The sequence below is a fragment of the Spermophilus citellus genome (genome assembly GCF_964194105.1).
Source record: "Spermophilus citellus genome assembly, chromosome: 4".
Classification (NCBI taxonomy): domain Eukaryota; kingdom Metazoa; phylum Chordata; class Mammalia; order Rodentia; family Sciuridae; genus Spermophilus; species Spermophilus citellus.
In genome coordinates this window covers 9,187,962-9,260,050 of record NC_138185.1, presented here as the reverse complement: position 1 = coordinate 9,260,050, position 72,089 = coordinate 9,187,962, and positions in this window count along the sequence as shown.

Here is a 72,089-nt window from a genome sequence, read left to right as displayed (position 1 = left end):
CAAGTTGAGCTTAGAGTTGAGCTTCTAGATAGTTGCAGAGCAGAAAGGAAAATCCATGTGTCTTGCCACCAAAGCTCCTCTGCCAGAGAGCAATGTGGCCTCCCCTGAAGCCAGCCAGGGCCCCTGGCCAAGGGGTGAGGTCCTGGAAGTAGACTAAGGATCATGGAAAACAATGTGTTTTAATTCCTTTATCAACAAATCGTTGCAAACTGCCATTATTGACAAGAAACTCGATCACTTAAGTAAATTGGATGTACTTAGAGGAACTCGAAAGTGTGCTTTTTTCACCTGATCTGAAAATCAATGTTTTAAAATAATCAACGGCAAAGATTTCTTCACAGAACATCACAATTCACAACAGAATAAAAAGATGAAATAGACTTGGTCAAAATTCAAAAAGAATGTTAAGATAATGAGGACAAAGCTTTGATAAGGAAAATACTGGCAAATCATATATGTGATAAGAGACTTGTATCTAGATTATATAAAGAACACTCAAAACCCGGCAATAAGAAAACAGATGAATGCAAAAAATAGGCCAAAGACTTGAACAGACATTTCATCAAAGAAGACGTGTGTGTGGCGATAGGCACATGAAAACCTGTCACATTGCTAGTCATTAGGGAAATAAAGCCATGGCGACATACTACCATGCAACCTTTAAATATCTGGGATTCTAAGGCTAGCCGTCCCAACCCTTGATAAGGTTTTAGAGCAGCTAGAACTCTCATACACGTCACAGGGGGATGTAAAATGATGCAAGTATTTTGGAAAACAATCCATCAGTTTACTAAAATGTTAAACACACACCTGCCACGTGACCCAACCACTCCATCCCAGGTAATGACCCAGGAAAAATGAGAGCTCACATCCAAACAAAGCTTTGCTAGGATTCCAGATATTTAGAGGTTGTATGGTAACCGTGGCTTTATTTCCCTAATGACTAGCAGTGTGACAGGTTTTCATGTGCCTATCCCACACACACGTCTTCTTTGATGAAATGTCTGTTCAAGTCTTTGGCCCATGTTTTGCATTCATCTGTTTTCTTACTGCTGGGTTTTGAGTGCTCTTTATATAATCTAGGTTCAAGTCTTTTATCACATATATGATTTCCAAATATTTTTCCTTGTCTTCGTTCTCTCAACATTCTTTTTTAAATTCTGACATATTCAGTGTTTTAGTCGGCTTTTACTTTGCTGTGACCAAGAACAACTTGGGGAAGGAAGAGTTTATTTTGGCTCCTGGCTTCAGAGTTTCAGTCTGTGGCCAGCTGACTGCAGGGCTCTGAGCCTCAGGGGAGGCAGAACATCATGGCGGGTGGATGTGGCGGAGTGAAGCAGCTCAGGACATGGCGGTAAAGAAGCACAGAGAGCTCCGCTCACCTGAGACAAAGTATGGATTTTAAAGTCTGCCTGCGGTGACCTCCTTTCTCCAGCTACACCCTAAGTGCCTACAGTTACCACCCAGCTGATCCACATCAGTGGATTAATCCACTGATCAGGTTAAAGTTCTCATGATTTAATCATCTTCACCTATGAACCTTCTTGCTTTGTCTCACACACAAGCTTTTGGGGGCCACCTCATATCTAAACCATAACATTCAGGAATCTTTATAGGCTTGTTTGGAACTCCCAACCACAAAATGGCCCAAATGTCCATCAACAGACAAACAAACCAATGAATTGAGGAGTGTCCGTGCAATCCAGGGAAACTGGGAGAGAAAAGAAATGAAGTACTGATGCATACGACATGGAAGAATCCAGAAACCATTATGTCGACTGAGAGGAGAGACACTACATGCATGTGGCTAGGTAAAACTCTGTAAAAGGTGAATGGAGCTGTAGTGAGGAACAGATGCGTGGGTTGCCTGGGGTGGGGAGAGGGTGGGAAGAAGGGGAGAGAGTGGTCACAAAGACACTTCCAAGAGCATCAGAGATGTCCATTATCCTGATTGCGGAGGTGGTTTCATGAGTGTGTACATGGATCAAAAACGTATCTGATTGTGACTTCAGAATATACGAGTTGAATATCAACTGTGCCTTGATTTTTTGGAAACTAGTCTAAGAACATTAACACCAGCAGAGTCCAACTTCTCGTCCAATGGCCTCCTCACTGACTGTCCCTTAGATACAACACGCAGGTCCTTGCTGTTCCAAAGTCTTAGCACTCGCTGTTCCCTCCCGCTAGACACTCTTCCCCATGTACTCAGGAAGCTTGATCTTAAATCTTTGTTCAAACATTGTGTGCTCCATTTATAAGCTTAATCCCTTTTCCCTGCACTCTCTTTTCCCTCTCCCAGCTTTATTTTACTTGGTCCCACTTTCTACCTGATGAACTCTATATTTTGCTTATTTATCTAGTCCATCATCAGCTTCTGCCTGCTAGAATGTAAGCTGTATGTCCTGCCCCTGGAATAAGCCCTGGCCCAGAGGAGGAGCTTAATAGTATCTGCTGAATGATGGAACCACTTAAGTCCCTGCCGTCCCTGTGTTCACAGCACCTCGTGGTGACATTTGTGTGGCCACACTGCAGATACGTATCGTCAGACTCGATTGTGCGCAAAAAAAACCTTAAGATTCTCTCCTTTTTATCAGTTCACACAGTGGAATTGTTTGAAGACCAAAATTAAACATGAGATAATGGATGTTAAACACTTTATAAGCTGTACGGTTAGTTATTCATTATCAGACTTGTGAATAACCACCAGCTAACTTTCTGAGTCTGGGATAACTTAACTGTGAGCCAGTCATTTTAAAATGTCTGGACCTCAATTTCCTGGGAAATAAAAGCAGTTTAAACCCAGTGACTTGAATCACTTAGTGAAGTGATTAAAAATACAGGCTGCTATCACAGAGACCTGGGCTCACATCTTGGCTCCCCACATATACCTCCAGATCTTGGGAAGTTCCTTAAACTCTTTAAGACCCAGTTTCCAGATCTGTAAAATGTGGACGAAATGTCTGTAAAATGCCTCAGCCTTTTTGGAATGCTTAAAGAGCAAAGTGAGATTCTTGAAAACTCTGAAGCATTTAGCAAGTACTCATAAAAATGTTATGGACTGTATCTTTGTTTGCTTTCTAAACTTTTCCATGCATTTTCCACTCAATATCAGTTTCATCTGTTATTCTAGAGAGATTTGGTTTTAGTTTGGATTCTAATATTTATAATATTTATAAATCTGAAAAGTGCATGGATTAAAGCTGCCAGCCAGTAAAAATTAATTAATAAGCATTCCCAGGTACAAAGTTTCCAAAGAAAGAAAATTGAGTTCCACCCACCCATCTGGGCCCGGAGAGTCAGGAAGTTTAACCACATTACACACGGCTCTGTTTTAAATGCCACAATGAACAGCCCAGGCATAACTGCAATTAAACAGTCCCTGCTGACCACTGAATGTACAGTACATCATGTCAAGAGAGGCAAAGCTGTCAGATTAGTGGAAATTCATTTTGGGATTGCTGGGTAATTTCAAGAGCTGACAGCCAAAGAAAAATCTGCCATCCCCTGTGTGTGCCAGCATCTCACTCCTTCCCAGCGGTTGTTTGGGAACACACAATGCCGCAGCACTCCAGACTCGAAAGTTCACTTCTAGAGCGAAGTTGGAAAAGAAAATGCAAGTGATGAGATCATTGTTTTAAATATATATATATATATATATATATATATATATATATATATATATATATATAAAGTGGAAAGAGGCCCTGCTGGTGCCATCTTAGCTAACAAAGAAGAGATGGCACGGGCTGGAGCATGTTTTCAAGGCCAGTCACTTACAAGCTAAGGATGGTGGTTATCAGCTGGATAAGGGCTAGAGGGGACTTTGTGGTTATAGAGTCCTTTGCCTGGAGGGGGAATTTTTTTTTACCATCTTCTGGAAGTTTCTCAGACCTAGCTGACTGAGGTCTTCATATCCTCCACTGCTGATGCTTTCTATGCACAAACATTTTAATGGGAAAGCCCATCTCACTAAGCAGATCAGACATGGAGGGTGTAAGATCTAGAGGTTTTTAAAAAATTCTGTGCAAAGGATCTACCTGAATTACCTGGCAATCCCTACTTGGACCTTCTGAGATGGGCATGATGTGGTTGAAGAAGCCTGGAGAAGTACAGCAATATAGCCTGGTCATACCACACCTACAAAGAGGGACTTTGCCCGTATTCTGCACCATCTCGCTGCAGAGCAGAGGTTCCCAACCAGGGGTCATTTCACCTTGCAGTGTCTGGAGACACAATTATTACTACAATTGTTCCTGGCATCTAATGAGCAGAGGCCAGAGCTGCTAGACATACTGCACTTCCCTCCATAGTGGGGACTGCCCTGTCCCAATACCAATAGTGCTATCATTGAGAGACGCTGCTCCAGGGCAGTGCTTCCAAAGGGTGATGCCAGGGATCTTGTTAGAAATGCAGAATCCGGGGATCCAACAAGATCCACCGAGGGACAGGCCAGCAATGTGTGTTCTCACAGGTGATCCCGGTGCAAGCCAAGGTTTCAGAGCTGCTGGTCTAGAGCCACCCGAGTATATGGGCTGAGTTCCATCACCTGCTCCAAATAGCTCCCAGATCCACAAATCCCACAACAAAATTAGCACCTGGGCATTTTGCTGGGAGAATTCTACCCTTCTGCATCAGAATTCCGGATCACCTCGCAGCCTTCTTTGTCAAGATCACATCTAAGAACCAGAAAGTGTCTGACAAATTCTTTACGAGGACTCAGAGTCCCCGCCAGTGCTTCCCAGGACACACCAGTGCTGTTACTAGCAGCATGTAAGTGAACGTATGTGCACCATCATTCATTTCAGATTCTGGGAAGAAACTTGTGTATACATTAACTCCATTATTGTCACTGATCAGGTTAATGATAATTGCTGGTTCTAAAGGGCATTTCACGTGCCAAACATGCCTGCCTCACGTTTTACCTGACTGGTCCCACTCTTCAGCACTGCCCTGGGAGTGAGGTTTTGTTTCCAAATCCATTTTAGAGATGAAGAAACTGAGACTCGTGACGGTATGTCAGGATGGTCTGTCTGATGCGGACAACTCAAACCAGGTCGCTGAACTCCAGCAAGCCAACTTCTTAGTGAGTGCAAAGAGTGATGGGGCTGGGGTTTCTGGTGTTGCCACTAAAACCAGTCCCCCCCACACACACACACACACATTTTTGTAAAATGAAAGGCTGGAACTGAAGCAGCCCTCACTTGCTCCCCCATCTAACCAGCCATAATTACAATGTGACATATTTTCTAAGGATCAGCATGACAAGTGCTGTAACTCCTTATACTGATGTTTATGTTGCTTTCATTATATTAGATTGATACAGCATTTAAAAACGTCCAAGTGTTTCTCTGTCCAGGGTCTCATTTCAATTCACGCTTGTTCTGAGGAACAAAGGGAAGCTACGTTGACTCCCTTTGATCTTTGGATACCAGAAGGAAGCGGTGGTAACAGATGCGTCCTGGGCCCTTGCTAGGAGCCGGGCGAGTGATGTGTGCTTTGCAATCCTTGCCTCTATTACCCTGACAGTGACACTAAGAGACAAGTATCACTGTCCTCACTGTTTAGGTGAGCAGATCCAGGTCCAGAGAGGCATGGGGGCCACTACACGGCATTCCCAAACCTTAACAGCCCTGCTACGCAGCAATCTTCAGAGACACTGAGGCACAGGAAGAGCCAGGACTCCCCTAATGACATTGAGTTGGAGCCTCCAATAGCATCCAGACACCTTCCTCCTGTCCCACAGTCCTGTCACCAGAACACAATTAGACTTGCCCCTTCTTGCTGGGGTTGGGCGGGGCCCTAGGATCAGTGCCTGGCCTCTCCAGAGGGGGAACTGGAGAGCTGCTCACCTTCAGCCTGAGCTTGACATGGGGGTGGGTGGGGGAGGATCGCAGGCGCCTGCTCCCTTTAAACAGATGCACCGGCCTCTGGGGAGACGAAGCTCGTTGGTTCTGTCACTTGTGAGTAATGCACCATAGCTCCCTGGTGGGGAAAATGCCAGATTATACAATAGCATGCTTTGGTGTGCAACTGTCTTTAGAATAACAAATCTCCTCTTGTGCTTGGGAGCATTAGGCTTTCATAAAAACCAAAATAGTGGCCACAAATCCCAGCTCGAGCTAAAGGGCATGTGTTGTAAATTCATGTTTGGTATACCTCTCCACAGACCCTCCCCGGAGCACACCTTTCATAACTCACAGGGACCGGAGGGGGGCCCCTGGCTTTATTTATCTTTATCTTTTGTTGGGGCCAAGTCTGGCGAGCAGAGTCTCCCAGCCTGGACACCATTGACATTGACATTTTGGGTGGGGTAATTCTTTGGCGGGGTGCTGGGATGAGGAGGGTTCCATTCCAGCATTATGGGGTGATCTGCAGCATCTCTGACCTCTACCCAACACCCCCCACCCAATGACACGGTCTTCCTTCAATTCTCATTAGTGCCAGCCCAGTTGTGACCACACACACACACACATACACACACACACACACACACAGTCTCCAAATATTTTCAAATATCTCCTGAGGCGGGAGGCAAAATCACCCTTAGGTGACAACCACCGCATTAATAAGTAGCCAATCATTCCAGGGGTGGGTGTTGGTAGAAACAATGCCTTATGGTTCACACTTTTCCTAAAGAAAACACTCATCTTTTACTCGGAAAGCCTTCAGTCTCAACAGTGGGTATCCTAAACTAGACCTCAGCATCGGGCTTAGAGGCTGGAGTGGCCCCTTCCTCCCCTGAGGTCCTGTAAGAAGCTGCTGGTGGGAGGCGCAGGGCAGGCGCAGGCGCACTCGCGCTCACACCACCTTCACACTTTCCAAACTTAGAGGTGGGAACTCGCAGGTGAGAGGTGCGAAGCGGCGCAGAGCGACAGGTTGGAAATAGCCTGCGCAGGGGGTGCGGCGGCGGGAGGGGGGATCGGCTTCCTGCCTCCTGCCTTCAGAGCAGGGCAATATGGTAGGATTAAATTTAGGCATTTCTGTTGCCAGTGGGCACCGGATCAGCGTTTGCCTCCGACTACTTGTGTCTATTTCTGAGGCTCCGTGTCCCCTGAAAGGTATCGTTTGCCCCTGCTGAGTTTCTAGAACTTAAAGTCGTGGCCAGCCTTTGAACATTGGGATGGCGATCACGAAAACCTGCCAGCGACCCGGAGCTGGGACAGGTCCTCTGCCCCTGCCACGGTCTACATTGCCTGTCTGGTTTCCCCAGGTGCTTTGGGATCCTCTTCAGTGCTGTAGCAGGCAAAGCCAATTGAGCCAAAAATACAAATTAACACCTATGTAAGTTAGGAAGCATGATAACAAAACTAGCACCCACAAACCTACCAACTTTAAAACTAAAACTTTGTCTGGAAGATACTCTGGCTATTTTCTCTTTCCTTCTCCCCCTCAAATGTACATGATTCTAATCTGGGGCTTATGATTTCTCTACTTTTTTTGTATTTAGTTTTCTCTCAACATATGCATCTTGATATGGTCTGTTATTTACTTTCATTTGTGTAAAGATGACATCATAGATAGCTTTTTTTTAACCCAACTGTGTGTTCCTAAGTTTCATCCACACAGTTGCACATAGTAGTGGCTCCTTCATTTTTCAGTGCTATCTAATACTCCAGCCCCTCTGAGATCCATTGCCTCCCTCCCTCTCAGGGCTCAACTTATAAGGACACTGTCTCCAAGAGCCTTGACAGGCATCTTTCCAAAGAAGGTGCTTTCTAGTTTTTGTCTTTAGAAGCCTTCATATTTTTTTTTCCAAAATCTCCCCACAATCTGCCATGGTGTTCTAAGTTCACTCACTTGCCCATTTCTAGATGGAAAGTTCCCTGTGGATAAGAACTGCCTGCTTCTCTGTCGGTCCACCTCAGCATTCAGCAGGGTGCTTTGCACATAACAATAACGACGTGAAACAATGAATGTGTTTTTCTCAAAGGCTGATAAGTATTCATAGGCAAGGAAATGAGAAAATGACCCCGGAACGCTGTAAGTAAGCGGGGTGCTCGGGGATGAGGCGCTTGGTAAATGCAGTCAGGACTGGAGGTTGATGCTGGGTGCGAACTCTGGGTCATGAAGGGTCAAAGCCATTGACTTCCTCCCCTGCTAAAATAGGAGCTGGGGGTGAACCTTCCTGGGAAGGAAGTCACTCAACAATGGAGGAGCAGCTAGAAAGACATATCTGTCGGACGGGCCTGTTCTAGCTAGCGAGCTTGCTCTCTATGCCACGTGATGCAACCACCACGTGGTGATGCACCAGGGAGGCCCTCATCAGAGGCCAAGCAGAAGCTGGTTCTCTGCCCCTGGACTTTCCAGCCTCCAGAACCATGAGTTAAGTCCACGTCTATTTTTTAAAAACTATTTGGCCTCAGGGATTTTGTCAGAGCAACAAAAAAACAAGAAACCCCAAAGGGGAGATGAGTCGCCCCCGGAGGCCCTTCCTCCCTTTTCTCCAAGTGTCTGCCCGTACTGATAGGGCTCCTCGGTGACAGAGAGCACTTTGAAATTCCACCATCACTGGCGGTTGAACTTTATTCTTAGAGGATTAGAGAAGCAGAGAGGAAGTCAGCAAGCAGAAGAGGCTGGGATGGAACTTGGAGGCCAACTCAGTTTGGAAGACAAAATCCCCAGATTTCACCCCACTTTGGGTTATGAATCCTCTCCAAGACACAGGACAGAGCTGAGGCTCCAAGGACCCTGCGTTTCCCTGAGAGTCTTTACTGCAGGAATGGCCAGGTGCCCCGCTGGACCAAAAGGAAATCTGAGTACTATGGCGCTGCCACTTCCCAGGGGACCTGCCAAAACAAACCACATGTGAAATGTGCACCAGGGACGCTACAGGAAGTGACATCTCATATGGGGTCATTATTTACATACCAGGAGGACATCTGCCCCAAACAAGGGTTTTAGAAGGTCGGTCGGCCTCGATCCACCTGACAATCAACCCGAGGGAGCCATATCGCCCCAGGCCACTGCAGGGGGGCTGTCACGAGGCCAGACCATGTGAGGATAAGAGAAGGCTCACTTTTCAGTGTGCGGGTGTCACCACCAGGCTTCCTACGGCTCTTCTGGTAATGGCACCAGCTCACGGGGCAACTGGATGTGTGAGTAACAGCAGTGGCAGCTGCTCTGAAGGCCACCTGCAGCCCAGGTAATGAGCAGCGCGGCACATGTGCCCCTTATGGAGACTCGATGACAGAACTGGCTGTCTGCGCTACCTCCCCACCCCCACCCACTCCCCCCCACCCCCACCCCCCCCACCCCCGCCGGGAGACGGAAGAAGGCTCGGGAGTGCTGAGCAGGTGCTGAAAGCCACCTCCCTAGCAAGACTCTAGAGATCCAGAACCCAAAACCGGTTCCATCCCCGCTCTTAGCAGTTACGACACTATTTCTCCAACTCTGTCCTTCGTGAAGCTCATGCCCTGTCTGTGGAACAACTGCTGACAAGATGTGGACCCTCCAATGAGGGTCCCTCTTCTTGTTTATCTGACTTTATTTAAATATGTGGAAACTCGAAAGGCAGAACACCAAGTACCTTAAATGGCCGGTCACCTTGCCTACACCACAATGTGAACGCTGCATGCTATTTTATTCTATTTAGCCTTGTCTGGTGAAGCCTCTAAGTCTGAAGTCTGCTCAGGGTTTGTAAAAATGGAGATTAACCCATGATAAAGTGACATTGATGTCTACACTGGGACTTTCCCCCAACCCAAACAGTGGAACCTAAACAGAATTCAAGAGAAAATCTTTCCAAAGAGAGAGCCAGTGATGCGTCAAGGGCCCCAAACCCTCCAGAGTCTCAACTTCTTTATGCTCTGGGAACACTCATGTACCCTCATGGGCATTTTTGAGATTCTACAGAAATAATCTAGACCCTATGTTAAGCTGGCTCATCTTGAAGCCCATCACTAATCTTGTGGATTAAAGACTGAGAAAAGCCCTGAAAGTCAAAATTTGATCTACTCTTTTTCAGGATGGATTTATCCATTAATTAATTGGTTCCTTCTTGCAATGAACAGTCCCTGAGAGTCCTAAAGCTGAGAATAAGTGGCAGCTGTCCCCAGAGCCCTGCCCTTACGTAGCTCATGAAACGAGACAATGGGCAGATTGTAGCTCAGCTGGGCAGCATCCCTCGGGACAATCCCCCTAAAGCCTCCCTGCCCTTGAGGAGAACAGGGCTGAGAAACTAGACGGACATGCAGAAGGAGGGATCAGTTTTCTGGGTGAGACAGCCATCAGGGTACCTGTCCTTGGTTTATTGGTGGACGGGATATTGGCTGGCTTTATTGTCCGGCTTCTGAGTTTCCACCATTTATTTCATGTTCAGAGTCACTGAAGCCTGTCTCATGTCCAGAGAAGCTGTGATGATCAACCAGTCACCGTCCGCATCAAAAAGACCTGCTTCAGGTCTCAGCCTCTCCCTCCTGTGGACAAGACCTGAGCTCTCCCAGCCAGAAAATGGGAAAGGCCTTCAGGAAAAGGAAAACCAGAACACAACAAAACAAAAACGCACTGGGATCTTTTCCTCGGGGACTCTGAACTGAAGAGAACCATAGTCGCCTTGATGGTACTCCCGGAGTCTTGGAGGGTAGCCATGGGCAGATGTGACCGTGCTACTGCCAAGACTAGTCTGCTATCCGCTCCACCAGGGGTTCTCTTTTGTCCTCGGAGGGCATTTGACACGATGTGCCAGAGTGCATGTGGTGGACAGAGATATTCAGCTCATGGCAGCCAGAGAGCAAAGAGAGAGAAAGAGGGCCTGAGGCCCCAGTCTAGCCTTCAGGGAAACACCCCTAGCGATAGAGTTTCCTTCCACTAGGCTCCACCTCCTGTAGATTCCAGCACCTCCAAATAGTGCCACAAACTGGTGATCAATCCCTTAACACATGGCCTTGGGGGATGCTTATCCAAACCACAGCAGTGTGATTCAGTGAATTCTCAAACTCTTTAAGGACCTTGAAGGGGAAGTAGTTTTAGGTCCAAAATATGGCTCATACCCAATTTCTTGATGTTTGAGTATGAGCCAGAACAACACAGCGAGGTAGGTTCAAAAGTAGAAGTGCATGCTGAGATGCAGGCAGCCCAGATGCTTGGAAAGAGCCTGGGAGGCAGCAAAGAACTTGGGCTGTGGGGGAAATACTGTCCCCACCACTCGGCTGGAGAAGTCTCCTCATCTTGCTAAGCCTCAGTTCCTCAAGTGTAAGACAGAGCTGGAAGAAGCATCCCTTGGGGTGCTGATAGGAGGACTGGGTAGGACATACAAGGTCCGTGGTAAGGACCCCGTGAATTGTAGCTAGGACGATGGCTCCAGTCTGCAATGTCTCAGTTCATTCTCCAAATAGGCACCACGCCCAGCAATGGGACCACAGTAAAACAGAGGTGGTCAGCTGACAGCTGGCCCAGTCCTGGTCCGTCCGAGAGGTGGGCTTCTGATGGGCTCACACTCCGCATTCAAGCGCTTACACTAGGAGAATGTGGCCCAATTCAGGATAAATCACACATATGCGAAATTTCTATTTTCTGTACAATTTAGGAGCCAGAATTTCCGGTGAAACTTTGGAGCTCTCTTGTCTCTCTTTAGGACAGAAATATTCTTGAAGCAGATGAAACTGTAGACAGCTCTCGTTGCCTTCTGGGTAATCATGTCTTTAAAGTAAACTCCTGAGGCTTATTATGAAACAAATTGCATTTTACCCGTGTCCTTGGAGAGAAGTTGGAGATGGATGGGTGTTGGAGTGAAAGCTTCCAGAAGCCGATCTCATTTCAAAGGAAAAGAATGTGCTTTCAATTTTTGATGGTGTTCAGTGGATTATTTTTATACCCATTCCTGAGTCTTTCATTGGAACACATAATGGCTATCTGCTGCCACAACAGCCAGGGAATTTTCCACTCTTCACTGTGATCCTGTCTCATCCTGACAGTGTGCAGAGGAAACGAGTGCTGGTCTGGAATTAGCGACCTTTGACCATTTTCTCTTAAGGGCTCAAGATTCATTCCATAATAGCGTTTAGCCAATGTCTGTTGGGGCCCCTTCTACGGGCTTGATGCGCTGTGTGCGAATCCAGTGGTTTGGAAGATGCAGTTGTCACTTCGAGACCTCTGGGGAAGGGGCAGGGACTAAGACGGAAGTCCTGGCCAGAATCAGTCAGGACCTCAGCAGGAGGGAGGTGCAGTGAGGTCTGAAGGCACCTCTCACACAGCCCGCGCTTGTTTTTAAGGAAAGGAGGGCACCGAGCTGTACACCTGGAACAGTAACCGTGGAAACCACTAATAACCCCCGTGCCCGAAACAAGAAGGACAAGTGTCACCAGAACCCAGACAGGTGACCGCAGGAAAAGCCGCACCCTAGAGCACCTGTGTTGCTGCTATACACACGCTAGTCCATGCTTGTGGCAGGGAGGGAGATGGGGCAATGAAAATCCCAAACTCATTCTCCACCACCTGCACCTTCTTAGGTGTTCCTGTGCCCAAGCCCCACAAGAAGCTGGACGCCAAACTGCCCCTGGATGCAGACCCCCGTCAGCCTGGCACTGACAGGAAAGGTCTGATGCAGGCTCCGTGAGGGTTGCACCCTTTATCCATAAGGTCTGGGTTTTGTGCAAGGAGAATGCTTTAAAATGAAGGAGGGGAAGGAAAAAGAGCTGGGGAGGGGATTTGGTAAACAGGTGATCCGACACAGGGGAATGCGTCCTGCAGCAAGCTCCAGTTGCCATGGAAACACCAAAGCCCTGTCCCTCCCTCAGCCTAGGAAAGTCAGGTAAGGCCACCGAGGAGAGAGGGAAACCTGAAAAGCTGGGGGGATCAGCCAGGTGAGAGGGCGGGTATGGCATTTACGAGGACCTCCCAGGCAACCAGGGCCAGGCTTGTTCTCAGAGGTCAGAGGTAGGTCTGGGTAAAGCAAATGAGACGGGTGAGAAAAACAGGAAGGAGACCAAAAAGAACCTATATGTGACAACAAAGAGCTCAGATTTCATCCCCTTGAAAATGAGGAGTCACAGCAGAGAGTGACAAGAATAAATTGGTACTTTCATGTTTTCCTCCAACTTCACTCCCAGGAAGTACATTTGATGCTGTCACCCTTCAGCAAACACATACCTGTTTGTCCCTGTACCTGACAACAAGAAAGTATGCAGGGAGGTGAGGGGGTTGGTTTGTCTTTTTAATCCATGGCAAAGATCCAAGGGGCCCCAAAGAAAGGCACCAGCTGGTTCCTTTTGGTTAGGCAAAAGTTTCCACTAGAAAGGAAGTCACTGCTCAAACCTCTGCGCTCACCCCTGAGCACCTGAATGGAGATACCAATATTTGGAAGGCAATCTGTCACCCCCGTGACATTTAAGAAATAGAAGTCTTAAGCTCAGCATCAGGAGCCAAGCCCAGATTAATGACCTTTCAGATTACAGGCTCATAGAGTTAGGAACAGGTCAGCCTTGCAAAGAATTCTAGGAAATCACCGAACCACTGCAAATCAGGCCACTGTTCCTGGGCTGCACCCTCCCGTAAGAAATCGACCCTCCCCTCTTCCCCGTGGCCTTTGATTCATCTGCTTTCTCCATTTCAGGTGTTCAGGAAGAACAAATACAGACTGTCTGCAGAGACACCACCTTTGGTGCCAAACAAAGGACACAGCAAAGAGAAGCCTGTTGCTTCCTCTTGGGGTTCAGTTTTGGTGTGTGAGCCACTGTTCAGGGGGGAGGGCTGATTTGCTTTCCTTTAGAAATGATTTGAGTTTATACAATAAATAAATCACACAGCACCGTGACGTGTCTGATAAAATTCCCAGGACAAGATTTGTTTTTATCTTTAATTTGATAAAAATTGTGTTCTGAAATGGAGAGTTGGGAAATAGAAACTGTCTTATCACACCCTGGCACCAATGACCACCAGGAGAACTTCCCAATTCCTAGAACACAAGCATGACCGTGGCATTGGACGACGTCACTCGGAAGGTAGCACAGTCTGTTCAGCCTATGTTGCCTTGTCTGAACTCCTAAATTTTGCTATTGAGATATAAATATCAGCACTTACCTGATGTCATTTCCCAAGAAGCAACAAATATTCTCACGTTGAGTTGCACTCCCTGACCCTGGTTAGGACAAGTGCTCAATGCTGCCAACATTCAGGTTTACACTTCTGCCAGGGGCTACTTTGGGGATCCATAGCTTTGGGGTCAAAATTCAAAACAGTTACCCCTTCCAGGGGCAAACAGCTCTTCCATTTTGTTCTGGTGACTGATGTCGGTCAGGACACTCCCTCCCCTTTCCTGACCTCAGGAGTGGACAGAGTCAGGGACAATGATTCCTCCATATCCCTTGGCCACAGGCGGGTCCAGGGATGACTCTGGGTGTAAAGCCAAGGCCAGTCAGAGAAACAAGCATAAGACTCTCAGGATGAGAGTCGAGACCTGTCCTGGCCTTCCCAGGGTTTGGTTAATTAGGAAAAGACTTTCCCTCTTTGTCCCAAGAGGACTTGATTTCTCTGTAACCTGCAGGAGTCCCCATGAGTCTCTCTTATAGACTCATATGTAAGCCTAGATCTATCTGCTCTTCCTGCTTTTGAGAAACTAAATTCTCGATGCTGTCTATCAAGTTCCTTTACCCCTAGAATGCCAACCAAATAGCATGGCCCCAGCACTGGACAGAGAAGAGCACCTAGAACCCCAGTCCCCTTCAGCTGTCACAACCACATTGTGCACAGGGAGGTGGACGTGCTCCTGGAGGAGAGGAAGGAGAGACAGTCAGAGCGCTGTCACTTCTGGGGGCTGGAATTGAAGGTCTCTGGCTAAAGGGATGGTGACCAGAGCAGCAGGACCCATTTCCAGGGGGAAGTGCGTGACCTCGTGGGCTCCTGGCCCCTGCCTTTGTGCCTGAGCGACATAACATGGGACAGATGGAGAAAGGTGGTGACGTTTCCCATCTCTGCGTAGGGAGAACCCCAAGCCTGCTCCTCAGGCCCATGACGGAATGAGCCCCTCACACACAGCCCCGGAATCCTCAGCGCTCAGTGGTCACCGTCCCGACATTTGAACAGTGTTTGAGGAAGAGGCACTGCTTTGTCATTTTTGCGAATTAGGGACAAGAACACGGGAGGATGGCTGGTGGTGGGACTGGGGGTGGCCCTGTAAGAGGTAGAGGTTTCTAGAAAGTACTGGGGAGACTTGCTTGGATTGAGTGCAGGGAGTGGACCATGATTCCCACCATCCAATAGTGGGGAGGAGGGACTCAGAGCTTTTAAATGAAAGAATAATATAAACACAACTCACATGCAGAGGGAAAGAAATCACTGGGGAATCTCTAAAATCAGACTACCTGGGATCTCGTAACTGCTACATCATGGCTGGGTGACCTTGATGAACTCACCTAACCTCTCTTTACCCCACTTCCTTTTTCTGTAAGATAAAGCTAACAATTGAACCTATCACAATGTTAAAATTATATGACATAATACATGCAAAACAAATAGTGGTGTCTGGTACACAGTGAATTTTAAACAAAAGTTAACTACCTAGTTTAATTAACTATTAATTTAGGAGCAAGTAGTTGTACATTTGTGAATAATTAGATAATGGAAGTATTGAGAACCATATACTTTTCCTGTGCTGCGTGCAAAGTAATCTTCTAAACATGCAATCCTTAAATATTTACCTCCCAGAATTCCTATACACCCATAAAAACTAACTAAAACTCTTATAAAGGGTTTTTATTTATGTTTCTTAGAGTGTTCAATATTTAGCTCATTAAAAATCAAAATTGGGAAAATTTTATAATAGGTATTTACAAGGTCATGTTTAAGTAATAATACATATAATAATAAATTATTATTATTTATTTCAAGTTAACATGAATAATATATGCTTACATGAATATAACTATTGTTTCAAAAATAGATTTGTGAGAAATACATTTTTTATGCCTGGTTGTAGCAAACAGTTGTAGAAAACAATCACATTTTCGTATCTTGTGTATTCAGTCAGCTGTGATCTGCTGTTCTAGTTGAAGTAAATTTAGAAGGAAAATCCAGTCTTGATCATATACGTAGTTGGAAAGGAGAAGAGAATTTTAAGAAGTTTTTTGGGTAAGTATGGATATATCTCTTTGATATTACACCAGAACTCGACATGTAGTCATTTTATAAAGATTGGTTACAATGTGGAATCTGAAATCAAATCACTGAAGTTTTTATATTCTGCTACATTAACATACAGAGCTTGGTTTATCATACTGACTTACCAAGTTTTGAAGCAGTGTTAATCAATTTTGCATTACTACAACAAAATACCTGAGGTGACTAACTTATAAAGAGAAAAGGTTTAAATATCTCAGTGTGGAGTTAATCCCAGATCAGGCAGCCTGTTGGTTTGGCTTCTGATGAAGGCATGGGTAACAACAGTGACAGTACATGTTGGAGCAAGTGGTCACATCACAAGTCAGGAAGCAAAGAGAGAGAGTCAGAGAGAGAGGGACCACAATCTCCTTTAAGGCTCCTCCCCAATGGCCTAAGGACAGCCTAATAAGCCCCACCTCTTTAAAGTCAACAGCACCTCCCAATACCATCACCCTAGGTCCTAGTCCTTATGCCTTTGCATAAGGACTCTGGGAGACACATTTCCAAGCCACCATAGAAGATACTCCAAATGTGGACATATTTCAGATGACCTCCATTCTTTGCAGAGATGTATTAAGTAGGAGGAATCTGACAAGCTTACAGTGGTGGATTCAAGTTTTCCAAAATTCTAACTTTTGCTTGAGAATAAAAATTTTTGTTATTGGCAATTATCGCATTAGTTGTATTCCTTGCAGTGATCACTCATTTTTGGAACTCTTGGAGGTCCTCAAGCCACACCTTCTTTGAAGATTGCTGTTCCAAACTGCCCTGCCCCCTAGTTAATCAGCACCATAACTACAGCAGGGGTGCTACTGTCATCCCCATTTTACAAATGAAAACAGGTAAAGAAACTCACTGGAGCTCCCAGCCACTGAGTGGAAGGGCCAGATTGGGCTGTAGTGAGGGCTCTTATTGGCTGTAATGAAATAAGGCGTGGCTTCTTGACACCTACTTCCCAGCTTCTATGGGATGCTATGGGGATGAGAAAAATAAAATAAAATAAATACTTAAAGGGAGACAGAGCAAGCAATAAGAAGAAAGATGAAAAGAGGAATTTATCTCTGATGGAAGATCACCGTTTATCCATGAGATTAAAATACTCCCTAGACGCAGCCAGAACTTGGCACACTTAAAACTGCATGGATGCAAAATACAATTTAGATTCTTTTAAAATCAGGTAATTTAATAATGATGAGCGTAAATTAAAAGACTTGAGTGATAAATTTGAGTCAGCACCGGAGTTCAAGGAAGGGGGAGCTCAGGACTGAGCCCGAGTCTCAACATACAGTACATTACTTTTTCTTTCAAGGCAATTTATCAGGACTTATCCAACCTATAAGAACAATCCCTTAAGACCTTCCAATTTCCTTTCTTTCTAATTCCATACTTAGCAGAGCAACCGTCTGATAATTAATTTGGCTTCTCAGGTAAGTCAATACCAGGAAAGAAACTGGCTGAATTATTTTGCCAGCTATATTGCCTGCTATAAATGAATAAATTGGTTTGTGGATTTATCAATCTACCTCCCAAGAGCTCAGTTGGCAAACACCACTTTTCCTGGGGGGCAGTGTCATCCGACTTGTGGCCAGAGGAACAGGGCTCTTGTAAGACTTCCCTTTCACAATGTGTACATGTATTGAAACATCACATCCTACCCCATAAATCTGTGTGACTTTTATGTCAGTCTTAAGAAAAAACTTGCTCACATGGTCACTCTTCTTATATGGAGTATGTTAAAATGTACACATTCCCCATCCACCATCGTTTCTCAAGACCCTGTGAATACAGCTGCTTGGGATTGGGCAAGACATGGTCTTGCTTCCACAACATAGTAAACAACTTTTATTTTGTTAAAAAACAGGTGGAAAGACTGTTTGTAAAGCTGTTTATTTTTCACTCATTTAATTGCTTTTAGTGAAAAGTTCCTGGTGATCATGTATAGCAGAGAAGTGGTAACTGGCCAGAATCCATCCTCCACTCCCAGGTTTGAGAGGGTACAAAGTCATCTACCTGGAGACTTCCCCCATATTTCTAAATGTGGTCATGTGGATTATTCAGGTTCCCCGGAAAAGCAGGACCAATAGGAAATAGGGACCGTTTGGGAGTGGGAGGTTGGTTCATGTGCTTATGAAGGCTGGGAGGTCCCCCCGGCTGCCACCTGTTATCTGGAGGCCCAGGAGGGCCCAGGTGTAGCTCCAGCCTAAGCCTGTAGGTCTCCGAACCAGAAGGGCCAGGTACAAGTCTTGGTCTAGGTCTAGGTCCACAGGCCTGAGAACTAGGAGCACAAACCCCAAGAGCAGGAGAAGACAGGTGTCCCAGCTCAAGAAGGCGCAGCGTGAATTCATCCTTTCTCCACCTTTTTGTGCCTTGTGGGCCCCTAGTGGGTTGGATGAGGCCCACCCACACTCGTAAGGGCAACCTCTTCCCTCAGTGGGCTGACACAATGCTCATCTCTTCTGGAAACGCTCTCCCAGACACATCCAGAAACAGGTTTTTACCAGCTAGCTGGACATGCCTTGGCCTGGTCCAGCTGATGCTGGAATTAACCCTCACACTGTTTGTGTCTGGCCATCTGGACATGAGCAGGCATGACACCAGTGACTTCTAGAATACATCACTTGATTTCTTTTACCTGTGGACCTGGTTCATCAAGATCTACCACTACCTCTCCCACCCTGCCTTGTTTTCTTTATGGGATGCAGGAACACAAGATGCCATCTACCTCATTAACTTGTTTATTGTTTTCTATTCTTAGCACAAGGGCAAGTGCTGGGAGGCCTGGCCACTGCAGCCACACTGGCTTCTAGACAGAGTGGAACTTAGCAGGTGTTTAGTAAATATCAGTTGATCCAACATAGTTGTGAATTTCAAGTTATTTTTTTGTTACATATTAAAATGATGATTAAAGAACGTATAGGCCTCGAACATATTAGAAGTTCCTACAGGCTGTATAAACTGCAGGCCCTCTGCACAGGGCGCCTACTGCATACCTGTGCAGCGAGAAGGGGGTCCGCCCCAGCTCAGACCCTGCATGTGCAGGGCACTTGATGCTCCCTACAGGAGCACGGTCTCTGCTCCCCTCACACCACCGTCAGTCCCTGTTACAGTCGCTCCTTGTGTTACCATGGGGTCATATTCCAAAGAATGCCACTGTAGGCTGGAAACGTTGCATGGTGGGGAATCCACCTCACTTTCCAAAGCTGGCTCAGCAACGGCACACTGTGGAGTGTCTGTGCTGCCCCATGACCCTGGGATGACTGGGAGCCAGCACCACCAGGGACAGCCCCATGCACACTGGAGCTCAGGAAAAGATGGCTCTTCACAGCCCAGGTGCAGCTTCCCCTGAACACACATCAATCACCCACGTCACTGGAAAACCATAGACTGAGCCATCGTCAGTTGGGACCATCTGTACTTGGGATTCTTTTTAATGAGCTGCCCCAGGTTAAGGGGACTCAGTGCCCTCAGAGAAGGAACCAGAAGTGCCCGGCGTCTGTGTTTCAGCCAGCTCCCTTCCAGGGGGAGTCTGAGGGCCCACTTGGCCACCAGTGGAGACAAAGCTCAGAGGAATGACAGCCACTCCAGAGCTCCCACGGGATCAGGTGGAGACGGGATTTGCCTGAGGACCCACCTCTGCCCCTCTTGCCCTGCCCTGCTTCTCCCCCCCCCCCCCCCGGGGACCCTCCTCTCAGGGTCTGCTTCAGAGAATCTGACCCCGGATGCCCTCAACAGCCTCCTCCCTTGAGATTTCCTAAGTTCCTTAAGAGACAGAAGCCACCATGATTACAGGAGCAAGGGTCCCCCCAGAGGATAGAGGTGAGGCTGGATCACTTGGGTGGTGTCCCTCCTGGCACAAATGCCCTCTGTATGCACAGCCACCACCGGAGAGTTGGATGCCGGAGAGGAGGGGAGCAGAGTGGGTAGGAAATGGACCACCAGGTGCCCAGAAGCACAAAGGAGGGGAAATGATGCCAAAATATTGAGAAATGGGTTCAATCTCAACTCACCTACAGATTCATCACCCGACCCCAAAGGAGCCTCTCTCTAACAAATTCAAGCTTCCTTGCCCTCAAGAGCAAGCCTGTGTTGAGCTTTTGATTCTTCCAGAGAAAATCCCAGTGCCTCGCTCTTGTTTCCAGCCTGCTTGTTTGAATTAAAGCTTTGCAGTATTTTAGTTTATGGGATCTCCAGGGAGGAGTGAATATGTCAGTGTAATTAACTCATCTGATGAGAGAGGTCTTGTTTATTTCCCCTACAAAATACAGGTGGTGGTGGAGCTCCGTCACATTATGGTGATATGAAATGCATTTAGAATAAATCACATTAAGTAAATAGGGAGACAAAATGATTTTGAGGTGCGTTTTTTTATTGTTTTAAATTAAGGTTTGAAAGTGAACATCTGCATACCAAAAAGTCACGGAGCTGCTACCCTCCTCCAATCTGCTCCTCTGAGAAAGGGTTAAGAGCACTCTCAAGTTCAACCAACTCGGACTAATGGAAACTTGAGTATTGTTTTCAAATTATTATCCAGACAATCGCCAGCGATTTCTGAGCACCTCTTGGTGTGTGGGACATGGCAGTTTAATCAATCTGCGTAATCAGTTAAAACAACCATATGCAATTCATTTTACAAAATCCATAGTGACATGAATTTATAAACATGTAAGAGCAACACCATGTGCTGGGCAGTAAGTAAACAAAAACAAATATGGCAGAGTCTTTGCCACTGGGAGCTCTGTTCTAAAGGAATATGGCAGACAAAGAGGTGATTCTAGGTATCAAAATCTCAAAAGAGATTCCTCCTTTCTTCAAAAAGATAATGAAATTCCAGAAATCGAGTCTTTATGATTAAATGAATCAAGACAATTGGAAGCAAGAAAGAAAAATTATTGCAAGCAAACCAGAAACGTTGAAGATTCCTGATATGAATGAACATATTCCAGATATGAGCCGGAAGAAGGCTTAGAAGAGGAGAAGTTGTTTACAGGAAGGGGAGGGTGGGGGCCCAGACAGAAGAAGGAAAAGAAAAGAGAGTGAGTGGGAGAAGGGGAAGAAAAGAAGAAAGGAAGGAGGAGAGAGGGGAAAGAAGAAAGAGAGGGAAAGGAAGACCATGGTGACGGGCAGTGGAGGAGGGGAGGAAAGGAGAGGGAGGAAGACAAAGAAGAGGAGGCAGCAGTGGACCGGAGATGGAGGCAGAAAGGGCAATAGGGGTGGGGATGTGAGAGCACTGACCAGGCTGACCCTCAAGGCCCGCGAGGAGCAGGGGCAAGCGGGCCCTGCAGGAGGCCAGAAACCGTCCACCAGGTGGGTGGGTCCCCGTCCTGGAACCTGCAAATATTACCTTACATGAAAAAAATGGTCTTCACAGATAATGGTTAAGGACCTCAGACGGGGAAATGATCCTGCCTCAAGATCACGTGAAAGTGAACAGGCACAGAATATAAAGTCCCCACCATTCCTGAAGCAGGAATTCTAGGAGAGACAGAAATCATAAAACAATAATATAAGAAAATCATTCAGAGCTGAAGAATGAAAAATATCCTTAAGTTGAATGGGGAGTTTGAACATCAAGCACCCTAAAACTAATAATAATAAAATAAATCATATATATATACATATAAATGTGATTTATATGTATGTGTGTGTGTGTGTGTGTGTGTGTGTATATATATATATATATATATATATATATACAAAAAAATATAAAATATATTCTGTTGAAATTTTACAGCAAAACCCAAAATGATAAAAATTCTAAAAATACACCAGAGAGCTAAAACAGTTTACCCAAAAAGATTAAAATTCTGATGGTCATTAGATCTCATTAATAACATTGAAAGATAGAAGACAGGGAGTCTACAGGGAATATCACAAGCTTAGAACCTGGTACAATATAATCAAAGAAGCACAAATCAAAAAACTCTCCAAGCCCAGATTGCCTCTGAGTGCTTAAAGACATGCCCTGGGAAAATTACCAAGAATCTTTGAGAGAGGAAAAGGACACGTAAGAACAAGCCAGAGGTGGAAAACCAGCAGAACACACTGGAGGTCAAATGGGAGAATGTAAAACAAAAGCCAAGGACTGGGAAACAGAGAGCAGAAGAGAGGTTTCCAGGAGGGGGGGCAGGACGAGGAGGAGCTGCCAGTCAAAGCCCATAAACTCCCATCCTGCAGCAGGAACCAGCCCAGGGCCAATGCGCAGCCCGGGACCGTGATTGATAAAGCTGCAGTTTACATGAAAGTTTTCTAAGAGAGCCGAGATTTCAGGGCTCTCACCACACACAGCCCAGGCAAACACAGAAGGTGATGGATATATTAATCTGCTCACCTGTAGTAATCCACAATATCGATGATATAGTTTCTCAACAATGCATAATGAATACTTGCTGTTAAAAAGTTAAAAGGACAAATATTATAAAGATTATTATTTTTTTAATTTTCCAAAATTACCACCTTCCAACTTTCATCCACTGTGAAGTAAAAACTCAATTTAAGCCAATTATTCTTTTGTATGACCAGAGTTCCTAAATGCTACCCGACCCTTCTTCTTTTACTATCTTTATGTATGATCTTTCCATTGAGTAATTAAGTAAACAGATGCTCTGATGGAAGAAGAGCCATAATTTACTTTTTTTTTTTTTTTCCAGTCCTGGGGATTGAACTCAGGACCTCATGCCTACCAGGCAGGTGCTCTGCCACTGAGCTGCACCGCACTGTCAGAACTTACTCTTTATAAATCTTAATTCTACTTTATCTATTCACAAATATTATAAAGTAAAATTCCTACTTAGCCAACATGGCCCTTCCCAATTTTTCACCTCCAGCTGTAAGTTGGCTTTTTCCAAGGATCCAGACCATCTCTGGAATGGAGATCAGGGTTGGCCCCAAAGGGTACAAGTTCAGGGGCAATTTCTCCTGTCCTGGAAGCCTCCTGCTCACAAAGCAACCCTTATCACAAGCCAAAAATCATTATGGAATGAACAGCAAAGGTAGATGGTGATGAAGAAGATGGATTTTGGAGCCTGATACCCTGGCTTTAAACCCAAGCGGTGCTGTTTACTAGCTCTATGGCCTTAAGCAAGAATATCTTCATTCCTGTGCATCAGTGTCAACAACAGCTGGAAAGTGCTTGGTGACCAGAGGGCCTGGCCTGAGGCAGCAGCATTTGAGCATCAAGAGCGTCATGGCAACCTTTGTGTAGTGTAGTGCTGTGTTTCCCCAAGAAGTGCCCCCTCTTCAGTCTCCTTTGTGGGTGCAGTTCCCCATCTGTGCAGCCAAGGGTCTTATTTCTACCCTCTGCCAGACCCTGCACTGAGTGTTTTATGGGCAGGGTCTTCAGGGTCTTCAGGCGCTCATTGGTGAGAGAACTGTCTCTTCAGGTCATTCTTTGCGTGACAAACCACCAGGCCTGGGAATGTTGTGGTGAACTAAACTGCTTATTATCTCTAGTCTGCTGACAATAATCAAATAACCCCTCATTTAATTCTCATGACAATCCTAGGAGAACGGGGCCACTATGCCACCTCGCACATGAGGGCTCCGAGCCTCGGAAGTGCCCAGGAGCCCTGGCTGGGTAATTGTTGGGCCTGGCTCCAGACCCACCTTCTTAACCCTTTCTCTGTACTGCTCATGGTGGCGGGCGCTCGGGGCAGGTTGTGGGTGCGAGAGCCTCTTGATTCCTCCATGCCTGGCTGGTAGGGGACCTTTGGGCTGCCCTCCTAAACACCCTGCCCTTGGGATGCCCCAGGCCCTTGATGGGCCTGACTTTGGAGATAGCCTTACTGGCTAGAAGCCCATTCCAGTGGCCATATCTTCAGCCAGGGTTCACTCAGATTTTCTCTTCAATCTCTCTCAAAATTGCATCTCCTTAGCACGACTCCTATTTATCAGCAATAATGACAGCATTTTCAAATATGTGCATGTAAGACAAATTTGGAGACAAGAGCAGTAAGGAGGAGCAGAGGGACAGACAGAGACAGAGTTTCCCGAATTATCGGTGCACAAATCTCAGGGGCTGAGGTGCCTGAGCCCTGTTTGCTGGACACACTACCCATGGAGCTGGTTTCAATCCAGATTCTGTGTTTCCTTCTTCTGAATCCTATGGTGGCAATTTCCATGTAGCCAAGAAGAGATGATTGTAAGCTGAGGGTGCTCCTGGCTTGGCTCACTCAGGCCACTGTTATTGGACTTTGAAAGAAAACTAAGACCAGAGTAGAGACCAAATCCGTGGTCAATTTTCCCTGTAAGTCTCACTGGTAAGGAGAACCTGAGGCGGATGATCCCTGTGCTAGAGTCTTACTGTAAAGGCAGATTATGTCGACATAGAACAGCAAAGCTCTCAGTGTGGACAGACACATGGCTACGTTTCTGGAGGGAAGTCATCACTGAGGACAGGGACTAGTGAGCAGGAAACTGCAAGGCATCTGGTACACATTATCTCATTTCGTCTTCAAGATAACCCTCAGAGATAGGTTCCACTGATAACCTAATATATAAACAAGAAACTAGAGCTTACAGAAGCCACATAAATGATCTAAACTGGCACAGTGAGTGAACACTGGTAAGTTGAAGGACCAACTCTGGACTCCTATCCCTTCTGCTTATATAGTGTCCCTTCCAGGAAGGACTGGAGGGGTCAGAGAAAGAAAATAAGAGTTTGGAGCCAGAGGCCTGAGTTAGAATCCCACTACTACCATACACTAGCTGGTAGCACAGACTCGAGAACTTCAGGCCAGGTTCAATGCCCAAGCTACCCATAAACCAGTTGTTCAAAACTGGGTAGGTCAGTAAACCTCCTTTCCATGGCCTAAAAAGTTGTGTTTGCCCCCAAATTCTGTCCCTTAAGGTGGTAATACTAGTCAATGAGGCCTTTTTGAAGGTGATTTGGTCATGAGGGCAGAATGGAATTACTGTCTTAATAAAGTAGTCCCTAGGGAGCCCCCTCCTACCATGTGAGACAAAGAGAAGGTGCCATCCAAGACCAGGAAGTGGGCCTTCAGCAGACACCAAATCTACCAGTGTTTTGATTTTTTAACTTCCCAGCCTCCAGAACTGTGAGAAGTAAATCTCTTTGGTTGATAAGCTACCTAGTCTATGGTATTTTGTTATAGCAACCCCAACAGTCTAAGATACTCCCTAAGCAAGATTCCCTGATATTACTTATGACAAGCCTCAACTATACAGAATACCTCATGGTTGTTCTCACTAACAGATAAAGATAGCATAATATTCCAGGTGTGGGGATGGATGCCTGTAATCCCAGCAATTCGAGAGGCTGAGACAAGAAGATTGCAAGTTCAAGGCTAGCCTCAGCTACATAATGAGTCCATGAGCACCTTAGCAAGACCCTGTCTCAAAATAAAAACAAAAGGACCTGGGGGTGTAACTCGGTGATTTAGCATCACTGGTTTCAATCCCCAGTACACACACACACACACACACACACACACAGAGGAAAAAGATAAAAAGATGGCACAATAAGCCTTGGAAGTGCAAAGGTGTCCTTGAGAACCACAAGTTACAAAATAGGCGACTTGAATTTGGTCTGGCTCAAAAATCTATTTAGTTGCTCTGAAGGGAAAAGAAATAAAAAAGAAGAATGTCTGCAAAAGCAGAATTCCAGCTTCTTTTCAGGAAATTTGCCAAGATTTAGACATTTCAACAGGATGACAAGCTGCAACTCTGGCCTGTTGCCGCAGCTGGCATGACAGATCTCCCCACTCGGTTTCCTTACACCTGCCGATCCACCCAGGTGCATCACCTACCTACACCGAGAGATGCTTAGGTGAGCAATCCCTGTCATCAACAAGAAACTCCCATGAGCCAGTGCGAATTAGCTAGAGGGAGGTTCTTCCTGCCCAGCCAGTCTGGAACCCAGGTGCAAGGGACCAAGGTCCTCAGTCCTTAATGGCCACGTTATATCATCACAATGCAGCACAGTAACCATTTCATTTAAAAGGAATGACTGCTGGAATTACATTTCCCATGTAAAACAATAACACAATTCCCAGTTGATCAGCAAATAAATAAGAGAAAACAGCTTTGTAATTATTTCAACAGTGGTCGGACTCAAAGAAAGCCATCAAATCCCATTTCATGAGAGCGAGCCCTAAGCAGAATTGAACAAACATTTTACCTGAGTCTCGTCCAACACATCCTGCTCCGGAGATGACTCCTATAATGAAAATCTGTCGTTTGCAAATGACTCATCATGTGAAAACTGTGCTGGAGACATTGGAAATGCAGGTGATGCATGTGAAAATGAAATTAATCAATATGAAGATGAAGATCAGCAGTCTATCACAGCTGAGCTGTTTGATAATAATGAAACCCGGGGAACAGACAGGGCTCAAGAAACTCATGAAAGTGCAGCAAATGTCAGTGGTGATCATGTATTAGCAACTCTAGCTAGAAACCCGAAGACAGGAGTGAGCAGACAAGAAAAACCATGTGCCAGGAAGCAGGCCTGTCTTGGACCTTCCTTTGTCCCTGCCACCAGTCTCTCTCCCTGTATTATGACCATGGCCTCCTTGCTGTGTGCCCCCACATCTTGTTATACCAGCCGGGATGATGGGGTTAGAACACAAGTTTCATCAAAGCACCTGCCACCCCTCTGCTCAGAATTCTTTGCTGGCTTCTGTGAGAAACATGCTCAACATGTCCAAAACGCAAAGAAGGGACAAAGAGACGCAAGGTCTAGCAAAAACCAGGCTTTTACTATTGGCCTTGTGAGATGGGGTGTCTGGGCAAGAGGGCACTCCCAGAGCGGTTCCAGTTAGCGTTTAACCACCTGCTCCTCATTGGCTGAGCACTCTGGGGTGCACAATCCCCCCAACGTCACCTAGGTTGCACTGTGTCCTGTTGGGTTATTGAAGGAAATACCTTCAGTTGTTCCCACCTCCCTTTGTTTTCTTGTGGTGGAAGGTCTTCTGGGGGTGCATGCATTCTGGCACATATGCAGTTCTTACTTCTTTACCTAAGTTACTTTTTCTTTACAGAGAGACTGCTGTCTCTGCTGGTGAGGCCCTGTCCTTCCCCGCCTCCTGGGTGTCAAGGGCTGCTCAGGTGCGTGGACGTTGGCTCTGCACCTCCAGGAGCCATGGACTATCGTGTGAGTTAACTGCTGGGAACTTTCCATTCTGCTCTGGTTCTTCTTCATCTGCCTTATCTTACATCCCAATTTTATATTTTAGGCTAACAACTATGTTCTGAAAAGGGACCACTGGACTTCCCATGGCTCACAGCTTCGTGTCACCTGTCCTAAAAGCCAACATCCCCACAGTGACCTGGGAAACCTGCAGGACTCCCAGCACCTACTCACTGCCTCTCCACTTGCTGAAGTGCACCCACCAGAAACACAAGGCTTCCCAAACACCAGCTGTGCGCCCCCTCAGGGCATAAAGAGGTGTCCTCCCATCCTTCTGGGTTCTGTTTCTCCTGAACAACCTCAGAACCTGTTCCCTCACTTTCTTCCAGTCTTCCCTTAAAGGGCCTCACTCTGTGCAGTCCCCCTTCCTAGCTGTCATCTGAATTGACACTCTTCTTCCCAGCCCACCCACCCACACTTCCTGCTCCTTTCTCTCCACTTTTTTTTCCATAGAGTATCTCAATCACAATTGTTTTAGGCAACATTTGAATTATTGTCTGCCTCACCCACTATATTGCAAACTCCAGATCAGGGAATTTGGCCTATTTTGTTCTCTGAGTCCTTAGAACATAGTATGTGCTCAATAAATATTTGTCAACTACATAACTAGAAATCGGAGATAGGTGGAGAAAGAATAATAGTAGTAACATATAAAGAAAGAGTGATAGTAATAACAAATAAAAGGGATTTGCTAAATTTCCTGAAATACCTGAAGGCAACAACCCCCATAACCTCTAAGGATTTGAAAAGGTAGAGAGACAATGTCGGTCTTTTCTGAAGTGAGAAGATAAAATCATGTCCTGGAGCCAGGAGGGCTGAGAACCTAGACTTGCAGCGGAGGCCACTTCTGCCTCTACTTCTCCTCTGGAGTAGTAGTCACATGATGAATCCTGTCCTGAAACCACAGTTTGAATTTTTTCTCCCTTTTTTTACCAAGTATCTGAATGGATTGGTTTGCACTTCAATTCAACAGACATTTATTTACTGAATTGAATTTGCAAGGATGATAAGGGTTCAATGCAAAGAAAGGGGACATTTTTAAGTTAATTCATTTTGCAAAGACTTTTTCTTACACTCATTTTTGAAGATTAATGTAAATATTGGGCACCACTCTGATTGCTTTTTTATTTGCACACATCTTTTATAAAAACTACTGACAGTAATTTGGCGATATTTGTGCTTATCTTGAAAACTATAGCTAGAGATAAGAACTAGAAAATGGTGTGTTCACAAGATGTCCAGTCTCAGGATGTATTATCGGCATCAGGGTTTTCTGACTCCACCTGGGAAGCTGGTCCTCTTAGGTAGATCACTGCCTGGGGACCCAGGACTTGCACATGGGACGGAAAGCAGGGACATCAGCTGACTCTTTAGAAAGTCCTACATCTGGATTGGTTAAGTACATTTCTCGTTATCTGTCCTTCTTCCTTCATCTTAGAGGAGATATTTGGAGGTCCAGAAAGCCCTTGTGGCAAATAATCATGCCTGTGTTCCAGCACATTCTGTTTGTCTCCATGGTACTTTAGACCTGAGTTTCCCAGCCTCAGGACTACTGACATTTGGGACTGCAGACTTCTGTGGTGGAGACTGTCCTGTGCATTGTAGGATGCCCAGCAATGCCCCTGGCCTCTAGTAGGCATCAGCAGCACCCACCCAGTCATCAATGCCTCCAGACATTTCCAAATGTTCCTTGGAGGGAAAAATGTCCTCAGGTGAGAACTGTTGCCATCTGAATCTTTCCATAAGTCAAATTATGTTTTCACCACCTCTGGTTAAAAAGTAACATATAACTAGACCTCCCCTTCCTCCCCTTTTATATTATTTCAGACTCCTGGGATCTATTCTAATCAGAGGAAATCTGATTACAAAAATAAATAAATAAATAAATCTACTCGGTTTGACCAATAAAAAATGTACACATCCTAAGTTTGTGCAAGATTCTCAGACCAAGGAAAACAGAACCAGGACTTCCAGGACTCACAGAATGCATGAGGTCGACCTCTTTCTTCCCTCTCCTCCCACATTTGTTCTCCATGTAGTAGCAAGAGTGATCCTTTACAACAAACCTGAACGTGTTATTCCATGGTTTTCATCACGCTTAGGAAAACATCCCAAGTTCTCCCCAGGACTCGTCAAGTCTCAGAACTCACGACTTCCTCCCTCTCTTCCTCTTCTCCATCCATACAAACCCTCTTTCCATCCCAGAGATGCTCAGACCTCTGAGCTGCTGCTCCTGCTCCCTCTGCCTGCTGAGTATCCATGTGGCCAACCACGACTTCATCCAAGTCCGTGGCATCTTTGAGATGCCTTTGTAAAACAGCATCACCCCCTACACCCATCATTCTTCATCTCTTTATTCTCTTATCCTTTCTACGGAGCCCTCAACTCTGTAGCAACGTCATGTGGTATTACTTGTTGGTTATCTTTCTTGTACCTCTATAAAGCAAATTCCAGGAGATGAGGTCACCTCATTGTCATAATCCTAAAGCCCAGAACAGAGCCTGGCATTTGGTAGGTTCTTAGTCAATATTTGGCAAGTGAGTGAACACTTGTCTCATTCTTCATTTCTTGATGATGGAGCCCTGTACTCAATACCACCTGGGTAACTTGTCATAGATACTCCAAGATGGCAGCCCCAGGTTGTAAGCCTATGAGAATCTCCAGTTTGAGCCCCACTCCAGTCAATTCATCCATTGTCTCTATTATTTTCAATATTGTCCTATCTAACCAATCCTGACTGAGCACCCACTCATGGTCCAACAAACTAGAGTCAGAGAGCAGGCTCCTAGGGCTAAATCTCCTAAATTATAAATAAGGTAGACTCTCTAAGAGGTATAAAGTAGGCTGAGAAGCTGGAACCTTCAGCACTGAGTATTTCAATGTTCCCATTGTCATTAACATTTTTATGACTGATAGTTTTCAAGGAGCCAGGAAGTGAAACTCCTTCAGGAAGTCAAAACTCAGTCACGTTGGCAGGGAAGAATGGGCTAATGTAATGCAAAGGCCAGAGACCGTGGCAGTGGTGCTAGACTCCATCCCTCCCTGATGACTGGCTCAGTACTTGGAGTTTTGAACTTGAGAGCACAGCAAGATGCTGTTTAGTCAAGGAGAAGGCTGTAAAGACGTGTTGATGACCAAGAAGCTAGAAGAATGTATGTCTGAATTTGAAAGTCCGAAGATGTGGCTCAGGCTGACCATGTGATTGCATATCTCATGGGAATGAGTTGTAGGGGAAAGAAAGTATGATACTCAGAGACCTCAGACAGGCAAGAAGAAATGTGCATGTGGAGTGAGCATGGAGAAATGGAATTCTTACTCATTTGTCATCTGATAACCAAGGGGAGGCCCAATGGGTTTCCCAAGAAGCAGCTCAGCTGGGATGGAGTCTGACCACTAGCAAGGATGCCTGCACACTGCCTTAGTCTTACACGCCTTTCTGAAGAGAGATGTGTGATGTGTGGAACGAAGGCTGGGTGCAGCAGGGGCGATGCTCTACCCAGAGATGCTCATGGTCATGATAATCTGCCTTCATCATGATCCAGTCCATCGCTTTTTTCCCCATTAATGTTACATAACGGACACTAGCAGGGCATCGGTCCTTTGTTCAGAAGCCCCTAGTGACTCATGGCTGCCTAGCGTATGAAGTAGGCAAGACTCAGTCTTGCACTTATCACCTTCCATGGTTTAAGCTAAAAAGTTCACTGTACAAGAAGCAAAGAATATTGTGGGTTGAACTGTGTTCCCCCAAAAGGACATGTGGAAACCTTAATTCCCAGGTGCTCAGAATGTGGCCTTATTTGGATCTAAGTCTTTGCAAATTCAACAAAGTGGAAGTCATTAGGCTAAGCCTTAATCCAACATGACTGCTGTCACACAAGGGGGGACTATGGGCACAAACCCAGCACAGAGGAAGAAGATGGCCAGGTGACAACAGGGGCAGAGATGGGAGAGGAGCAGCCACCAAGCCAAGGAACACAAAGCCTGCTAGAAATGGTAAGGAAAGCGTTTCTTCGGAGCCTTCAGAGCGACTGTGACCGTGCTGAGACCTTGGTTTCTCACCTCAAGCCTCAGGAATTGGGATGCACTTTCATTTCCATTGTTTTGAGCCACCGGTGTGTGGTGCTCTGTGCCAGCCACCCTAGAAAATGAACACACTGGGGAAAGGGAACCACGGGACTTTTGTCTCATTTCCCGTGGCCCTGAAGTCACCTTTTGCCCCAGTTCACCCAGGACTGAGGGGATTTCCCAGGGACTTTCAGGGCTGCAACTGGGAAAATCCCAGGCCAAGTGGGACGAGTGAGTCCCTTTATAGGACAGCTTTGTCTCGTAGCAGGCAGAGCTCCGAGGAGGAAGGCGACCCATGGCATCGAGGACACCAACCCTCCGCTTCTTGAGAACAAAACCAAAGAGCACCTTCAGGCTGAGGGTAAGACACAGTAGCCTCAACCAATGCACAGTGGCAAGAAAGGCTAACGAGACCCAAGACAAATTGGGGTTAAAAATCTAGTCCCCGCAGGTTTGGAATCAGGAGAGAGATAAAGCAAATAGTAACTCCACCTTGGGGAGAGGGTGAAAAATAGAAATTCTCCCTCTCTGGCCTTCCTAGGGTTGATTGATCACAACTTGGCCAGCATTGAGTATTGTTTAAAAAATTGCATTTGTTTATAGAGTAGCTAAAAAGATACCTTGCTCTAATGTGAATTTTTTTTTTAATTAGAATTGATCACTTTCAAATATTAGCCATTTGTATTTCCTCCTGTATGGATGGAGCATTTGGTCTGTTCCTGTTCTTTCCTCCACAAGTCTTAGTTTGAAAAGCTCCATTGGCACGAGGGCCATCTATGCCTCGGGCACCATGTGTGCTGAAAGCCTGCTGTGTAACGTGGCTTGTGTTGCTTTTTGCAGCATCTACTATTTACTTAAATTGTTGATATTTTTGTGAATTTGGCCATGTTTTAAAGCTAGGAAATCCTTACCCACAATATAAACTCATTTTAAATTTTTTAACAGAAAATGTTAATATTTTATCCCTGGAAAGAGAGGCCTGTCAGGTTAGAGCACTCACATTCCACATCATTACAAAGTCACATTGTCTTTGTTCATTGTATCAAGTGGCCCTTGTTCTTCCTTCCCGTGCCTGCCACAGCAGAAACCTGTGCTGGGCTTGGGCGAGGGGAGGGAGGGCCCAGGACACAAGTGGAGGGGTGGACGGATCAAAGAGTAATTAGCTAATGAGCATGTTCGAAAGTACAAATGCGACCAACGCTAAAAACCTAAAGAATCACTGAGGGATCTGGGGGAGAGAGTGCTGGAAATAGTAAGAGAGGGGTGACAAAGACAATGAAGCCATTTTCAAAAACAGTATCAGAATTACAATGGAGAAGAAGCTTCAAGAAGGTGGGGCTGTGAGGATGCTCTGGAAAACTCTCACTTCCTTGTGAATGAATGCAACGGACACTGGACACCACACTAAGTACTGCTCGTTAGGGGGGCGAAGAAACTGAACAGGCGCCTCATAGAATAAGAGGTGTGAGTGGTCAACAAATATATAAAAAAAGGTCAACTTCTCCAGCAATTAGATAAATGCAAATTCAAACTACGCTGAGATTCCAGTGTAGATTGGATTCTCACTCCAATCAGAATGGCAATTATTACGAATACAAGGAACAATAAATGTTGGAGAGGAGTGGGGGGAAAGTTTACTCATACATTGCTGGTGGGACTGCAAATTGGTGCAACCACTATGGAAAGCAGTATGGAGATTCCTCAGAAAACTTGAAATAGAACCACCATTTGATCCAGTTATCCCACTCCTTAGTATATACCTAAAGGACTTAAAATCAACATACACGAGTAAAACAGCCACATAAATGTTTAGAGCAGCTCAATTCACAATAGGTAAGCTATGGAACAAACTTCGATACCCTTCAACTGATGAATGGATAAAGAAAATGTGGTATATATACACAATGGAATATTACTGAGCCATAAGAAGAATGGAAATTATGGTATTTGCGGGTAAATGGATGAAACTGGAGACTCTCATGCTAAGTGAAATAAGCCAATCCCCCCAAAATCAAAGGCCCAATGTTCTCTTTGATATGTGGATACTAAAACACAATAAGAATAGAGGGAGGGAAGAACAGAAGTTCATTGGATTAGACAAAGGGGAAAGAAGGGAAGGGAGGAAGAATGTGATAGGAAAGACAGTAGAATGAATTGCACATAATTTCCTATGTTCATATATGAACACATGACCAGTGTAACTCCACATTATGTACAATTGCAAGAATAGAATCCTAATTAGAATAAGTACTACTCCATGTATGTATAATATGTCAAAATACCCTCTACTGTCACGTATATCTAAAAAGAATGAGAAATAGATATCATAAATCAACAAAAAAGTAAAAAAGTATTTTTACTTTGTAAAAGTGGGCAAAGCAATATTAAACATTGTCTTCAATATTTAAAAAATATATATATTTCTCATCTTTACAGCATTCTGTACTTGTAGAATGAACTTGCTTCTGCCATATTTCACACTTTGGGTACATGGACTATAACAAGTGATGGCCTGGTGTCTTGAAATACCAACGGCCAGGAGCATGGTGGAACACGCTTCGTATTTTACTTCTTCATTGACTTGAAGAATAGGAGGAGGCAGCCGAGAGTCAGCCCTCCATGTTGGGAACTGCTCCCCGCATTTCTCCCCTCACTTCCCAAAGTCCACAAGGATCTGAGGGAGCTGGCTGCGGGATTCTCCTCCACTCTCTTCTCTTACTCCTGAAGTTCCAGACCAAGATGGTCAGTCTTCATCACAGCTGCTGCAAATCCCTTGTGATTTCCTGAGTGTTGGGTTGATGGGAGCATCTGCTACAAAGGAGCAACCTTTGATGTATCCCTGGATTGCTTTAGGATGGGAACTTGCTACCAGAAATACCCTGCCTTGATCTGAAGCTTAGACCTTACAGCCCCACCCCAATCTCCAGGGAAGGGAAAGGGACTGGGATTAAGTTAATCACCAATGGCTAAATGATCTAATCAATCCTGCATACATCCATTTGGACCATGTCCTGTGTACCTCTTCATCTGAATCTTCATTTGTATCCTTATTAATAAGCCAGTAAAAGTAAATAAAGTGGCTTTCTGAGGTTAGTGATTCGTCCTAGTGAATGATCAAATCCAAAGAGGGAACTGTGAGAACCCCCAACGTAAGCTGATTGGTTAGAAACACGGGTGGCCCAGGACTTCAGGTTGGTGTCTGGATCAGGGGCAGAACCGTGGGAAAGAAACCTTTAACTTGTCGACACCAGGTAGAGATGGCATCTACCTTCCTCTGGATTCTTAGCCGTCCACCATATCCTAGAGAGTTGGAAAACTCATTGGCATGGAAAGAAACCTCTCACTTGGTGTCAAAGTGTCACAAGTACTGAGAGCTCAGCTGCCAGCTCCCCCTTCTCCAGAATCCCCCTGTGTGTTTCTGCCCCTGATGCTGGAGCTTAGGGGGCTCCTGTTATGCCCCATCCACGAGCAAGGAGTCCACCTTTCAAATAAAGAGGGATCATGTACAATATTTTATTCTATATGTAATTTATCTTAAGTTTTATTTAACATGCATAGGGCAATACTAACTGATTAAACATGTTGCATATTTGAAAACCTGGGAATGTGGCTCTTCTTTTATTTTATATTACATTCCCCTAAAAATAAATCTCACTGGTAAGTTGTATTTTCTTCCTATGTAATCTCAACGTATATGAGACACTAAGTAATATCCAAAGAAGAATTATTTTCTTTATTATAAACTGCACTTTCCTGTAACATAACTAACTTCCATATTGTCTCAGACCTAACTTGGGTATATACTGAAATATTCTCTATTTAAGCGCACTTGGGGCCACTAGTGTCCTAGGTGCTAGGGATTGGGGTTAACAAGAGGGACATGGCCTTTACCCTCAGGAAGCTTAGTCTGGAAAGTGTGTTAGAAAATGACTTCTCTCTCCTGAGCTACAAGTTCTTTTGAAAGTCCTAAGCAATCTCATTCTACTTGGGACCTCATTTTGCTCTGAAACTTAACCCCTGACCTACTGTAGTCCTAAAGTCAGGAAAACACTACAGAAAAGCTCTGTGGAACAGTTCTCGGAAAAGCCGCAGATGGTGATCACCTAAGATAGGGCAAGATATCCACATATCTGAAATTCCAGATGGCCCCCACCTAGGTGTGGTGACCAGTATCTAAACTAGAAGCCCTGCAGTTTGGCACATACCCGCCTTGCGACATCCTCACTATTTAAACCAATCAATTTTAAGTGCGTCAACCCCTTGAACTAACCAATAATTCCTTCCAGATTTTTTCCCACTACTTGATACACTAATCATGTTTTAGAGTTGTTATTTGATTTTCCCACGGTGTGTGATGATTTGCTAAGAGATGCTATGATGTATGCGGGGGTCCCTGCCTTCTCCAAAGACTGTATAAAACTGCTGCAAACCCTGGGCTCGGGGCCTCTCAGCGTCACCAGTTGCTGTGTGTGCGCGCAGAGGACTGAGCTAGCTCGCAATAAACACCTCTTTGCTGCTTACATCGATCTTGGTCTCTGGTGGTCTTTTGGGGGTCCCGAATTCGAGCATAACACTTTCTGTAGTGCACTTCTTATCTGGGGACAGCAATGATCCATAGGCTCCTAGGAAATCAGATGTGGATTGAATGAGCTCATCTGCACTGTTGGCTGCTGGGGAGGAGAGATGTAGCAGCAACTGTGAGACTGGAAGCAGCAGTGTCCCAGGGAGATGCAGGACATGGCTGACACTGTCAGCACCTGGCTGGTCAGCTTCCTTCAGAGCACAGACAGCAGCTAATCAATAGCAGCCCAGGTCCTCTGTCTCCTACAACCAACTCTGGTTGAGTTTAAAAAAAAATTAAAAACCCTATGTTTATGTAATTTTTAACAACTACTAGAACAAATCCTGAGTCAGTGTTTGACAATCCAAATCCCTTTAAAGGCCTCTGAGGGATTTCAAGTTGTTTATTGATCAAATCCTCATGTTTGGCAAATGAATTCCTCTATGAAATTGGGTGAAGAAAGTCCAATCGTATGAAGGAGCTGCTCTTTTCTGCCAAGACCAGTAGCAAGATAATTTATAGGTAAGAATTGAATGTGAATCAGCTAGTGAAACACTGGGGGTTATCCTCAGAGGGGAAAATCTAAATATTTGTCCAGTTGAAAATAGTCACACTTATCTCCCATCTGTTACAAGTATCAGTAAACAAGAGGCATAGTAAGACTAGCTAAGAGGTGAAGAATTAAAGTTTCGAAAAGGAATGAAATATGAATATTTTTCACTGATTTTTTTTCCTTTAAACTGATGATATATGTTGAAATTAAACATTTATAGACTCTTATAATCTGGGCTATTAAGTAATTCTTTACTGCATTTTTGCTTTTATGCAGAAATGGATCAAAATGATAAACACTAATTTAACAGCAGCATGTCACCAGCCAATCAGAACAGACACCTGTACAAACATTAACATCTTAGCTGCAGCAGCATGGTCGCTAAAAGTCCTCAAGTAAGGCCTCAATGACCTGGTGACCAGGACAGAGGGGGCATTCAGAGGGAATTGGAGAAAGAGTGATAGACGTGAACCAGAACAGCGGTGCTGGTCATCCTCGCTAAATATTATCTCTGCTTGAAGTTCAAGGTCAACCCCCTTATAAAGAAGGTCATAGAAACAATCCCTTCGCTGCAATATTTCATCCTAAGCGATTGTGATTACCGTGACCTAATCACACATCTTTGGTATAAAGGTGAAGAGAACAACTGAGGTGCAGTCTCTTTAAATGTCAGTGAGAAATGCAAAGTTCTTGGCAAGGTAGAGAAAAAGTTTTAGTATTATGGACTTGTCACTACCATCTCTTCCTTTCCCGAGCTCTTAAATCTTTTGATGTTTTGCATTTGGTTTGGATGGTGTATTAGGGGTCACCAAAGAGACAGAACCAATGGGAAACTCGATAGACAGATAGATAGATAGATAGGGAGACGGTAGGAGTATTTTTAAAAGTTTGCTCATGCATTTGTCGGGGTCAGCAGGTCCAAAATCTGTAGGGAAGGCCAGCAGGCTGGTAATTCAGGTGAGATGCTGCTGCAGGCTTCAGTCTGAATCTGCAGGGCAGGCCAGAGACAGGAAACTCAGGCAGCCTTCCTGTGTCCCGGTCTTGAGATAGAATGGCATCTTCCTGCAGAAACTTCAGTCTTCACTCTAAAATCCTTCAACTGGTTGAATGAGGACCAACCACATTTTGTAGGGCACTCGGCCTTACTTAAACTGCACTGATTCTAAGTATTCATCACATCTGCAAATACCTTTGCAGCAGCATCTAGACTAGTTTTTGACCAAATAACTGGGCATTGTGGCCTAGACAAGTTGACACATAAGATTAATCTCCACAGATGGGAATTTTAGAGTCTTAGTAGTGGACAGGATAATGGATTTGCTACTCTATGGCAAAAACAAAAACCCATGACTAATTCAGTATCCTTGAGAGTGTACCCAAGGGCCAGGCTCAGAGCAAAGCTCCTCCCTCTTTGTACTTCACAGTAGCCCAGGGGGATAAACATTGTTATTATTCCACTTTGTACAATGGTTTAGAGAGATTTCAGATCTTGCTGTAGAATTTTCCTAACGTTGCTATAAAAATTAGCACAAACTTAGTGGCATAAAAGAACACAAATGTATTGTGTTCTCAGTCTGGAAGTCAAAAGTCCACAATGAGTCACTCAGGACTAGAGTCCAGTTGTTGGCAGGGCTGCATTCCTTCCAGGGGTGAAGGAAGGACTCATTTGCTTTCTTCCTCCAGCTTCTAGAGACTGCTGTCTTCCTTCATTTTCAAAGCCACAATACGGCATCTTCTCATCCCTCTATCTGACTCTGACCTCCTTCTTGTGACATTGGGCCCACAAAGATAATTCAGGATAATTCTCTACCTCAAGATCATTAATTCAGTCTGATTTTCAAAGCCTTGCCAGTTTAGGTAACATTTTCACAGGTTTCAGGTGTTGGGACATAGGGCCCTTTGGGGGTGCCATTATTCCATCTGCCATGATTGCTCAACCCCATGTAACTAGTCGTGGCGGAGGCAACCGTCTCGCAGTTCTGTCTGGTGGTATTTCCCTTCTCACAAACAGAATTTAAGACACCAGAGTGACTTCATTAACACAGGCAGAAATCATCAAAAGCACTGGTTAGAGAGGGCTGCAGACAGATTAGCAAAGAGCTGTTCCCAAAAGTTACCCAAAGGCATGTGGGAACGCTTGTGGCAATGACCATCTGAGCATCATGGGCTTTAATGAGTTGTTCAGACATCCAACTCTAAAATGAAACTTCTCCAATCACATAGATTATTAACGAAGTTAAATTAGGAAAAGATTGAATGAAAGAGTGTTTCAGTCAGAAGAGAGAGAGAGAGAGAGAGAGAGAGAAATAAGGATACCTTGATGCCCAAATTAGGTCTATTGTCCTCACATAGAACTCCCCAGTATCTCAAGGATCAGTTTTTAAAATTGACCTGCTCCAAGGAGCCACAAGGACACAATGGGGTTTGGAGGATTTGGGAAATAAAGCTTGGAATCACCAGGCTTTTGACAGGAAGAAAAGGGATTTCTTTCCTTAGGGGAATAAGGCCAAAACAGGGCTCAGAAAAAGGACAAAATAGCCTGAGGAAATGAAAAACAATAAAACAAACAGCTCCGTAGGAACTCACTGCCCATTCTCATCTAATGGTCTTTCCACTAATATCCCAACTAACCAAGTTGCAAGACAACATTTAAATAAGTGACCTCAAAACCAGCCTGCTGGAAGGGGGCATAGCAGCATGAAAAGCAGGAACTTCCCACACTTCAAATGCATAAAACCTTGACTTGATTTTTCAATGACCTGATTCTAGTTTTCTGTACTGAAAGATATTTGGTCATTGATTTACAGGTATGAGATGGGATGAGTTCTAAAATAGTGACTTTTCTCTTTATTTTGAAGGAAGGGAGATTAAGCAAGAAAGAAGGAATTTTCGTCTGCATTCTGTGATCACCTCTCCGGAAAAAAACTGATAGCTTTAGAGTAGACAGTAGTGGTTCTCAATTGGGACCATTTGTACCCCGAATGACGATACCTGGAGACACTCTGGACAGTTGCAACTAGGGATATGTGAGCAGAGCATGGATTGACTTTTTCTAGTGGTAGAGACTGCAGAGACTTCAAAGCACCCTACAATGCCCAGGACAACCCCCACATGACTATCCAGCTCAGAATGATAATAAGTGCCCACGTTAAGAAGACCTGATCTATAGTGCAGTAGATAGGACAGAGGTTTAAAACCAGAGAGCCTGGGTGCAATTTACTGGCCCATGAAACACCTTGATATTGCTCTATGTTCAGGTCTTTATTTCTAAAATACAAAATAAAAGCTCCCACCTTAAAGATTTCCTGAGGGTATTATGTAAGTTAATTCAGGTAAGTGCTCAGAGTACAGCTAGCACACATAACATGAATATAAAAATTATGCACTTATTGTTAAGTATATCATTAGATACTACGAATCTCACTGAAACTATTTTATTTGTCCAAGCCCTTTACTTCCTCACTAAATTGTGAGTATCCTAAGGGTAGAACTGTCACCTCAGCACCAAGCACAGAGCCTAAATGGAGGCAGATTTCATCCACCAAGAAAGAGCACTTGAAGCCATTATCACGGGTGCCTGTTCAACCCCTGACACTTCAGTGGACCGTGGCCTCAGGTTCTTGTTGCCTCAGGACTCTGACCTCCCCACTCACCCCATCCACAACACAGCAGGCCTGAGATGCCAGGAATCAATGCCCCAGGGGGTAGTCCTCAACCGATAACTGGTGAAGACTGGGGTATCCACACCCCAGCTCCCTTACCCCTTGCAGACATGACAGGTGTATGTTGCCCTCTCCCAGGGTCCCTGCAGGAAGAAGCTCCAGTTGCCCAGAGTGGTAACATGCTTGGTAACATCCCTTTCCTGGTTCCCTTTCCATATTTGTCTCACATTTCTACTTCTCTACCAACACTTTTTTTGGCTTTATCTTCCACATAAAATACTGTCATATCTCTGCGTCTATGGGCTCCATCTGTGAGCCCAACCAAACAGATCAAAAATACTTGGAAAAAAGTTGCATCCATCCCCAACATCTACAGATTTTTTCCTTGTCATTATTCCTTAAATAATAGCATATAACAACCATTTACATAGCATTTACATCATAGTAGATATTGCAAATAATCTAGAGATGACTTAAAATTCATGAGAGGATGTGCATCCATTATTCACCAATATGGTGCCACTTTATGTAAGGCGTTTGAGGGTCCTTGGATTTTGTAGTCTTGGGGACTCCGGGTCTGAGTGAGCTCCTGGGGGAACTGCAAGCAGCAGCATCTAGAACCAACCAGGGCTCCAGTTGGGGTCGTCTGGACTTTGCTACTCTTGCATCCCTGTGGGAGACAGGAAGCCACACCACAGAGCACTTGCTCCCAGGCGTCACCCCTGTTCACCTTCTCATCTCGTGGGATACGCATCCCCATCCACATGGCAGGGGATGCAATGGGAAGTGGAAGAAAGAGAATCTGTTCTCAAAGCGACGAAATAAATAATCCACCTCGGGGTCTGTGGTATTAAATGAAACTAGAGGTAATCTTGTGAACAGAGCTTGGGGGCACCTGTGACTTCCAAATGGCGCTACTCTGTTTCTAGGGAGATATATACTTTTAGAAATTAAGCTCGAGGCTAAAAGCTTCCAACAATCAATCTCCCCGAGGCACATTCCTCTAGGGACAAATATGCCGGGAAATCTTCAAACGAGGAGCTTGGTTTATCACTTGGTGTCTCTTCGCCTCTAAGAAAGAAGCCTCTCTTCTTCCACTGAGAAATCAAGTGGGCCTGAACCTCCGGGAGGCCTGAAGGGTCCTTCAGTTCTCCCCCAGCCCTGCTGGTGCATGACCACAGACCCAGCTGTCCGGAGGGGACTCTTTAGAGACACATGCTGGCCATCGGTCCTGATCCTGACCCAAACAGGGGAAAGAAACAAGGCACAAGAAGCACTCATCCTGCTCTGTCATCAGTAGGCACCTTCAACCCCATCCCTTCAGCCATCGCAGTAAACTATAACAACACTAGGAAGAGTTCTTTGAGCACTACTGTGTACCAGACATTTAAATTCGTCACCTCAGTCAACAATTCCATGAGATAAGTAGCATTTGCAGAGGGAGAGTTTTCAGCAAAGCTTTAAGAAAATGGCCAAGGTCATGTCAGCTACTTATAAGTTGGAGAGCTGGGACTTCTAAACCAGGAGACTCTGACTTGAGATTTTAAGCTCAGTGGTTACCATATGTGAAATCTGAGTACAATTGAGCTGATAAACATCATCTGAATAAAGCTGATCATCATCCCACTAGACATCAGGAATGGAGACGGGGAACACATAAAAACTGACAGTCATCCAAGGAAAAGTCCAACCAATCATTTCAGATTGCTAGTGAAGTCTTCTAAGGGTCTGCGATTTTAAACTGTTTCTCCCAGGTGTGCCACGTGGGCATGGGCCTACAACACCACTGCTGAGGGTCTCATTTGCAGAAAAGGAAATTTAAGCCAGGGGAAATTGAGTTAACTGGACAATGAGGTACAGCGAGGGGGAGACCGTGCTCCACCCAGACCCCACCCATGACTAGAAAAGCTCACAGATCCTCAGAAGTAAAGGTGCTGACTCTGAGCGCATCTCCACCTTCCCCCGCGCCTGTGCCTGCTGCTAGGCCACCCCACGTCAGCTCTAAGTCCCGAGCCTTGCTAGCTCTGGAAGCTTGAGAATTTGCCTCAATTTTAGTGAGCCTATGTTACCACACTACCATATGACCAGGGATAATACCTATTGTTGCAAAGAAGGACAACTCAGTGGCCAGCATACAATAAGATTCAGGGCTTTCCCTTGTCCTCACCTGGGACCTGAGAGCACCAGTCAGGTGCACAGAATAGTCTTTTTTTTTTTTAAAGGGAGAGAAAGAGAGAGAGAGAGAGAGAGAGAGAGAGAGAATTTTAATATTTATTTTTTAGTTTTCAGCGGATACAACATCTTTGTTTGTATGTGGTGCTGAGGATCGAACCCGGGCCGCACGCATGCCAGGCGAGTGCGCTACCACTTGAGCCACATCCCCAGCCCCAGAACAGTCTTTATGTGTGGCTTCCCTTGGACCAGAGCCAAGGAGAGAGGCCCTGGTTAGGTTTCTCCCCATACAGACTCCCAGAGTGCATGGAGGGCCTCTTGCTCAGATGATGTGGCTGTGACAGGACTCCAGGATGAGAGGCATCCTGTATTCATTCCCAGCCAAGCTGGGTTGGGATCTTACAGTGAGGGACACAGAGGATCACTCAGCTCTGGGCATGAAGATTCTTGGCGAGCTGCCGGGCGTGTTGAGCAGAGAGAGCATGTGCACATCCAGGAGACGAGGCACGCGCAGGTGGGTGGTAGCCAGACTGATGGGTGATCCAAAGCACAGTTTTCTTCTCCAGAGGTTCATGAAAATATCCCCTTCACAGAAGTGATCCCCAGTTCTCACCATCAGTCAACACAATGGTGCCATTATTTCCTCTTTGCAGATTGAATTGAGCTCAAGCTTCAACTAACCTCCCACAATGTCCTGGCTGGTGGGACATGGATTTAGAGTATCAGCATCCCGACCATAATCCGTCTACTCCCACTTCCATGTCTCTCTTGAGTGATGAGTGCTCTGGAGATAAACCTGAAAACAGGCTGTTATAGACACAGACGCATCTCTCAGATCTCTTGCCAGGGACAGAAAGCCCTGCTACCCCGCTGAGGGGCGTGTGGTCAGAAGCCAACAGCCAGCTGTCTATGCTTTCTTCTTTTTTAATTGGTGCATTTGCAGTGGGATTCATTTCGCTATATTTGCACATGTCCAGAGCATAGTTTGCTCACTCTCACTGCCCAGTGCCTTCCCATTCCCTCCCCCTCTTCCCTCCCCCTTCACTTGCTTTACTCACAGATCTCCCCTCTTATTATTATTTTAATTAGTGCATCATAATTTTGCATATAGAAACATATGTGTACAAACATTCATATGTGTGTGTATATATCTGTGTGTCTGTATATACACACATATATGCACATGTATGTGCTGGATTCACTGTGGTATGCTTGTACCTGGACACAGCATGATTTGGTAGATTTAGTTCCCAGGTACTTCCCATGCCCTCCTGCTTCTTCCCTTTTGATCCCCTCCCTCCAGTCCACTAATCTTCCTTCTGTTTTCATGAGACTCCTCTTTTTAAAAATACCTAAGTATTTATCTCTATCCTCTCTAATTTCCTGTATTAGAGACAACAACTGACCCACAACTTGCTGATTCTGGGTCACTTCTTTATGGCTGAGTAAAATTCCACTGTGAATATGTATCACATTTTCTTTATGCACTCATCTGTTGAGGGGTACCTGGCCTGGTTCCATGCTTGGTTGTTGTGAATTTCACCACTGCAAACATTGGTATGCGTATATTCCTATAGAATGTTGATTTTAGATCTTTTGGATAAATACCAAGGAGGAAGACAGCTGGACGATGTGGTGGTTCCATTTCTAGTCTTAAGGAGTGTCTACACTACTTTCCAAAGTGGTTGTACTAATCTGCAGTCCCACCAGCAATGTACAAGTGCACCTTTCCCCCCACATGTCCTGGCCAGCAATCATCATTGCTGGTATTCTTGATGATTGCCATCTAATTGGAGTGAGCTAAAATTTCAGTGCAATTTTATTTGCATTTCCCTGACTGTTAAGAATGTTGAACATGTTTTCATACTACTTGTGGGCCATTTGTGTTTCTTCTTTGGAGAAATGTCTGTTTATTTATTGATTTGGTTATTCATTGTTTTTTTTTTTTTTTTTGATGGTAAGTATTTTGAGTTCTTTACATTCCCTGTTGGAAGAGCAGCTAGCTAGCAAAGATTGTCTCCCATTCTGTAGGCTTTCTACTCATGTTTTTGTTTCCTTTGCTGTCCATAAGCTTTTTAATTTGATGCCGTCCCACTTATTGATTCTTGGTTTTATTTCCTAAGCTTTAGGAGCTTTATTAAGGAAGTGGGTGCCTGCCAATATGTTGGAGTGTTGACCCTCTGTTTTCTCCTAGCAGCTGCATTGTTTCTGGTCTAATTACTAGGTCTTGGATTCACTACAAGTTAATTTTAGTGTAGGGTGAAAGGGATCCCAGTTTCATTCTTCTACATATGGATATCCAGTTTTCCCAGCATCATTTGCTAAAAAGCATATCTTCTTTCCAATGTATGTTTCTGGCAGCTTTGTCAAGGATCAGATGATGATCTATGTAGATTTGTCTCTGTGTCTTCTATTCAATTCCAATTAGTCTTCAAGTCTGTTTTTCTGCTGATGCCATGCTGTTTTTGTTAGTATGGTTCTGTAGTATAATCTGAGAGCAGGAATTGTGAGGCCTCCAGCAACACTCCCTTTGCTCAGTATTGCTTTGCCTCTTCTGGGTCTGTTTTGCTTCCATGTGAATTTTAGCACTTTTTTTTGTAGTTCTGTGAAGAATGCCATTGGTATTTTGATAGGGATTGCATTGAATCTGCAGATTGCTTTTAGTAGTATGGTCATTTTGACAATATTAATTCTGCCTATCCAAGAACCTGGGTGGTCTTTTTCATCTTTTCAGGTCTTCAATTTCTTTCTTCAGTGTTTTATATTTTTTCACTGTAGAGGTCTTTCACTTCCTGAGTTTGATTTATTCTCATGGGTTTTTATTATTTGTTTTGTTTTTGTTTTTGTTTGGAGGCCATTGTGAATGGAATCATTTTTCTGATTTCTTTATCAGCAAAATCATTGTTGGAGTAGAGGAAAGCTATTGATTTCTGTCCATTGACCTTGTTGGATTTGTTTATCAGCTCTAGAAGAGTTTTGTTGGAGTTTTTGAGTCTCTTATGAATAGGGTCATGTCATCAGCATACAGAGATAATTTGTCTTTGTATCCTTTTAATTTCCTTCTCTTGCCTGATTGCTCTGGTTAGAGTTTGAAGAACTGTATTGAATAGGATTGGTGAGAGAGGATCATCCCATCTTTTTCTTGGTTTAAGAGGAAATGCTCTCAATTTTTCTCCATTCAGCATGATGTTGGCTTGGGTTTGTCATACATAACTTGATGATATTGAGCTTAGTTCCTCCTATCCAAGGTTTCTTCAGTGATTTTAATATGACTATGTGCTGAATTCTGTTAAAGGCTTTTTCTGCATCTGTTGAGATGATCATGTCATCTTTGTCCTTAATTCTATTTATGTGATGAATTTCATTTGTTGATTTGCATATTTTGAGTCAACCTTGTCTCCCTGGATGATACCAACTTGATAATGGTGTACAATCTTCTTACGTGTTTTTGAATGTAGATTGCTAATCTTTTATTAATAATTTTTGCTTCTATGCTTATCAGGGATATTGGTCTGTAGTTTTCTTCCCTTGATATGTGGTTATCTGGTTTTGGTGTCAGGGCGATATTGATTTCATAGAATAAATTTAAGAGTGTTCCTTTCCTTTCAATTTCATGGAATAATTTGAGGAGCATTGGCATTTAAGATCTGGTAGAGGCTTTTGGAGGAAGATGGCGGTGGGAAGTGAGTAAGCCGCTCCGTGCTCCACGCCGCCGTGCCCGCAGCGTATGTTGCCGCGTCTTAAAAGAAGAAGTAAAGATCATTAAAGGAGATCTGTCGACAAAGACTCAGCACCGTGTCAAGAAAGGGGCCTAAGTGGAGTGAATCCGCCACGACTCCAGCCAAGGTGGACTGAGTCCATCATGACCTCAGCGCGAGCAGTAAGGCTGCAGCCCCCGAGCTGCCCGGCTCCCTCGGCCCCTTCTCCTTTTCCTCTCCGCCTTTCCGCTTTGCTTCTCCCCCGCCGTCTCTCCTCTCACGCTCACTCCCTAAATCTAGATCTCAATTTCTTTCCCCCGCCCCGCCCGCTCTCTCGCATGCCCAGTACCTGGCCCACGCGGGCCCCGAGGCGCTGCCTCCCCTCCTCCAGCCCGCACCCCCTCCCCGGGGGTCCCAAAGGCCACATCTGGGCCGCTGCTGCCGCCGCCGCTGTTTCCCATGGAGCACCTTAGAGCAGACTCTTCACCGCGCGAGTGAGCTGCCGAGTAAAATGGAACAGCTGATAAGATGAGTGACAATTTAAAATCTAAGTGATCCAACATAGCGGCGGACGCGGAGAGATCAAGTCTCTAACCCCTTCAGCTGCGCGAGCATAGGGAGAAGTAAACTGTCAAAATACTGTTCGCTCAGGACCACTAGGCACTGTTGAGCTGAAGGGGATCCCGGGCGAACAGTCTGCCCCTCTCAGAACACACCGAGCCCAGATTGGGCTGCATTCTAGCTCCGGTTCTCCTGCTTCTCGTGACTCAGCACTAATGATCCCGCTGAAATAACTAGTCGGCCCACCTGAACTCACAGAGGTAAAGGCCAACTGAGCACGATAGCCAGACCCAGGGAATCAGGAGTGACGTGGGACTAGCAGCACAGAACTCCTGGCTATCGCTCCCACCAGTGCTGACAACAGAGGTCCCTTGCACCAGCTACCAGGGGAGTTGCTACCTGAGGGCAAACAAATTCGCTGGGGGTCCTCAGCCCCAAGCCCTACAAACTTAGGGTCTGAGGGAGGCAAACAGAAAGGGTGTGCCCAGGCATCCATAAAAACAGGGCTCCCAGGAGCAGCAGACCCGGCGTGTAGCCACTATTGTGGTGAGCATCACAGGTGAGCGGGGCCTGGCTTGAGGAACCACAAGAGAAGGCCCTAGGCACTCAGGATTGGAGACCCGCACAGTCTGGGAAGAAGAGCTGAGGCACAGTGATTGGTTCCCACCTATCAAGAAGAGAAGCCTGGCCCAGTGGGCATAGCTCCACCTACTGGAAGAGAAGTTAATCGAGCTCTATGACTGCATTTATTATTATTATTATTATTTTTAATGATTATTATTAGTATTTTTTTATTTTATTTTCACTTTTTGTTGTTGATGTTATTGTTGTTCTTTAACTTTCTTATTAATGGTTTCAATTTTTTTTAATTCTTTTTATTCTATTATTATTACTATTATTTTTTAAACTTTAATTTCCATTTTTTATTATCACTATAATTTTGGGGGGGGTTTTAAATTTTTATTTTTTCATTTTTTCTTTCTTTCTTTTCACTTTTTTTCTTTTGTCTTTTCATTTCTTTTCAATTTTCTTATTACCCCTTTCTTGAATTCTACCTGCCTACACTCATTCTCTTTAGTGAATTCTTCCCTTCCCTTCTAATATCTCTCCTCCCAAGCATCAAATAAATTTACAAGAGTAAACAGTAACTCAGCAGTCAAACCAGAACAAGAAGTAACATGAGCATAAAAAAGCAAGGAAGAAAAAGGAGTACAAACAATGAAGGACAGCCTAAATATTCAGGAGGACCTAGAGTCATCAGAAAAATGGCCATATAAAGAACTCAAGGAACACCTTAGACAGATGGAAAGGAACCTTAAAGATCACATTGAAAATGAATTACATAAACAGATAAAAGAAGAAGTTAAGCATCTTTATCAGGAGATAAAGATTATTAAAAAAATCAAGCAATAATTCTAGAAATGAAGAAAACGATAAACCAAATTAAAAACTCAATTAAGAGTATCACTAACAGACTGGAGCAAGTAGAAGCCAGAACATCAGATAATGAAGACAAAATATATCATCTTGAAAAGAGTATAGCCAACTCAGATAGGCTGGTAAAAAATCACAAGAAAAACATCCAAGAGTTATGGGATAACATAAAAAAACCAAACTTACGAGTCATCGGGATAGAGGAAGGCACAGAGATTCATACCAAGGGAATGAGTAACCTGCTGAATGAAATAATTACAGAAAACTTTCCAGAAATAAAAAAGGAAACAGATGTACAAATTGTAGATGCATACAGGACACCGAGCACACAAAATCACAGTAGACCAACGCCAAGACACATTGTTATGAAGATATCCAATATACAGAACAAAGAGAAAATATTAAAAGCTACAAGAGAAAGGAGACAGATTACATTCAGGGGTAAACCAATAAGGTTAAGAACGGATTTTTCATCACAGACGCTGAAAGCGAGAAGATCCTGGAACAACGTATTTCAAAAACTGAAAGACAATGGATGCCAACCAAGAATTCTGTATCCAGAAAAATTAAGCTTCAGGTACGACAACGAAATAAAAATCTTTCATGATAAACAAAAGCTAAAAGAATTTGTAGCCAGAAAAGCAGCATTGCAAAGCGTCTTGAGCAAAACACTACACGAGGAAGAAACGAAAAACAATAACCAAAACCATCAGTGGGAAGTGCCTCGGTAAAGACAGAGGACGGGGGGAAAGCTAATCATGGAGAAACAAACTAAATTAGAAAAAAAAGAGAGATAAATAATCAAACATGGATGGAAGTTCAAACCATATATCAATAGTAACTCTGAATGTTAATGGCTTAAACTCTCCAATAAAGCGACATAGGCTGGTAACATGGATTAAAAAAAACAAATCCAACAATATGCTGCCTCCAGGAGACACATCTGATTGGAAAAGACATACACAGGCTCAAGGTAAAAGGTTGGGAAAAAATATACCACGCACATGGTCCTAGTAAGCAAGCACGGGTGGCCATTCTAATATTGAATAAAATCGACTTCAAGACTAAGTTAATCAAAAGGGATAAGGAAGGACATTATATACTGTTAAAAGGAACCATTCACCAACAATACATAACAATTATCAATATTTATGCACCAAATAATGGCGCTGTGACGTTCATAAAACAAACTCTCCTCAAGTTCAAGAATCAAATAGACCACAACACAATAATCATGGGTGACCTCAACACACCTCTCTCACCATTGGACAGATCCTCCAAACAAAAGTTGAATAAAGAAACTATTGACCTCAATATCACAATCAATAACCTAGACTTAACTGACATATATAGAATATATCAACCATCATCAAATGGATATACTTTTTTCTCAGCAGCACATGGATCCTTCTCAAAAATAGATCATATATTATGCCATAGGGCAACCCTCAGTAAATATAAAGGGGTAGAGATAATACCTTGCATTTTATCAGATCATAATGGAATGAAACTGGAAATCAATGATAAAAGAAGGAAGGGAAAATCCAATATCACATGGACAATGAACAATATGTTACTGAATGATCAATGGGTTACAGAAGACATAAAGGAGGAAATCAAAAAATTCTTAGAGATAAATGAAAATACAGACACAACATATCGGAATCTATGGGACACAATGATAGCAGTTTTAAGAGGGAAATTCATCGCCTGGAGGTCATTCCTCAAAACAAGGAAAAACCAACAAATAAATGAGCTCACACTTCATCTCAAAGCCCTAGAAAAGGAAAAGCAAAACAACAGCAAATGTAGCAGAAGGCAAGAATTAATTAAAATCAGAGCAGAAATCAACAAAATTGAAACAAAAGAAACTATTGAAAAAATTAACAAAACAAAAAGTTGGTTCTTTGAAAAAATAAACAAGATCGACAGACCCTTAGCCATGCTAATGAAGAGAAGAAGAGAGAGAACTCAAATTACTAACATACAAGATGAAAAAGACAATATCACAACAGATGCTACAGAAATACAGAAGACAATTAGAAATTACTTTGAAAACCTATATTCCAATAAAATAGAAGATAGTGAAGACATTGATAAATTTCTTAGGTCATATGATTTGCCCAGACTGAGTCAGGAGGATACACACAATTTAAACAGACCAATATCAATGGATGAAATAGAAGAAGCAATCAAAAGACTACCAACCAAGAAAAACCCAGGACCGGATGGGTACACAGCGGAGTTTTACAAAACTTTAAAGAAGAATTAATACCAATACTTTTCAAGTTATTTCAGGAAATAGAAAAAGAGGGAGCTCTACCAAATTCATTCTATGAGGCCAACATCACCCTGATTCCGAAACCAGACAAAGACCCCTCAAAGAAAGAAAACTACAGACCAATATCTCTGATGAACCTAGACGCAAAAATCCTCAATAAAATTCTGGCGAATCGGATACAAAGGCACATCAAAAAAAATTGTGCACCATGATCAAGTAGGATTCATCCCTGGGATGCAAGGATGGTTCAATATACGGAAATCAATAAATGTTATTCACCACATCAATAGACTTAAAGATAAGAACCATATGATCATCTCGATAGATGCAGAAAAAGCATTCGACAAAGTACAGCATCCCTTTATGTTCAAAACATTATAAAAACTAGGGATAACAGGAACTTACCTCGACATTGTAAAAGCTATCTATGCTAAGCCTCAGGCTAGCATCATTCTGAATGGAGAAAAATTGAAGGCATTCCCTCTAAAATCTGGAACAAGACAGGGATGCCCCCTATCACCACTTCTATTCAATATAGTCCTCGAAACACTGGCCAGAGCAATTAGACAGACAAAAGAAATTAAAGGCATAAAAATAGGAAAAGAAGAACTTAAATTATCACTATTTGCGGATGACATGATTCTATACCTAGAAGACCCAAAAGGGTCTACAAAAAAACTACTAGAACTAATAAATGAATTCAGCAAAGTGGCAGGATATAAAATCAACACACATAAATCAAAGGCATTTCTGTATATCAGCGACAAAACTTCTGAAACAGAAATGAGGAAAAACATTCCATTCACAATATCCTCAAAAAATAAAAATAAAATACTTGGGAATCAACCTAACAAAAGAGGTGAAAGACCTATACAATGAAAACTACAGAACCCTAAAGAGAGAAATAGAAGAGGATCTTAGAAGATGGAAAAATATACCCTGTTCATGGATAGGCAGAACTAACATTATCAAAATGGCAATATTACCAAAAGTTCTCTATAGGTTTAATGCAATACCAATCAAAATCCCAATGGCATTTCTTGTAGAAATAGATAAAGCAATCATGAAATTCATATGGAAAAATAAAAGACCCAGAATAGCAAAAACAATTCTAAGCAGGAAGTGTGAATCAGGTGGTATAGCGATACCAGATTTCAAACTATATTACAGAGCAATAGTGACAAAAACAGCATGGTACTGGTACCAAAACAGGCAGGTGGACCAATGGTACAGAATAGAGGACACAGAGACTAATCCACAAAGCTATAACTATCTTATATTTGATAAAGGAGCTAAAAACATGCAATGGAGGAAGGATAGCATCTTCAACAAATGGTGTTGGGAAAACTGGAAATCCATATGCAACAAAATGAAACTGAATCCCCTCCTCTTGCCATGCACAAAATTCAACTCAAAGTGGATCAAGGAGCTAGATATCAAATCAGAGACTCTCCGTCTGATAGAAGAAAAAGTTGGCTCCGATCTACATATTGTGGGGTCGGGCTCCAAATTCCTTAATAGGACACCCATAGCACAAGAGTTAATAACAAGAATCAACAAATGGGACTTTCTTAAACTGAAAAGTTTTTTCTCAGCAAGAGAAACAGTAAGAGAGGTAAATAGGGAGCCTACATCCTGGGAACAAATTTTTACTCCTCACACTTCAGATAGAGCCCTAATATCCAGAATGTACAAAGAACTCAAAAAATTAGACAATAAGATAACAAATAACCCAATCAACAAATGGGCCAAGGACCTGAACAGACACTTCTCAGAGGAGGATATACAATCAATCAACAAGTACATGAAAAAATGCTCTCCATCTCTAGCAGTCAAGGAAATGCAAATCAAAACCACCCTAAGATACCACCTCACCCCAGTAAGATTGGCAGCCATGATGAAGTCAAACAACAATGAGTGCTGGCGAGGATGTGGGGAAAAGGGTACTCTTGTACACTGCTGGTGGGACTGCAAACGGGTGCGGCCAATTTGGAAAGCAGTATGGAGATTCCTGGGAAAGCTGGGAATGGAACCACCATTTGACCCAGCTATTGCCCTTCTCGGACTATTCCCTGAAGACCTTAAAAGAGCACACTACAGGGATACTGCCACATCGATGTTCATAGCAGCACAATTCACAATTGCTAGACTGTGGAATCAACCCAGATGCCCTTCAATAGATGAATGGATTAAAAAAATGTGGCATCTATACACCGTGGAGTATTATGCAGCACTTAAAAATGACAAAATCACGGAATTTGCAGGGAAATGGATGGCACTAGAGCAGATTATGCTTAGTGAAGCTAGCCAATCCCTAAAAAACAAATACCAAATGTCTTCTTTGATATAATGAGAGCAACTAAGAACAGAGCAGGGAGGAAGAGCAGGAAGAAAAGATTAACATTAAACAGAGACATGAGGTGGGAGGGAAAGGGAGAAAAAAAAGGAAATTGCATGGAAATGGAGGGAGACCCTCATTGTTATACAAAATTACATATAAGAGGTTGTGAGGGGAATGGGATAACAAATATGGAGGGAAATGAATTACAGTAGGTGGGGTAGAGAGAGAAGATGGGAGGGGAGGGGAGGGGGGATAGTAGAGGATAGGAAAGGTAGCAGAATACAACAGTCACTAATATGGCAGTATGTAAAAATGTGGATGTGTAACCGATGTGATTCTGCAATCTGTATTTGGGGTAAAAATGGGAGTTCATAACCCACTTGATTCTAATGTTTGAAATATATGTCAAGAGCTTTGTAATGTTGTGAACAACCAATTTAAAAAAAAAAGATCTGGTAGAACTCAGTTGAGACACCAACTGATCCTGGGCTTTCTTTGTGGGATAACTTTTAATTACTGCTTCAATCTTGTTTGCTTGATATTGGTCTACTTAGGTTTTCTATATCTTGTTGGTTCAGCTTGGGTAGGTCATACGTGTCTAGAAATCTGACAACATTATCTAGGTTTTTTTCAATTTATTGGAATATAAGTTTTCAAAATAGTCCCTAATGCTCTTCTGGATTTCAGAAATGTCTACTGTGATATCTCCTTTTTCATCTCTAATGAAAAAGGGTCTTCTCTTTTGAATCTTTGTTAGTTTGACTAGTTTTGTTTATCTTTTCAAAGAACAAACTCTTTGCTGCAATGATCCTTTATATTGTCTTTTTATTCTTTATTTCTTCAATTTCAACTCTGATCTTAATTTTTTTCCTGTCTTCTACTGTTTGGAATTAGTTTGTTTCTTTTTTCCCTTGGGCTTTGAGATGCAGCATTAGATTGTTTTCTTGAGATCTTTCTTTCTTTTTTTTTTTCTTTAATGTAGGCACTCAATACTATAAACCATCCTCTTAGAACAATCTTCACAGTGTCCCAGAGATTTTAGTATATTGTATCACTGTTTCCATTTGATTCTGTGGAATTTTCTCATTTCTTCTATGATTCATGTTCAATCTTCATGTTTATGTGGTTTCCTGTGTATTTTCTGACCGTTGATTTAAAAATACAGAATTCTTCACAAATTTGGGTGTCATCATTACACAGGGGTTGTGCTAATTCTGTCGGCACCACTCCAATTTTAGTACATGTGCTGCTGACGTGAGCACCCCCGGCTGTCTGTCCTTGACTGTAGGGGCTGCCCACTGTGAAATGGCAGCTGAGCCCAGGCTATACCCTCACCACAGCAGAGTGTGGCGGGGCAGAAAGCCAGCCTCATTCACCCAGAGCAGTACTCTAGTGGGAAAGACATGTCCCATAAGGTCCCGAAGAGGTGGCCAAAGCTCTATCAGGGATACATACTGGTTCAACTTCTGTCTCTGCCCAATCTTGCTTCCTCTCCTTCTTTCTACAGGTGCTGATACCAATAAATACCTTGAACCCCCAATTCTGCCCAAAGACCTGCTTCCAAAGACCTCAGCCTGCCCTACAAATTTTTGCACAAAGTCCCATTTGTAGACCCATTTGATCCTAAGGGTGACTATAGCCACTCGCATTCTCGGGACCTAGGAGCTCAGGCCCTGTAAGGCACAGGCGGGTGAGCTCATGTAGGGAAAACAAAAGTCAGGACTGGGAGTCAGAAGCCCTCCATGGGATTCCTGCACTGGGCAAGCCAGGTGACCCCAGTGGACTTTTTATGAAAATTGAGAGTGAAGTTACTTTACAAGATCAATCAAGACAATGCAAATAAACATCAGAGCCCATTTTATGATGGTCATTACTGTCATCCTGACAGGTCCCCTTAGGTCCACTACAGATGAATGGGAAGGGTTTATCTGTGGTCTGGGAAAAATGTTCCTCTCTTCCCCAATGTCTCAATTCCCCTCTCTCTAAAGGAAAGCAAATGACATTCTTCTCCAAAAGTGTCCCAAATCAGCATCCCAAGGCTTGCAGGAAAGCAAGGAACATTGTTATTCTTGAACAGCAGAGCTGTAGCATATAATTAAATCATTAAGAGGCAAATTAACTCCTCCAGCAATACTCTTCTAAGTATTTGTGGGTAAACCCATTAGCGAGGTACCAGTAAATCCTGAGATTTCTTTGCCTGCAGACTAACCCACTATGGCATCTAAAGCAAGGGGCGGGTGGGAAGTGTGACGGGGAGGAGGTTTTGACCTCCTACAGAGATAGCAGGGAGGGGAAAGGTGGAGAATGGATGGAACCTAGGGCCATGTTGTGGCTACACTTCAGAAGCCCTTTGAAAGTACAGCTGCCAAGTTTCCCTGACCTGCAGCCAACAATAAATCTATTCTCAGAAAAACCATTGAAGGGCGTTCGGTTTCTCATTCACTGGGTCCTCATCCACTGTCTTCCATTTTGCTAAAATCATAAAGCTTGAATGGTTTTTGGAGAGTGCCTGCCTGGGATGATTACTGGGTAAGTAGAACATGTGTCTTCCCATGGGACACTTTGGAGCTATTTATTTAGCAGGGTTTTCAAAATAATGAATATGAAGTTGGCTTCGATTTTGCAGCCAAATATATATTTATGCTATTGACTCGAATTCAGGCTGACCAATCTGCTTGGCTGTCTGTGTCCTTCAATTCATCTAGGCCTGAGTGTTTCCGTCAATATGTTGATCATTTATATGATGGCCCTGCTTAAGCCATTTAATAAAATGTAAACAACATGAAAGTGTATTGGAAGTCAACATAACTCATTATTGCCGCTTATACACTCATCAAATCCTAGAGGGGGGTGTCTGACCTGATTGGAGGTTTCCTCCAGAGTCATACAATAATTTTAGCTGTGAAAGGAAATTTTACAGCATGTAAGATTAGACCACACTAATGCAAGGTCAAAAATAATAGAATCAATAGGTAAACTCAATACTGTTAACATTTTGAGAAAATTACTACCAGAAAACAATGTCAACAACAGATTGAAACGGGTCTCCAAAGTCGTCCCATTGATTTCCTCTCACTTTGGAAGCAATCTAACTCTCTCTTTTAAGCAATATAGAATTTTTTTAGCCTCTTTCTCAGCTCTACTTTAAACATGGAGTATTACCTGTTTTTTTTTTTTTGACTGATGTCAAACATTACATGTGTCAAAAAATGTACATGGTGGTCCATATCTAAGAGAACAGAATAGGAAGAGTTATTTTATCAGGCACAACCTTTAGTAGGCCTTTAATTTAGGGCTCAGTGGATAAATTCAGGAGTTATTTGAATTATAGCAAGGCATCCATGCACAAATGTAAATAGTGCCATTATTAAATTATCAACTAAATAAAAATCTTATTCTGGAAACACACGGCCTTGGAACTGGTTTTCTTCTGCTGTAACGTCATCAGCTTTGATGTTGGTAGGGCATTTACCGTTTTACAGATCCATGTTCTTTAGCGTTGGTTGGCAGATCAGTTAAGTACCATGCAGTAACAATGGAATTAATAACTTCAGCCCGCCCCGCACTTTTCTGCCCCAGTCTCCCCATTTTATTCAAAGGCTCCATCGCTCCCATAGCCCCATCACCGCTGACTCATTAAAGCCAAAACTTTAAGAATTGTTATGAATTTTCCCTTCCTCTCTCCCACAGCCTATCCACCAGCAAGTTCTGACAATTTTAACTCCAAATTATACTCTGAATCCACCCACTTAGCTCCGTCTCTGGTGATTCACTGCATCAGCTTCTTTCCCAATCTTGTTGTTTACATTTTCTATCCAAGAGGCCATCACTATGACTTTAAAACACAAATCATATGATTCTTATCCTTAAAATTCTTTCATGGGTGCCATTGCATTAATGTAAAGTCCAGATCTCCTCACCAGGACCTTGCCTTACCACTCCTTTCCCCTCAGTCTCTGTCCCTCACTTTCTGAACTCCAGTCCTACTTACTGGTCCCCTTTTGACCCCAAACATACCAAGCTCAATAATATTTCAAACACTCTGCCTGGGATATTTCCCTCCCAGCACACCCTCCTCTGAACCTTAGTTTCCTCTCTTTAGCCAGGTCTCTGTTCTTCTAGAAGCGCTTTCTCTGAGCAGGTCGTCATATTTCTTGGTAACAGTCATGTCTCCATCATTTCTATAATGAGGCTGATGTTTACAACCACGACTCGGAGTGTAAGAGGCAAGGGGAGGGAGAGTGGAGTGTGAAAGTTGTTTGCCCTAACATGTACTCCTTTTGTTCTCAGGCTTCACTCCCATGGAGAGCAGAACTCTCTTAATTTATGAATTAAAAGCATCGATGCTCTTTTCGTCAAGTTTTCTTTGGGGCTACCTCCTGAGCTTCTGGAAGTTTTCTCTAATCTTGGTGTTCCCATCTCCTTCCCAGATTCATCTGAATTACCAGGGAAAATCAGTTCCTCTTGGTGCCAGGAGGTCATGTCTGACCCTCAAGCTCTGCTTCTAAATCAGTCCCGTCTTCTCATGGTCTGCAGGCTTTGCCCTCTGTGCTTAGTGAAAGGGCTGCTATGCAGTGTGGCCTTCCTGCTCAATGAGCCTTCCAGGATGGTGTCCACCAAGATGCTCAACAATTGTGGATCGCACCATCACCTCTGGAAATGAAGTCCTAGTCACCTAAGCTCCCCTCACCTGAGCCCAGTCTTCTAGGTTGATATCTCACTATCACCTTCTATATCCCCCTTGTTCAGTAGTTGCTTGATTCCTCTTCATGGAGGGGAACACGAGGGTCCTATGAGGCTATCGTAACAATCTACAGTGCATTAGTGCCCCAAGCTATGTCAGAGTCACCCTTGTGCCCATTATTGAGCTTCTCCATGGGACTCATGTCCCAATTATGTTTCAGATCAAATGTTGCAGGTGATGTCTAACCTAGAACACGGATAGTCATGTCAGAATTCCCTGTCTTCCTCTCCTCGCTACATTTCTGGAATCCTTCTTCTGGTCGCCCAGGTCTTTCCCCTTCCTATGTGATTAGAAATGTCTTGCAAGTCATAGCCTCACATTTCTCGCACTTTGTGATCTGCCCATCAAGCCTTGGTTTCTGGGATATAAAAGCCTGGTTTGGGCGATACCCAGAATAGCAGCACATCCTTGAAGAAGCCCAGCTTTTACTTTTAAAGCTATCTTCTTACTAAATATCTATTTTGAAACTTGAAACTAAGAATTATAATTAAGATAATTAGATTTTAATAAGTGTTGCTTGAGGATTTTAAAATTACTATAATTTTTTTTTTATTTTGAAACCATCTCTAAATTGCAGGAAAGTTGAGCCTATGTTTTTTCCCTCTGAACTGTAAGAGCAGGTTGCTGACCTGGTGCTGCAAACACCTTAGTATGCATTTCCTACAAACAAAGATTTCAATCAACCATCAACATCAGGAACCAAATACAAGACAATCCTACTAGCCAATTTTTAAATCCCAATTGTGTTTCTCAAATTGTCCTTTGCAGTAGAAGGATCAAGTTCGGAGTCCCCCACCATATTTTGTTATCTTGCCTTTTTCCTCTCCGGACTGGACCAGCTCCTTGGCCTTTCTTTGACTTGCATGACACTCTGGAAAATCATAAGCCTATAATTTTGTAGACTTTGCCCTTGGTGTTTGTGAGACACTTAAGCATCTTCTGAAGCCATGAGGAAGAAGACAGACTCACAGAGTCACATTCTGTCTCTACTCTTCCTGATTGTGTAGTCTTGGGCAATTTACTTAAGCTTCCTTTGTATAGGTCTCCTTGTCTGTAGAATGAAAGAAGTAGTCACACTTTCTTTGTGGAGCTGTTAAGACTCTTTGTTGTGCATACTCAAAGCCTGAGTTGTCTGGAAATCGGTGTCTCCTGGCCGTAGCCATTATAAATGACTGATGGTTACAAGGAGTGTACATACCCCAGCTCCTTTGCTCCCGACTGGGACAACCTGAATTGTGGCAACACTCTTAAGCTTCCCCGTGGGACACAACCCAAGTTACTCCCCAGGATTCACCGGCATTACAGACATGTTTGGCCTGTTTCTCCTCCTGACATAGTTTCCCCCACTCCCCTTCTGATCTTTTCCGGCAGCACTTCTTAAGATATTTTAGGCTGAGCAACCTAATCCATACATCTGAAATCAGAAATATGCTCCAAAATCTGAAATAGTTTGAGTGCTGATATGAAGCTCAAAAAGTTTCAGATTTCAGAGCATTTGTAGTTTTTGGATTAGGGATCCTCAATTGGTCAAGTCAGTGCAAATATTCCAAAATCTGAAACACTTCCTGTCCTAAGCATTTCAGACTAGGGATACCAGTCCTGTGCCTTTACAGAAACCCTCCTTTCAGGATCTGCTTCTGAGAAGTACCACCTGAGAAAGTTTCTTCTTTGAAAAAGTGGTTTTCCTGCTGTATGAAGAATGGACAGCAGATAGGCCAGTTCAGACACTGCCCAGGCAGGAACCACATGGGCAGAGAGGTGAGGGTGCACTGGAGTCTACCTACAGGACTGGCTCCCAGATAGGATTCTGAGAATCAGGGAAAGAAACAAATCAGGAGCAAATCCAAGACATATGCAAGTCATTTCAAGTTAGGAGCAGAACAGCACTTCACTCTGGAGAGCTGATATTCTCAGAATCTCAGTTAATAATACTAAACATCATTGGTAACAAGGACACACAATAGAATTTCCCACAGCTTCACAATGGGAAAGGAAAATGTCCTGAATTTAATAGGTTTCATTTTTTCAAAAGTGAATATTTTGCTAGTACAATCTCTCACCACCAATAATGCTCTTGGGTTAGAAGTGATTCGAGAGTCTTCTTTTATCTAGAAATGAGGCTCTTGGCTAGTTACACAGATTGGTTAGTTTTGTCCAGCTGAATCAACCCCTGCACTCCTCTTCCTCCTTAATGTCCCACAGACTTTGGTTGCTTCAGAAAGGCCTTCATTTTCTTTCCATTTCAGCAACAGTGACATATTGAGGAAAAAAAAAAATTTGACCTGAGTTCCATCCACTAACCCCAGTGGTTTGAGGGGGGGTCACCCAGCATCAGATCCCTAGGCTTCTAGACCAACCTAATGACTGCATTCCACAAATGCACACCAAGCACCTACCCCTTGCAGGCTCACTGATCTACACTGGGGACACAGAGACGCATCAGGCATCTGGTTTCACAGAGCCTAGAGCAGCACCCAATATCATTCCCATTCCTATCCACAAAGTGTTTTGTAAAATTAGTGGGAATTGCAAATGTACATATTACTAGAATTTGTGTGATTTCCATATCTATAGTTTTAAAAATATTTTTGTCTACTTTCTAATATTATCAATTGCTATTCAAATCATTTCTTACATATTCTGAAGATACAAATACGTACAACTATTGATATCCACAATCCCCATCTGGAACCCTTCAGGCCAAATTCTTTCTAAATGTAGGTATCACCTGGATCTTAGGAAATCTGGTTCAGACATATTGAGTAACAATTACATGGGGAACTGGGGCAGATTCTTCTAAACAAACCCAGTATTTCTGCAGTGAAGCAGGAATGTCTCCACTCAGCAGAACAAATAAAGAATATATACCAGTTTAATTCAATGTTGGTGATCAACTAAATCATAAAAATAAACCAATGTTGGTCTTCACGTGTTTGGGGGGGTCTTCATAATAGCATTGAAGAAATTGTGGGCCTTCGGCTCATAATCGTTGAAATAAGTAAGACATGGGTTGGGGCTTGGCAACCAAATTTATCAAAGTTATTCATTACAACTGCATTTGCTATAATGGTATTTGACCTACAAATGACCCAGCTTTATAAATAAACTTAAAGCACCTCCAACTCCATTAATATTTCATTGATCCATAAAATACTCCCGAGTACTTATATCTATCAGCCTCATGGAAAGACCGTATCTGATGTGGAAACCACACAGAAAGAGAAGCAGCATGGCTCTAGATCGTAATTCTTGTGAACATTAATAGTCAGTAGTCAGCTATAATATAATTTTTAAGGCCCCAGGAGGGACCGATGAAAGTTGGCATGACAGAATTGGACCATGCCATATGCTGGGCCAGCTTTTTCCACACTTAGACAGCAATGTCCAGAGCTTTCTGCCTTCAATGTCCAGTGAAGCCAGTGACTTCTGCCCACAGCCCTCCCACGGTACCTAGAAGAAAGGCCAAGTTCCTCCCTTGGCCGGCACCATCTGACCTCATCATTCTCCCCTCCTCCTGAAGCTCCGACCACCTGGCCTTCGGATTCGCCCAGCTCCCACCTGCTTGCTCACCTTGACCCAGCTATTCCTCTGCCTGGAACATTTGGACAGGCCTCACCCCCTCACTGGGGTCCCCCGTCATCATGGTGTCTCAGCCGAAAGGCCATCGGCACACAGGAGACTTCCCTAGGCCACCTTCATCAGGTCACTCCTTATCACACCACCCTTTCTGTCTTCGAATCATTTCTCTCTCAGAAGGGATGCTTGAATTTACTTATTTTTTTATCGTTTGTTGTCCTTGTATTGCTTCAAATCTGGTCTGGTGACTGATTTATGCCAGGTATTAATTTATAAGGGGACTGAATAATAATGAAGGGAAGTCGATACCATTAAGCAAAGCACCTGTGTAACTCGCAGTTCCCCTCCAGACAAGGGGCGTGTCTTGCAGAGCCGCAGGGAGCTGCACAGGCCAGTCCAAAGCTCAAAAGAGCCAGGGGAAGGCAAGGACTTTTGGCTTTCCTGAGGTTTCCACAGGGAAGGCAGGGCCGGGCAGGGTGACCATGTAGGACTGGCCAGTTGGTGTGGTTCTGGGGCTGGGGCTGGTTGCCTGGTGCCTGGCCCTGGGTTGATGTAGGGCAGAAGAGACAGTAACATGGTATGAGAGAAACAGATAAACAAGAGCGTTCTGGAGTGGACCAAAGGAGAAATGCAAATGACTTTGGTGCTCAGTTTGGCCCTGAGATTCATGGATGCCAAAGAGAGAAATATAAAATCGAAGAAAGCTCAAAACAATGACATTTAACACCAGATCCAAAAATAAGAATGTTTTAGATAAGATGAAGGTTATTTTTTTCTTATATAGAATAAGCTCAGAAGTAGTAAATTCAGGGCCAATATGATGGCTTCATCACATCATCAGAGAACAAATGGCCCTCTTTCTGCCTTTACCATCCCAACTTGAGACAGGTTCCCATCTCTAGATCACGCTGTGTTAGTTTCCTCTTGCTGCTATAACAAATGATCCCTTACCTCATGGCTTAAATTAACATAGTTTTCATCATTCCATTTTGGAAGTCATGATCCAAAATAAGCTTACAGGACTAAGAAATAGTCACCAGCAAGACAATGTTCCTTCTTGAGGCTCCAGAGAAAGTCAGTTCCTCTGCCTTTTGGCTTCTGCAAGAAGCCCACAGCCCTTGAACCATGGCCCCTCCCTCCACTTTCACAGAAGTCACTCCAGCCTCTGTTCACGTGGCTGCACCTCTTTTCACCCTTTGACCCACTCATGTCACTCTCTAAGGACCCTGCTGATGACACTCCCCACCTGCATTATCTTCCATCTCAAGATCACAACTCAGGCACAGCTGTGATGTTCCTTCTGCTGTGTGAGGTGGGGATCAGGGTGTGCACATCCTGGGGCACCATGATTCTATCTGAGGTGGCAACCAGAACTCAGGAATCACACCCAACTGCTCTTCCCATGCATCCCTCTCCTCATCAGTGAAGGTAGTAAACCACCTTGTACAAAAGTTAGCTCTTCTTCTCGTTTGCCAGAGAGTATGTCCATATTGTCAGGAGGTAAATCTACTTGGCGTTGCAACTGTGATGACAAGAAGTTTAAATGCCACCCTTCTCTCTAGTCCCGTATGAAAGTCCTCGGAAGATGTGTGATTTACAAGTAAGAATATTATGCTCAAAAAACTCCGGCCATTCATTTTCTATCACTCTAATGTCACACAACGAACAGATGTTGGCCAAAGAATATGTCAGCAGCAATTGGGTTCACCAGTTTTTGCCAACAGATCATAAAGGAGTTTGGGATTTTAATCAAAGTTTGTCATCCACCCAGAACTTAAGGAGTGAATTTCCATCAAAAGGAAATTTAAGCTTCTGAAAGTGACCTAGCCCAAGAGCAACACAGGTGAACTGTAGATTTAAAGAGAAAAGAAAAACCAATCATGACAATTATTTGACTAAATTATTTTAAACTGCAGAGTATCCAGAAGGCGCAGGTAAATGTCGGCTGTCACACCAACCAGCAGCACTGTCCCCGTCCCTGACCTTTTTCTTGTTAAAATGCATGTCAGTATGCAAAATAGAAGCATTCCCTATCAGAACTGAATGCACTTTCCATTTCCAGAAGTTCCCAAAATAGTCTGCAGAAAATGAAATTCAAGGGACAGTTCGGCTTCACCAGAGACATGAACAAACAACCTTTAGAAACTGTCTCACCTGAGGGCGGCTGCTTTGTCATGTCAACTCCGGTCTCAATGGACGCAGCTGGGGGAGGCGTCCTGATAGCAAAACCTCCTGAAACGCCTCCTGACACACAGCCCTCATCCCTGTCCCTCCCAACACCTAATCTAACCCAGGTCCCTGTGGAAAGCAAAGGCATGGTCCCCTGGGCAGCCACACCAAGCCCTTGCTGGGGAGGGACTCCTCCCTCTCCGTCCCCTCAAGTCTTCCCTCCTGGGCACCTCACTCTCTCAGAGGCCTACGGGAGTCCAGATGCCACGCGCAGATTAGGGTAACTCCAGGGCAGCTTGGTAAAAGCGCTGTGAACAAAGGGGTGTGGAGTAGGGAAGTTGAGAGGTGTTCCCACCCCTGCGTGTGAAGGGTCAGGGAAGGGAGTTTCCAGCACAAGGAAAAATTCTGTGTGGGAAAAGCTACTTGCGGAGGAATGGGGCCACTAAGGAAGCAGCCAGCCGAGGTACCCCACAGGAGGGCAGCCTGAGAAGTGCACCTTCCAGAATGTTCTCTTCTCTCTCACGACTTGCCAGCTTGCGCCAAGGGGGCAGCAGAGCAAGGGGGCCCTCCACGCACCTCCTAAGAGTCAGACTTGCTGCCCAGCGCAGGATGGGAGGGTGAGGCTGCTGGGTCTGCAGGGGCAAACAGGACAACTGGCGTGCTGGATGGGTCACCGGGGGTTCCTCAACCCCAAGCACAGGCAGGGAAACCTGAGTGACTGAAGCCTTGCTCAGAAAAGCACTTTTGACAACAATAAAGAAGGAATCCATTCCTGTCACAAATACCAAGGTAGCCTAACATGTAGGCAGGAGCTTTCGCAATGTTCATTCAAAGGGTATAAATTCTCTGCCCCAAGGAATTGAATTCACATCTTGTCAAATGGGACCCCTGAGAGTTGGGCCCAAGTCTCCTGCTGCCTAAGATGGCCCCATGGTCCAGACACTGCCATAACTGAATAACAAGTAGCCCAGAAAGGCTTAAAAAGAATTCCATCGGCTCATTCAAAGAAGGCAAGGATCTGTTTGGGATATTTTAAAGGGTTTCTTTCCAAAAGAGATAAAATTCATTTGCTAATTCACAAAACACAAGAGTAAGTTCCACTTTATGGAGTTATTCCTGGACATCAGGCATTTCCTGCACCAATTTCATTTCCTCCTGGCCCCAGAGGATGAGCTGGTAGAGCTGCTTCACCCTCATTTCACACATGGAAGTTACTTAATTTGCCCAAGGTCCTTTGGCCAGTAAGACTTAGTGCCTGGTTTAAACTCAGGCTGTCTGGCCCTGAGCCTGTGCTCCTCCCCAGGTAGGAAGCCTTGGGCCCACACCTGCAGCACCTGCTGGGAGGGAGCCGGGCTTAAGGAGATGGCTTTTTAAAGAACAGACACCTGTGTGGCCTGTAGTACAGGACAGGAACATGGGCTCCTCTGGTACATGAATTTACAGTTGTTATGTAACAATTTACCACCGACTCAGCATCTTAACACGGCCCTGTTCATCAGATATTGGTTCAGTAGAAAAGCTGGGGTGGCCTGGCCGGGCTCTCTGCTCAGGATCTCCAGGCTGAAATGGAGGTGTCGGCCGAGGAGCAACCATCCGTATCTGCAGGGTCTGGGCAAAGATCCACTTCCAAGTTCACTCAGATTGTTGGCAGAATTCAGTTCCTTAAGGTCCTAGGACTGAAGTCCCCCATCTTCTTGCTAGCTATTGTCTAGGGACACTCACAACTCACAGAGGCTGCCCACACACCCTGCCACGTGGCCCCTGCCATCCTCATGGCAGCAATAGAGCATCCCTTTCCTCCTTCTTCAAATTTCTATCCAGGAGGAGTAAATCCCTATCAAGGGCTCACCCAATTAGGTCAGGCCCACTCCAAATAATCCTCCGATTTTAGAGTCAATTAATTACTCATCATAATTACACGGCAGAATCCTTTTTCCACAGGGGTCATATCCCGTGATAGTTACTGGTTTCCGTCACACTCCAGGTAGAGGCAATTACATAAGGGTGAGGGCCCCCAGGGTCATTTTAAAATTCTGCCAATAACAGTGAACCACACTCAGTAAGGGGCAACGACATAGGATGATCACAAAGCAAGGGAACTGGCCCACACGGCCTTCTAATAAACCACGCAAACATAGAAGTCACTCATTAACCTGGTAACCTTGCCATCAGCCCATAGAGGTCCTCCCTGGGCCCAGCCTCTGTCATCCAAGTGGTTTACTCTCCCTGAACCCCTGTGCTGTTTCTTATTCTGGTGCCAGATGAACGTAGTGTATTCCTCATAAGGTCTGTGAGAGTGACAATCCTCAATTCATGTGGACACCAAGCCTGGCACCTGGAATGGAGTGGGCACTGAGCAGCGCTTAGCCTAATATTAGCATAACTGCTCAGACCTGGATTATTGTTCATATTTGGATTATTTAGCCAAAAATTGAGATAAGCCTCAGCTGAGCTCATGGCACAGCTGAGAAATTCTCTGTCACTTGTACGGTTTGACATGGATTCTGGGAGCAATAACCCTGGTCACTGACGCATCAACTTAGGAATCGATGCCTGTGGCCCCTGGCAAGAAAGGAACAAGAACAGCCCTGGCGCCAGCTCCATTTACAAGGTGGCTTATCACTCTTTATAGATTCCTCAGACAAGAGCACAAAGGCGTCCAGAGGAGGAAGCCTGAGGAATTCTAATATACAGACGGGAACATTCACGAGATTCTTCAAAGCATATCGTCTCCAACCCAAAACAGACATGCAACTGGAAAAGGTGCCTCCCTCTGTCTCCGTAAGCTGTAACAAGCTTCTCCTCTGCACTTGCTTTAATTTGAACAGTGCCATATGTCTGGCCACGTCCTTCAAGACACACTCGATTCCATTCCTTTGGCTCCATCACTCAAGGGAAGAAGAAAAGGTGTGGGGGTGTCCCCTTATTAGGGACTCTGTCCTTTCTAGAAGCATCACCCTCTTTCACTGGTGAGAAACCGGAAAATGTTTTTTGGATTTTGTCTACAGCAGTGACTTCTAAAGTGGAAAATACGTAAAATTAAAAAAAATAGACCTCCTATTTATAATTATTTTATTCTAAAAATAAGAGAGAAATTAATCAGTGTTGTATTTTAATAAACAGCTCGACACTTATCTCGCTCACTCTGTTTTGGTTGATGTGGTACTGCAGGGATTCTGGGAAATCCACTCCAGGGAAGGGGGCGTGCGGGGAGATGGGGTTCTTACTCCCTCTGGCCTGCAGCTCACTGACACGTCTCCCAATTGCCCTTACCCAGGACTATGGGTTCTCAGGTGGCATCTGCACACTCATCTGCTGCAGGTCTCCCACAAGGACAGGTGGCTTAAGGATTCTCACAAAGCCATCTCAACTGAAGGAAATAACAACAGTGTGAGCCTCTGTGTCCAACAAGAAAAGCACAGGCCATGTGTTCTCCCACTTCTACTTGGAGCTTCTTGTTGGTTATTGTGTGATGTAAAAAATAGTGGTGGCCAATGGAATTATATCAAGAAATTAAACAAACAAGAAATAAAGTCATCAAGAAGATTATTTAGCTAATCACGGCAGTGCCTGCCTGAAATCCCATCTAGGGCAGAGGCTGAGGCAGAAGGAAGGCAAGTTTGAGGCCCGCCTGGGTAACTTAGTAAAAAGAAAAGGCTGGGATTATAGCTCAGTGGTAGAGCCTAGCATGCGGGAAGCACTGGGTTTGATTCCCAGTGTGATGGAGGAGGGGGAGAAGGAGGAGAAGGAAGAAAAGGAGGAGCAGAAGGAGGAAATTTCTGTACTAGAATACCAGCTCCGCAGCTTCCATTCCTGCTTCCTGCAGAGGGCTTATTCTGAGTCCTGCTATATAAAAAGTCCACCATGGGCTAAGCTCCCAGGGCTGCCAGCCATGCAAATGGGACACCTGGGACATCTACCCTATTAGGTCAAGCCCTCAGGTGACAGCAGCTTCTACCAGTGTCAAACTGTGTCATATGAGAAACCCCAAGTGAAAGCCAGCCAGCTAAGTCCTTTCCAAACTCCAACCCAGAAATCATGAGGAAAAAAAAAAAACACATGGGTTTAAACCACTAGATTTGAGGACAACCTGTTAGATAGTACCAAGTAGCCGGAACAATGAATCTCATCCCAAACAGGTGTTATGTTTTGGGACATTTTTTTTAATAATAATATGAAGCTATCAAAACTCATGAAGAAAGTAAAACTAAGCATGCAGTTCATTTTAACACTAATAGAGGAAAGAGCTTTCTGTACAATTGATGAATATAATTAGATTACAGATAATTTATTTCAGTTTTATCTTATCCATTTGCAAAGGACTGAATATTTGTGTACCCCCAAAATCTATATGTTGAATTCCTGATATGATGGTATTAGGAGCTGGGGACTTTGGTTAGTAATTGGGTCATAATGGTGGAGTTCTTAAAAGGGACCCCCAGAGACATTCCTTGCCTCTTCTCTTACCCATTAACCTGACAGACCTTACCAAGTGTGATAACATCCTGGACTGGCAGCAGTTTGGAAAAACACACACATGCATCCAAACACGGGAATACATACAAGCATTTGCATGAGGTGAGAGAGCTCTGAGTGAAGGGGTAGAAGGATGTGCGGTAGCTGTCATATCAGTTGTTTTAAGGGAGATGGAGATGGAGAGGAGTAGAGAAATAACCCTTACACACCACTGTTACCTTTACCATAATGAACTAGTATTTGCTTTATCATTTTTCTTTTTTTTTTTTAATTGAAGGAAGAAAATAGAAACCTTGCCGGTTCACTGTGTTATCTTCCCACAAGTCAAGTATTTACCTCACCTTTCCCTCCCATCCAGAGGAGCTTCAGTCCTTAAAGGCTGGAGTTTCAATGGTGGGTCCTTGGACTTTTGACCAAGGATGGGATGAAAACAGCATGGGCCCCGAGGTGTTTGAGATGTTCTCTTGGCTTGGCTTGAGGCAAACAAAGCCACTGTGTCTGTTTCAGGTGACATCAAGAGGGGATGGTTTGGGCCACGGAGACTTCCAGACTTCCAGGAACCAAGCTATAGCACAAAGCTCACCATGAGGTGAACATGGTCATGAACGAGAGCTCAAGGAGCCCCAGGAGCCCAGAAGGTCACACAAGGACAGTGGAAATATCTGGCCTGCTGAGTTAGAGTTGCATTTGGAGTCCTGCACACAGTAGGGCCCGGGGAACTAGATTCTGTCCCAAAGGCTGCCCCTGCTGTGTGTGCCCCCAATGCCCAGGGCTTGTGGAGAGGGCTTTAAAGGTAGTGCTCAGCAACATGGCTCTGTGGCAAGTCACCGCCATATCCCTCCTGCCTGCCACCTGCTAGCTGTGTGATGTGAAGACGAAAGTTAACGTTTCTGAGTTTCATTTTCTCATCAGAAAAATGGAGCTGATTACCAACCATGTGGACGTCCGGCCCGCATTACCCAAGCTGGTGTTTTCATCAAGACTCACTTAATGGGGCAGCAGAGAGGGTCAGAACGGAACCTGAATGCCTCGAGGAATCTATTCCCTTGCTCACCAGTACGTGAACACAGGCAATTTACTTAACTGCTCATAAATTTTTTCCACACTCAGGAAGAAGTAAAATTGATAATTGTGCATTACCTCCGTGGCGGTAGGGTCTTAGCACAGCAGGTGTTCTGCAGTGGGGAGGGGTCTCCTCGAAGATGCAAGTCCCAGTAGGATGAGGGCTCACCTCCCTCTCAGCTGAGCTCTGACTCAGAACAGCACCTGGCGCATAATAGATGCTCAGTACATATCAGTTAATCAGCCAAACACTTGTCAATTTGATGTTAAGACCAGCCCTCAGCCTTCTCTCTACAGTTTTTATATTGCCCCAAATTTTGGTCTGGGACTTAATATCCCATGGATAATTATAAAGCACCTATTTTGTTTACTGATTTTATTCACCCTTAATCCAATGACAGCATCCTCACAAGAGGAGAAGAGAAGCAGAGCCACCCAGGAAGGATGCCAGGCGACAACAGAGGCCCAGAGTGGGGCAGCGGGTCCTCAAGCCAAGGAATGTCCAGGATTTCCAGAAACACTGGGAGCTAGGGGGAGGGCCTGGCCTGGATTCCCTGGAGTCCTTGGTGGGAAGTGACCACTGGAGCACCTCAGGTGTGGCCTCTGGTCTCCAGCACTGTGAGGCAGTCCGCTTCTCTTGCTCTGCCGTCCAGTCTGTGCTGCCGTCTTACAGCAGTGGGGAAAAACGTGGCCTCTCCAGGAGGCAGAGAGGAGCCATGATGGAGGACTGCAGGGGAGAGTGGAGAGAGGAGGGCAAAGAGCGCGAGGTGGGCCCAGCACCTGCTTGGCTACAGGGCAGGAGGACTGTCACGACGGGGAGCTGGGAAGGGAACCGCAGCGCGGAGGGAAGGATCCGACTTAGGATTCTCAAAATCCCTTGGGCAGGCACCTGTGATGCAGAGACACCTGACAAAGCAGGTAGGCAGGTGACCTGGGGACAGTGACTGCTGCCTTAGAGCCTGGGGTGGTGTCATCACCTTATAGCAGTGATATTGCCATGCGGAGGGAGGGGCAGGGCCATCAGCCAGCTGAGAGAGCTCAAAAGCATCCTGCAGAGCCAGGAGGTGCTCAGAAAGCATCAGATGCTCAAGGTCCTTCTACCTCAAACATAACCTGCCATCTTTCTCTCCTAAATTCTCTCAGAATGCCCTGGAACTGAGGCATCTACTTTCTGTGAATGTGGATCAACACATACATGTGCATATACACATTCTACATATTGCCCTAAGTTAATGGAGCATATTTAAGGGCAGAACAAGCAGCAGAGCTTGCTACGTCCGACCAGCCTGTTTTCTCTTTCTCTGAGTAGGAAAATGCTGCATTTTGTATTTTTTCCCCCACTGTGATCATTCTCTTTTTGTGACTGTGTATGAGTTACCCTGGCAACATGGTAGACTCAATCTGATTGGCCAGGTTGCCAGGTTCATTGTGAGAGCCAGGGGCCCAGTTTCGAATGGTGGATGTGTGTGTGCATGTGTGTGTGTGTGTGTGTGTGTGTGTGTGTGTCAACCAGAGCTACAGACAAGCCTGGTCAGGAAAACCCAATCAAGCAGAATGTGTGCATCCCCTCTGCCTGCCCAGAGATCCCTCCCTCACCTGCTGGGCAAATGCCCCTCACATGGCTCTGGAGAGCATGCAAGAGCTCGACTCCACCTTTGAAATACCTATTAGGAAATGTGCTTAAGATTGGTCTGTCTGGCCCAGAATGAATGTATCTGTGATGAGAAATTAATTCTCAAAGAAACTAAGGGAGAGAGGGGCCAGCACTGGACAATGGGAGTGGAACCCTGAGCAATCTCAAGAAAGGGACAGACTCAGGCAAATGCTTCATTTTCTGTAAATAAATATTACTCTTAAAAGGGGGGCTTTGTGTTAAGGATAAGGACTTGGAAGCCAGTACACTAAAGATTCAAATGGGGGCTAAATGATACTTCAGTCCTGCCAACAATATGGGTCTTCTATTCAGTTTATCAGATGTATGCTTTATTCATTAGCCCAGCTCTATTTACGAATCACCTGGGGAAATAATCAAAATCCTGCCTATAGCTGAAACTCTTTGTTAGCCAATGAATAAATAATCCCAGAATAGAGTTAGGTACAGCCTGATGCCTAAGGAAGTAATAACTCTATTTTTCTTATTTGCACGAATTTTTTAGTAGCCTCCTCTGGCCCACTTTTTGCAATTCTTGTGTTTTCAAAGGAAGCATATCATTGACACCTAAATCTACCACACTCTGCATTGAACATATTATATTTAACTGTGCTATTTAACCAGCAAGGTCTTAATATAGACGTAAAAGTCATTGGCAAGCAGTCGTTTTTCACCTGGGTTAAGTGTTACAGGATGTTCAGCTCTGGTAAAGCTAACATTTAGGCTGTCCAATTCAAAGAAGGAAAGAGCTCTGAAGGGAAAAGAGACAAGGAGCACATTCCAAATGTGCTTCCAAAAAAAGCTGATTGCATAGTAATAATTAATTCCTCTGCTGAAGTTACTAGGAAAGAAATGTAAGCTCTCGAACCCTCCTACTACTCCTCCCCACCCTTTAGGAGGAAAAAAATGGCTGTGAATGGTGTTCAGAGCAGCCCATTCTAGCTGGAGCCAATGGCCCAGTGGTATTAACTTCTGAACATGGCTGGCCTTCTGAGCTGTCCTTTGTGGCTGGATTTTGTTAGCAAGTCTTTTTCGCAAGACCATCAGTAGTGAAGACCAATTAAATGCTGACAAACCTGCTAATTCGCCCGTATATGGCATCATGACACAACCTTGACTGTGTGAGGAGTGTTAAGTGAAAACACTTTAAATATTCCATGGTTTGGGGTCTGTCTTCATTATCTTCCCGGCTCTCCAAGCCGCAGGGGCCTGGGACTCTGACCTCCTTAGAGGCCTACTTGCTATAGGATCTGTGGGCAAGGAAGTTCTTAGGGGAAGAGGCTTCCCCAGAACCTGGCTGTGAGCGGCCCTTCTGCTGGTCCCTGGCTTACCCCTGAAGCTGCCTCCCCACCTTCTTTTCCTAAAACTCCAGCTTTTCAGAGAAGACACAGCAAAGCAAGGAAATGCAAACGCAATGTCAGTCTGTGAGGATGGAATTAGTTAAAAGGAAAAATAATAACAACAATAAGGTCAAGGCCAGGAAGCTGGGGATGGGGCGCGGGCAACAAAATCTCATTTGGAGCCAACAGAGATCATCCGCGGGAGGAACCCGGTGCAAGATCCCGAGTGAGCTGGGAACAGACACGGGGACACCCGGGGGACAAAGGGCCGCCAGCATTAATAAAACAGGGAAAGAATGAAAACGCAACACAAAGCCCTGCGGTTCCACACACAGCCAAGGTACGCACACACGCCACTGAAGGCAGGAAAATGGGGAACAAAGGATGTCATAGCAACCTCGGCGAGCATGCCGTGCACCCGTGCAGCCGGCTGCAGCGCACATGGTCATCCATCAAGAAACCTGCGGCACCCGGACACCACGTTCACGCAGGAAGAAGAGTGGCC